The sequence below is a fragment of the Colobus angolensis genome, unplaced genomic scaffold (genome assembly GCF_000951035.1).
Source record: "Colobus angolensis palliatus isolate OR3802 unplaced genomic scaffold, Cang.pa_1.0 Scaffold86, whole genome shotgun sequence".
In the NCBI taxonomy this organism is placed as follows: domain Eukaryota; kingdom Metazoa; phylum Chordata; class Mammalia; order Primates; family Cercopithecidae; genus Colobus; species Colobus angolensis.
The window spans coordinates 1,665,341-1,737,429 of NW_012122487.1; the positions used below are offsets into that span (position 1 = coordinate 1,665,341).

Below are 72,089 nucleotides of genomic sequence, written 5' to 3' on the forward strand. Positions count from 1 at the left end.
TCTAAAAACAAAATCCACACCCACAGTTTGAACAACATTGAAGAAAGGACGATAAAATGTATTTACTCATTTATTCCATTCACATTATATGTATAAGTTAAGTAAGTGGCAGACTGTAGAGTTCCCCTGAAGAAATACAACTGAATGAAGCACTCTCAGTCTTGCAGAGAAAGAGATGTAAAAACAGTACTAATGCTTACTTTATTGCAATTTTTTAAATGCTAGGCAAAGAAGTAAAGGAAAACAATATCCTCCTAGCAGAAGCTTTAGGTACAAATGATGACAGGAAGGGGAAAACTGTATTAGATATCCTTCTTAAGGCACTTGGGATATGTGTACAGTTGACCCTTGAACAGAATGGATTTGAACTTTTGAACTGCATAGGCCCACTTATACCGGTTTTTTTTTTTTTCAAATACAGTTCACTTTCTATATCTGCATTTTCTGCATGTCAAACTAAACATGGATAGAAAATACCGTATTTGTGGGATGTGAAACTCACATATACGAAGGGGACTGCAGGACTTGAGTATGCACAGATTTGGGTATCTGGAGGACAGGTGTGGAGCCTTAGAACCAAAATCCCACGGATACCAAGGGAAACAGTGATTCCAGAATCTTATTGGCAGCTGGGAATATGGGTCTAGAATGAACAACAAATGCCATGGGCAAAGGTATTAATTTGGGGTTTTTTATTGCATGTCTGGTATTGAGGGCATGAGAATGGATATTAGGGAATCCATCACCTAACGTGGTTATAAATAGAGGGAACGTTGAGACAGGTTCTAAACTTAGTCCTGCAGATCCTCAACAGTCATAGGTAGGGCAGAGAAGGAGAGTCTGTGAAGGGCAAAGAGCACTTAGGAGGAGTGGTCAGTGCAGTTAGAAGGAGAAATAGGAAAGAATAAGGGAGAGACAATGAGGGGTAGACAGTGGTGTTTTCGGGGAAGATGAAGGCTGACCTGTCCTAATGGACCGGAAAACAGATGCCATCAGTGACCTTAGGTGGATCTGGTTTAGTGGAATGAATGGGACAGAAACTTGATGGCAGTGGGTTGAATAAGACACACAAAAAGGGCATTTGGGTGTACTACGTATAAAAAATTATCTTGGGAAGCTTGTTTGTGGAGTTGGGAAATATGATGATACCTGTAGGAGAATGTAGGTTAACATCTTCATGCGTATTTTGTTAGTGTTTTCTGAAAATCACTTTCAAAGAATAGATGAATTGGAACAAAATCTTTAAACATTTTTGTATATATGTGGTTGAGAAATTTAAATTTATGGATTTAAGGTGCACAACATAGTGTTTTGCTATAATTATCTCTTGTGTCATGATTCTGACAATCAATTAATTAACACATCCATCACCTAACAGAGTTATAACATTTTATTGTGCATGATGAGAACATATAATATCTACTCCCTTAGCAAATTTGAAGTATACAATGCACTATTATTAACTATATTTCCCATGCTGTACTGAACATCTTAAATATTTGATTTATTGAAGCTATTACTAATTTATACATTTGATTTAAAATGTTGCTTATTTATTTGGCTAAAATGGTAATTTATCATTATTCTAATTAATATTACTTGGTAGTAAATTTCAATAGTAACCCATTTACTTGCTAGTTTACATTCTTTTTTCAATCAAGTTTTACAATTTTGATTTTATTTTACCTGTTATTTCATTTACTCTAGTTTCTGTGTAGGTTATTTACATTATTGATGTATAATTTTATAATTCCTAATCATTATCAAAACATTTCCTATACATTGTAGCCATAATATTTTGGTGGATACTTATTTTTTATTTCCTTTGTGTACCAAGCACTGAACAGTTCCATGTATATTTTTCCAAGCACTGTCTAGAAAATAGAACCACATGCCTCCTTAACTCTTTTGATTTTACACATATGCAGTTTCTGTTCTTGTAAATATGCTTTTACATTTAATTATGTAATATATTATAATTTTTTCATATGATATGAGAATCCAAATTAATTTTTGCAGAGTGACAAGCAATTATTGCAGAACATTCTATTGAAATTTTATGTTTTTCTTATTAATAATAGATGTAGCTCTACTATAAATCTAGTTAATTCTGATAATACAATGTTTTGGAGTTTTTTCTGTATTAATATGGTTGCTAAACTTACTAATTGCTACACTTATATTACTTCTGGTATTTTGAAACTCGTTTAATTCTTCTGGTTGAGCTACCTAAATTCAAGAATTCTTTTATACATTTCAATATTATTGCTTGCATTATTTCTTGATTAAATGTAGAGTTGTTCTAAGATAGACAGCATTGGCTTCATGAAATCATAAACATTTGTGAATCCTAGAGCGGCTAATTGTGCTATATAACCAAGAATGTCAGATGACATAAAAATGAATGAGAGAAACTAGATTAGAGACTTGAGTGTAGGCTGTATTTAGTGATACGCTTCTACCATGTAGTGTGTAGAAGGCAAAAATAGTAACTTTATAGGACAGAAGTCTAGCAAACAGCATCTTAACCAAGTGATTAAGTTAACATCAGCAGTAATAAAACATATCAATATCATGTATCTTGGATATTGTGTGATGAGATGATCAGATAAACTCTGTGGTTTTAATCCTTTAAACACATAACCTCAGCATAATCATGAGTTAACATCAGACAAATCAAATTGATGAACAGTCTATGAAATAAACGAACAATATTCTTCAAATGTTTCAATGTCATGAAAGCCAAAGAAAGACTGAGCATGTGTTATAGATTGGAGGAGACTGAAGGTATGACAAGAAAATGCAATGTGAGATTCTGGGTTGATTCTTGAAATAAGATAAGACATCAGTTTTTAAAAATCTGAGGAAATCTTAGTAAAATCTGAATGTTAGTTAGTAATATTGCCCCAATGTTCATTTCTTTGTTTTGATTCATTATACCATGGTCATGTATGTTGCTAACATGAGAAGAAGCTGGGTTAAGGCCTAAGCAAAATCTCTGTAGTGTCTTTGCAATTCTCTGTAAATCTAAAATTCTTTCAAAGTAAAAAGTTAAAAATGAATAGATTTTCAAGATTCTAGACCTTACTAATTTAGCATTTGTTAATGGATTTAATTGTTTTAAATCATTCATTAGATTCCTATTTTTTTTCAGAAGACAGAAAATTCTATCTATAATGTAACTGTCTGAAAGATTGTTCCTTAGCCATTAAGGTTCCTCCAGTCAGAATGTGCAATCAACCCAGAAGCAAACTCTCTGGCCTACAACATAAACAGCATCAACCAGCTGCCAAGTGAGGTGATTCAGACTTCAGTCATCTCAGTCCATCTCCTCTAATGCACTGGGCTCTCCTCTCTTCCCCAGAGGTGCTTACATTTCCACACCTCTAACTCCTTTAGTGAGCCCTTCTAGATGTGCCCTCCCTGAGCTCTGAGGCTTCATTTGGTTGGTTCAGTTCTGATTTTAGTGCATGCCTATATCCTGGTGATGACACAAAGGTGTGTGGCAAACAGATAGAAATCTAAAGCCTTGTGGACATTTTCATAAATGGATAGAACTATGTAGGGTTTCAAAAAGTTGCCTATGGATATATTACTGGGGCGAACAAAGTGTTTGGCCAATATATTCAAGTTTATGAAAATACAGTCTCAGGAAGACAAAACTAGGATATATGTGTAAGTAACATGGGGCCCAATTTAATAACAAAACATATCTGGCATGAACAAATGGAGTTTTTGGTGGAGTAGAGGAATAAGAGCAGAAGAGAAAGACCCTGTCATTATTTACGTAGGGCTCTGCTGGAAAGAAAAATGTGGACTAGAGTCTAGAAATCAGCCCTGGTTCTGAGGACATATTACCAGAGCACAGCAAAGAACTGAATACTCTAAATCAGATTTTCTGAGTTCCAACAGTGGCTCCACAGTTCAATAGCTCCCTGTGCTTAGGGTTGTTCTCTTAAAAATTGGGAAAATATTAGAATTGATCACTGCCTGCTCTAGTCACAGGTGTTTCCCGTGACTTAATGGGCCACGGCACATAACAGGTGTGCAACATGTATGCAACAGGGGGCCTACTCTTCATTGGGTAAAATGAGGATTGATTTGCAAGTACTAACAATGTCTGACTGACATTAAATATCTTCTACAATTTAGCTATTTCATTCTTTTTGTTAACATTATTCTTGTTATTTGACTCTATTAAGTTGGGGGAAGTATTGTTTCCAATTCTCTATTTCCTTACTTCTTGTCAGACATATGACAAGCAAATTATTTATCTGCTTAATATATTTATATACCAGGGAAGAATTTAGTGCGATTAACAGTTGTCCATTACCCAGAAAAAAAAAAAAATACTAGAATCTCAAAAATTTGCCTTTTTTGAGTATAAACTCTTCTGTGTTAGTTGATGTGTCTCCCTTGACTTTGTGAAGACAGGATTCAGCAAATCTGAAAGCCAAAACCTGGACCAGAAATACTTACTTTTCTTTCAACCCATGCCCACATCTGATCAACATGTACCATTTTAACCATTTTTAAGTATACAATTTAGCAGTATTAAGTAAATTCACATTGCCGTGCAGCTAATCATCAGTTTTTCATCTTGGAAAACTGAAACTGTACTCATTAAACAACAGCTCCTTATCTCCTCTCCCCTGGAACCCTACCCCTGAAACCATTTTACTTTCTGTTTCTGTGAATTATCTACTCTAGATAACTCATACGATTGAAATCATACTACATTTGTCTGTTTGTGCCTGGCTTACATTAGGTCCTCATGTTGTAGTATATGTCAGAATTAGGTAATATGCTATTACCCTTTTATCAAATACAAGATTTGCAAATTTTCCTGAGTAATATGATAAGGCAGAATAATCATCCATGGTATAAGAGTGAATAATATTCCATGATATGTTTAATGGAATATATATAAGGATGAATGATAGTCCATTATATGTATATATCACATATAATCCATCTATCAATGGACACTTGGGTTGCTTCCAACTTTTGGCTATTGTTATGAACATAGATGTAAAAATGTATATTTGAATCCTGCTTTCAAAAAGTCTTCTAAATATATATCCATACCCGAATTTACTAGATTATATGGAAATTCTGTTTTTAAGTTTTTGAGATACATCATGTTGTTTTCCACTGTGGCTGTGCTGCACCATTTTACATTTCCACCAACAGTGCACAAGAGTTCCAGTTTCTCCACATCTTCAGCAACACTTGTTATTTTCTTTATTTTGATGGTAGCCACCCTGATAGATGTGAAGTGAAATCTCATTGTGACTTTAATTTGCATTTCCCTAATAGTGATGTTGAGGATCTTTTCTTATGTTCCTTAGTTCATTCGGGCTGCTATAATGAAATATCATCAATTAGGTAGTTTATAAAGAACATAAATTTATTTCTCACAGTTCTGCCAGCTGGAAAGTCCAAGAATCAAGGTACCAGCAGATTTGGTGTGTGGTTGGGGCCCGTGTCCTATTTCACAATGAGCCACAGTGGAATTAATCACATCCCCGAAAAGGCCCATGTCCTACCACCATCACCCTAAGAGTTAGAGTTTCAACATACAAATTTTGGGAGCGCACAAACATTCAGGCCATAGAAATATGCTTGTTGACCATTTGTACATCTTTTTTGAATAAATATCTATTCATATTCCTTACTCAAGTTTTTTTTTGTTTGTTTTTGGAGATGTGGGAGTTCCTTTTATATTCTGAATATGCTATTACCCTTTTATCAAATACAAGATTTGCAAATATTTTCTGTCATTCTGAAGGTTGCCTTTTCATTCTGGATTTTGTCCTTGAATGCACAGACATTTTTAATCTTTGTAGAGTCCAATTTATCTATTTTTACTTTAGTTACCTGTGTTTTGGTGTGGTATCCAAGAATTCATTGTCAAGCCCATTGTCTGAGACTCCCCTGAAGATTTTCTTCTAAAGTTGTTATAGTTTCAGGTCTTATGTTTAAATCTTTGATCTATTTTGACTTAATTTTAGCATATAGTGTAAAGTGAGGGTTCAGCTTCATTCCTTTGCATGTATGTGTACAGTTCTCGCAACCTCATTTTTGAAGAGTTGATCTTTAACCATTGTGTAGCCTTGGGACTTTTGTCAAAGTTTATTTGACCATATACATGAGAGTTTACTTCTGGGATTTCCATTCTCTCCCATTGGCCTATATGTCCATCTTTATGTCAGTATCGTACCATTTTTATTACTGTAGCCTTGTAATGTGTTTCAAAATCAGGTAGGGTGAGTCCTGTAGCTTTGCTTGTCTTTCTCAAGGTTGTTGATTCCAGTCCTTCAAGATTCCATAAGAGGTTTAGGACAGATTTTTCTACTTCTGCCAAAAATGCCTTAATGATTTTGATACGGCTTGCATTGTATCTGTGCATTGCTTTGTATAGTTTGAACATCATAACAATGATAGGCTTCCCAATCCATGATCAGAAATGTCCTTTCATTTTCTCTTCCTTAATTTCTTTCAGCAGTGTTTGCTAGTTTTCTATATATAAATTTTTTTCCACTTTGTTTAAGTTTTTTCCTGAGTGCTTTATTGTTTTGATGCTATTGCAAATGGGGTTTTTTTTTAGTTTTCTTTTCAGATTTGTCCATTGTTAACATATAAAAATGCTACTCATTTTTGCATCTTAATTTTGTATTCTACAACTTTGCTGAATTCATTTATTCTAACAGTTTGTATGTGAGTGCTTGTATGTGTGTAAACTTTAGAGTTTTCTACATACACGATCAGGCTATCTGCAAAAAGATAATTTTCTTCTTCCTTTCCAATATGAATGCTTTTTATTTCTTTTTCTTGTTAATTGCTATGGCTAGATCTACAAATGTTATGTTGTATAAAAGTGGTAAGAGTGGCCTCCCTGCCTTGTTTCTCATCTTAGAGGAAAAGCTTTCAGTTTCTCACCATTAAATATAATGTTAAAGGTGGGATTCTTGTATACGGCCTTTATTATGTTGAGCTAACTTCCTTTTATTCCAAGTTTGTTGAATGTTTTTATTATGAAAGGATATGGAATTTGGTCAATTTCTTTTTCTGTATCTATAGAGATTATTATGTATATTTTTCATTCATTTTGTTAATGTGATGTATTGCATTGATTAATTTTCATATATTGAAACATTCTTCCATCTGAGTAATAAATCCCCCTTGGTCATGATGCATAATCCTTTTATTGTGCTGTTGAATTTGGTTTACAAGTATTTTAGTGAGGATTTTTGTATCAATATTTATTGGGGAAATGGATCTGTAGTTTTCTTTTCTTGTAGTATCCTTGTGTGGCTTTGATATGAGGGAAATGCTCGTCTCATAAAATGAGTTTGAAACTATTCCTTCCTCTTCAATTTTTTGGAAGATTTTGAGAACGATTGGTGTTAATTCCCTAAATGTTTGATAGAATTATCCACTGAAGCCATCTGATTATGGTTTCTGTTGTTGTCGTTATTATTGGGAAGTCTGATGACTGATTCGATCTCCTTACTAGTTATAGATCTAGTCAGATTTTTTGTTTATTCATGATTTGGTCTTGACTAGTTGTTTGTCTCTAGGAATTTATATATTTCTTCTAGGTTAATCAATTTGTTGGAGTATAATTGCTCATAGTAGTCTGTTATAATCCTTTTTACTTCTTCTTCTTTTTCTTTTTTAAGTGGAGTCTCGCTCTGTCGCCCAGGCTGGAGTGCAGAGACGAGATCTCCACTCACTGCAAGTTCCGCCTCCCGAGTTCAGGCCATCTCCTGCCTCAGCCTCGTGAGTAGCTGAGACTACAGGCATCTGCCACCATGCCCGGCTAATTTCTTTTTGTATTTTTAGTAGAGATGGGGTTTCACTGTGTTAGCCAGGATGGTCTTGATCTCCTGACCTCGTGATCTGCCTGCCTCGGCCTCCCAAAGTGCTGGGATGACAGGCATGAGCCACCGAGCCTGGCCAATCCTTTTTACCTCTATGCCATCAGTTGTTATGTGTCCTCCGTTATTTCAGATTTTTGTTTGATTTTTCTCTGCTTATCTCTTAATACAGTTAAGGATTATTATTACATACATATTACATAAGGGTGTATAACCCTTAATACAGTTAAGGATTTCTCAATTTTGTTGATCCTTTCAAAAGACCAAGGCTTAGTTCCATTGACTTTTTAATTGCTTTTCCATTCTGTATTTTATTAATTTCTTTATTAATAAAATTTCATCTTTCTTATATTCTTCCTCTTCCTAGCTATGTGTTTATTTGTTCTTTTTCTACTTCCTTAACTTGTAAAGTTAGTTCAATGGTTTGAGGTCTTTCTTCTTTTGTAATATAAGCTTTTAGAGCTTTCAGTTTCCTCTTTAGCTCTGTTTTCACAGCATCACATACATTTTGGTATTTTGTGTTCTCATTTTCATCTCACTCAAGATATTTTCTAAGTTCTTTCGTCTTTCTTACTTTCTTCCTCTTCCCAGCTATGTGTTTATTTCTTCTTTTTCTAGTTCCTTAACTCTTAAAGTTCATTGGTTTGAGGTCTTTCTTCTTTTTAAATATAAGCTTTTATAGCTTTCAATTTCCCCTTTAGCTCTGTTTTCACAGCATCACATACATTTTGGTATGCTGTGTTTTCATTTTCATCTGTCTCAAGATATTTTCTAAGTTCCCTTCTGGTCATTCTTTTTTTTTATTATACTTTTTGTCTGGGGCACAGTGCACAACGTGCAGGTTTGTTACATAGCAATACATGTGCCATGTTGGTGTGCTGCACCCATTAACTCGTCATGTACATTAGGTATTTCTCCTCTTACATGTTCATTACATTTAGACATACATTTGTTTCATTTTGTTTTCATAAATTAAGATGAAAAATCAGACCACTTTCACCTTCTAGGAAAATTGAAGTGAGAAATAGAAATATATTTGTTGTTGTGAATGCCACATAGAACCATTGTATAGCCCATTTAAAAATCATATTCATATTCTTTTATTGATACTAACCTGAATATGAAAATGAAAGAAATCAAAGCATAGAAAAACACATTTTCACAGTAAAATACTACATAAAAAATGAATATGCAAAAATTTCCAATACAATCTCAAGTGAATAAAGAAAAAATACTCTCTCCCCCAGTGTTTCAAAGACTAAGAATAATAACTTGGGCAAAAATGCCCTGTATTCTCAGAGTCTGATAAAAAGGATGAGTCCAAAATTCAATACAAATTTGTTGACTGAATAAACTACTAAATTCATGTACAAAATATACATTTCTGAAATCAAGGCTCCTCTATTATGGAAACCCCGGTTCACATTTCACAGTGTAGAATATTTTAATTGTTCAATGATATAAAGAATTTAATTGAATCATTTAAAATAATGAATAATAAAATGTGTTTGGTCATTTTCTAAAATTGATCCATTTCATAATCTCTACCTTTATATAAACAGGCTCATTTTCTACTAGTGTCATCTAGAGATTACCACATGATTTGAAGCTGAAATTTATAAATGATGGAAAAATGATGTCATAGGTATTTACAGTTCACTTACACATTCTGGGGATTTGATCCAGGGAAGGAAAGCTGTAGGATGATCTGGGGGACAGAGGCTATTATTCCCTACTTCTGGGAATAGCAACTTGTCTGATTCCTACAAACTGTGTGAATGGGAGAGTTTGAATTTAGATATGTGAATCTGTATTTGACACCAGGCTGGTTATTTTCTATTATAACAAAGTAGAGGGCAGATCAGAGATGAAGTCATAAATGGTTAATATAGTGCTGGGCGGAGGATGATATTGTGCTGCTCTTGCAATTGGGATCCCCGGATCTACATGCACCTTAAAAAAACTAGAATCCCAGTGGTTTTAGCAGTAAACTACATGGGCATTATTGACTCTCAGTAAGAGCTGAATGGAAATTTTTGTCATTGTCTATTATAATCACAGCAAATATGACCATGATAAAGCAAAATAGCATCATTCTTGAACACTTCCCAGTAGAAGAAAAAATGAGAAACTAGTAAAAACTCTTCTTACTAAATAGCTTATTTGCTAAAGCAGACCTCGTTCCATTTAAGGACTCAGTATCTATAGGGCCAAGACAAACTAACTTCTTATGCAAAATAAAAAGTTCGAGTCAGAGTTCAGGACCACTCTGAAAGTTAATTCTTTACATGATAATATTCAATATTTATATATTTATGATTTTAGAACAAAGATGGTCTTTTTTATTTGATAAGAATTGACTTGGATAGGAATTTCTGAAAACCTTTAGAGAATTTGAACATCAATGAAAAATGACAAAAATGATCTAATTGATAATATTTTCTAAGTCACATATGTTTATTGGAGTGATACTTCTTCGAAGGGTACAAAAATTAGTTCTCACAGTATAAACAAGTCTGACCTATTACAATAGTTTGTGATTCTCCAACAAGTCTATCCAACAAAATTTGATTGCTTAATATACATCTTTCTCATTGGGTTATGTTGTGTAGCACATTAGAAGCACTGATATGGAGTTCGTGAAGATACACAAAATATTTGCAAGATCAGTGTCACAAACCTAGGGCAAATAGATGACTGTGATTGTAGGACTTTCTGTCCATTTTTTTGCTGGATCTTAAAGTCTTATCACACTTTATGGTTTTAGCCTGCATACCTTTGGGCTGCCATTGACTGACTGTCTTATGGTTATTACTTAGGTTTGATCCTCAGTTCTTCAGGATGTTTTGTAGACTTTGAGAATTAAATGCATATAGCTTATATTATATGATTTATTTCTACTAAAGTTAGTCAACACATAAATATTTATGTCAAGTGCTGAAAAGAAAAAAGTGTTGGCAATATCTGGATGAAGACTGCAGCTAGTGAAGTTTGCAAATTATTTTCTCATATAAAGCAAAATTCAAAGCTTCATACACTATAAGAAAAATTTTAAAAAATTATTCATATTTTTAGCAGTTTTGAATGATTAGGTAGATAATTACATTCATATTATTAATGTGAATTTATATAGATTTTTATTTTGAATTTCACACGACAAAATTTACATGAACAAATTACATTAAAAGTTATTCCACAAATATAAATTTTAAATTAAATGTCAATAGCTTTTAAACTTACATTTAGGTTAACTTTTCTGTCATTCTGTCATTCTTAACTTTACATTGAATAAAAAGAGCAAAGTTTATAGTTTTTATCTGTGAAGTAGAGGTATACATAGTATACATAAATAGATAACGCCAAATCTGTGTTATTAAAATTTCATGAAGATTTCAATTAGAAAATATTACCATAAAATGTTTTGAGTGCAGGGGAAAAATAGGCAATGATAAAAAATAATTAAAAACATGTTTAAACACATGTAGAGAGTGAATAAAGAAAGCAAAAACAGAGATGGAAAGTAAAACTAGAGCATTTAGAAAATGGAAATTAGTATGTTCACTATTTAAGACCTATGCCCAGAGCAAAGCCTTCAGAAAACCTAGAGTCCAAGGTTCATAGTTACCCACCTCAAGTAGCCTAGCAATATTTGCAACATCCCAATGGCCCTGTCCTTTTCTTTACTGATGGCCATGGTGGTGCTCAGCTACAAATCCATCTGCTCTCTGGGCTGTGATCTGCCTCAGATCCACAGCCTGGGTCATAGGAGGGCCTTGATACTCCTGGCACAAATGGGAAGAATCTCTCCTTTCTCCTGCCTGAAGGACAGACATGACTTTGGATTCCCCCAGGAGGAGTTTGATGGCAACCAGTTCCAGAAGGCTCAAGCCATCTCTGTCCTCCATGAGATGATCCAGCAGATCTTCAATCTCTTCAGCACAAAGGACTCATCTGCTGCTTGGGAACACAGCCTCTTAGAAAAATTTTCCATGGAACTTTACCAGCAACTGAATGACCTGGAAGCCTGTGTGATGCAGGAGGTTGGAGTGGAAGAGACTCCACTGATGAATGAGGACTCCATCCTGGCTGTGAGGAAATACTTCCAAAGAATCACCCTCTATCTGATGGAGAAGAAATACAGCCCTTGTGCCTGGGAGGTTGTCAGAGCAGAAATCATGAGATCCCTCTCTTTTTCAACAAACTTACGAGAAAGATTAAGGAGGAAGGAATGAAAGCTGGTTCAACATGGAAATGATCCATATTGACTAATACACCACTCCACACTTCCACGACTTCTGCCATTTCAAAGACTCATTTCTGCTATGACAACTACACGAGTTGAATCAAAATTTTCAAATGTTTTCAGGAGTTTAAGGAAACATCATGTTTACCTGTGCAGGCACTAGTCCTTTACAGATGACCATGCTGATAGATCTATTTATCTATTAAAATATTTATTTATTTATAAGATTTAAATTTTTTCCTTATATTATTATGTATACTTTTACATTGTATTTGTTATATCAAAATATCTTCTTTATATTTAGTCAATATATTATTTTGCTTTTTTATTAATTTTTAGTATTAAAACTTCTTGTATTATTTGTTTATTCTTTAATAAAGAAATACCAAGCCCAAATGTGCAATCTCATTAAAGAATGGGTGGTACAATTCATTTACCCATCATCATTATATCCAAATTGTAAGTAAAAATTGGCTTTCTCTAAGCCAAGTTTTATATTGCCTTTAGGATATCTAAGTGAACATAACAAACATAGTTTTCGCTTTCTTGTGTCTTTTATTTTTGTAAGGAAAATAATAACTCTACTTTCTAATACCTGGTACATTAAATGCTAGAGTGAGAAGAAATAAAAACAAATGAAATTCAGTAAAACTGAAGGAAGGCATATCAAAAAATTTTTTTTAAAGTAGTAGATATCCTCTATATTAGAGAAATAGACATCTAAGTGCAAGTGTCCATTGGCAACCTGATATTTTTGTCTGCAATTTAGAAGCAATACTATGAAGTGAAAACCTGGAAACAGAAGTTGTCACATAGGTTGAATAGAATGAGAAAAAGACTTAAAATTTATTCCTGCAAACTTCAACTTTAAAGGGAGAGAAGAACCAGGAAAGATTTGGAATGGCCATGCGTTGGGACAAGACAGAATGTTGTTAAGAGCATATCTAAAAGACTGAAACTGCTTAGAAGAATCAATGCATTCATGCAAAATGTGGATCGAAAGTGTCCACTACATCTGGAAAATAGATGGCATTGTCACTGATAGAGCTAGTTGGGTGGAGTTAATCATAGTGGAGTAAGCTGGAAGAGTGAATCAGAGAAGAGAAATCAGTGACAATACATATAGAAAATGATCTTGAAAACTTTGTTTTCAGAATTGGAGGAGAGAAATAGAGTGGGACTTTGAAAAGAATGTAGATTTTTTTCTCTGAATAATTTTTACTTTAAAAAATTTGTCTCTGGATAGGTTTTGTGAATTTGATGGGCTGCCAAACCACTTTAATATGTTTAATATTTTGATTTGAAATTATGACATTTTAATTAATTATAATAATTTATCATTGTTTTTCTTCATTATTTTGATTAAAACTATGTTAAATGTCTTTAAACTGCTCTGTCGATTGAAACCATTCACTACAGTGGGAACACAGATCAATGCTGACCTTATGAGGACTGGACAAGTGGAAGTAATAAGCAGAAACTGGATCCAAAAGGATCAGTTGAAATTAAAGAGCAAACGCAAAACATCCTCTCATAACTTTCCATTTCAATGAAAAAAGCAAAATTAGTAATCATGAGACGTTGAGGACAAGGGATTCTCTCATCAGAAGCTTGAAAAAGGGATATCAAGAAAGGAAACAAACATTTACTTTATTTACTTACATAGTTCCAGAAAAATTGCATAATATGGCATAGAAACATGCCATTTTAAAACATAATCTGACTGAATTGTTCTCATATCTTTTGACATTTCTTCTTTGATCCATGAATTACTTAAAAGTGTATTAATGTTCAAATATTTGGGAGTTTTTCAGATATCTTTATGCTACTAGTTTTTGTTTTTGCTTTTGTTTCTGATTTTGTTTTTGAGATGGAGTCGCACTCTGACGCCCAGGCTGGAGTGCAATGATGCAATCTTGGCTCACTGCAACCTCCGCCTCCCGAGTTCAAGCGATTCTCCTGCATCAGCCTCCCAAGTAGCTGGAATTACAGGAACCTAATTTTTGTATTGTTAGTAGAGATGGGGTTTCGCCCTGTTGGCCAAGCTGGTCTCGAACTCTTAATCTCAAGTGATCCACATGCCTCAGCCTCCCAAAGTGCTGGTATTACAGGCATGAGCCACTGTGCCTGGACTATGCTACTATTTTCTAGGTTTGTTTCGCTTGAAATTAAAGAGCATACTCTATCATTTTAATTCTTTTCATTAAACAGAAACTTGTTTATAACCCAGCATATGATCTACATTGGTGTCCGAAAGAAGTCTGTAGAAAAGCACATTATATATAGCAACCATTTTACTATGTATATCAAAATATAAAGTCAATTCTGCTTTCTAATGAGTAATGTGTTCATGGTATAATTTTTGCATCTTTTACTTTAACCTATCTGTGTTTTTATATATAAAGTTGGATCTTTTTGTTTGAGTCTTATTTTTGTTTGCTTGGTTTTTGGTTTTTATTTTGCTTTTGTTTTCCCAGTATAGCAATCTCTACTTTTTTATTGGAAAGTTTAGTCAATAAACATTTAATCTAATTGTGTATATGTTTGGGTGTATGTTTCCCATCTTGCTGATTTTATTTCTTCCTGTGGTCCTCGTTCCCTTCTTTCTTAATTTCTTGCCTTCTCCTAAATTAGTTTACTGTTTTTAATAATTCCCTCTTATCTCCACTATCATTTTATCTGCTATTCTTCTAGTCTGTTTTGTTTAAATTTTAGTTTTTTTATAGTATTCATCACATAATATTTTAAATTATCATATACTACCTAGAAATTGAGCTATTGTGCTGTATTTATTACTGCTACATGTGTTTTATATCACTGAATAATTTTTTTTGTTTTTTATTAAACAGTCTAATACTTTAAATTATTTTGTGTAGCTCCAAGTTTTCATCTGATATAATTTCATCTCTGCTTGAAGAGCATTTTTAAAGGATATTTGTAGTATAGGTCTGGTAGTGATGAATTCTCTTAACTTCTGTTTCCCTGAAAAAGTCTTAATTTTACTTTCATTTTTGAAGTATATATTTGCTGGATAGAACATCCCAGATTAACAAGTTTGGTGTTATTTTTTCCTTTCAACTTTTAGACATGCCATTTAATTGGCATCTACCTTGCATGCTATTTAATGAGATGTTTGAAAGCATTCTTATCTTTCTTTATATGTAATGTGTTTTTTATTGGTAACTGCTTTTAAGATTTTTCTTTATCACTTGTTCTCAGCAATTTTATAATGATGTGTTTTGTTGTGGTTTTAAATATATATTCGTGTTTATGCTGCCTGAAATTTATTGAGCTTCTTGAATTCATAAATTTTTTTATTTTGTTTTAATCCAATTCAGAAAATCACCTGACATTATTTCTTCAAATATTTTCATTAACTCCCCTCTTCCTTCTTCTGGCACTCCAAGTGTCAGAGGTTCATTTCATTCCATGCTTCCTTTTAGACAGATTCTACTGTTTGTCTTTAAAGTAACTGAGCTTTACCTCTACACTTAATTATCTCATTTAAAGTATTACATTTTTCATCTCAAAAAGTTGATATTGATTTTTATTTATATCTTCTGTTTGTCTTCTTCACTAAACCTCCAGGAAGAAAGTCAGGTAAGTTATGAAACATAAGGTTTTTGTTTGTTTGTTTGTTTGCTTGCTTGCATTAGGGTCACATTCCAGAGCTGTCTGTCATCCAATTTCTGTAAAATTATGCTGCATATATTTTTTTGTCAGTTCTGTCATTATTAAGGTAGTAGGACAAGCTCAAACCTTCTTAATAAATAGTTAACAAAACTTGTACTGTACAAATTCTCTTTCAAAAAATCTAATCTTATGTCTGTCCTGTATTCCATCAAGATCATATTTTCATCTATTGTTTGACAGGAGATTTTGCATTGATTTTTAGTAATCACGATCACCATAGAGTCATTTTATTGAAATATCACTTTTACCATTTTAATATCAGATAAGTTGTTTCTCGTAAATCTAATTACCAATATAATATAACATTTTTTAGGAATCATGTGTTTTAATAATCTAGTTACCTAAGTTTTCTTTTTGTCACATTGTTTTTACTGTTATTTAAAAATGTGCCTCCGCTGAGTGCAGTGGTTCACACCTGTAATCTCAGCACTTTCAGAGGCCAACGCAGGCCGATTGCTTGAGCCAGGAGTTTGAGACCGGGCTGGGCAACATGGAAAAATCCCATCTCTCCAAAAATAAACAAACAAAACAAAACAAAACAAAAATTAGCTGGGCATGGTGGCGCATGTCTTTAGTAACAGCTACCAGGGAGGCTGAGGTAGGAGAATGGCTTGAGTCCAGGAGGTCGAGGCTGCAGTGAGCCATGAGTATGCCACTGCACTCTATCCAGCTTGGGCAACAGAGTGAGACACTGTCTAAAAGAAAAAAAAAACAAAAACAATCTTTATTATTCTCATTATTCGTATCTATCACTTCCTTTCTTTCTGACTAAGTTAAGACTTGGTCTATAAGTAGAACAATGATTTCATAAAAATTGTTGACTTTTAGGGATTCACAAATAATCAATTTATAATGAACATAACAATCTGGGACAGTTCCTTTGTAAGATGGAAAAGCGAAACTGGATCAGAATACTTCTCTTCCCCAGTATTGAAATTAAAGAGCAATAAAGGGTGAAAATCAGTTTAAAAATACAGCAACATCCACGAATGAAAGATGGCCAATGAGCAAAAGTGTATAATTTGGGGATTAAAATGTATCAAAATTTCAAACTATAAAATTTAAGTAATTACTTATGCAATCTAGATTCAGCCAGGACACATCTGTGATCCTAGGTAATTCAATTGGCCCCTCTGAGCCTCAGTTTTCACAAATGTAAAATAAGATGGAAATAGTCCTGGAGTTTCTGTATCAGAAAAACTAAAACATTTTAAAGCACTTAGCAGAGTATCTTCCAGAGTGCTTAAGAGATGGTGACTATTTTCTTATTGATTCATACAGATCTACGTAAGAATAGTGAACTCTCCTATTCCACTGTCTGTAAGTGGCTGCAAAATGCTGACAGTCTAAAAAAAGAGAAATGGGAGTTCTGAAGAAGACTCAAAGTTAGATACCATTTGACACTGAAGATATATAATTAATATTTAATCAAAAATTGATGGTTTGTAAATATCTGGTACAGGGATTAGTCTCCTAAACTGAAGTTAAAAGTGTATATATTATATATTATTATGTATAACATATATTTAAGATAATACATATTTAACAATATATTACAGAGTACATAATATATGGTACACAATACATATAATATATAGTAGGTAATACATAATATATACAGGTATGTGTATATATGTGTGTATATAAATGCCTATGCACATTTGTGTGCATACACACACACACACAGACTTCATTTGCTAATTCTGTTGCCTGCCGCACTCTTCTTTCCTCCCTGCTTAGCGGATCCCATTCTTTCATTCCCATATCGTAATAGTTTCCTCCCTCTCCAGTGTAGAAATCTCCAGTGTGCCCTCCACATTCACTCCTCATTAACCTGCACTGCCCATTCATATAGCTGCTTTCTCTTCCATTATGGTTTCTGGCTGTCGATTTCTCCCTAAAGTGTACACAATTACCAATTGAAAAAAATAGTTGAGTGCACATTTTTGGTTTTTCAGAAACTCATGTATGAGAGGCCTTTTTCTCTCCTGGTAAGTATTTTTGGAATTAAGGGAATATTCCTGTTACAATGACATAATAGCAGTTGTAGCAAAAACGAAATAGAGGGCAGGATCCATTTTACCCTGGAGGTTATCAAAAGATTTACAGAGGAAGAGAGCCACCTACTGATTGTGACCGACAGAAACAGTAGCCAAGTCTGGCAAGCAGCCTTCTCCTCTATGCACAATCCTGTTCCCTGGCAGATTTTTCTCCAGAGCTAAAAGGGGCTCTTTCCTGAAAAGAATTGACCTCAATTCTGAAAGTTCATTTCCTTAGCTTTGTGTCTTACAGAGGGGAAATAGTGCCAGCTTCAAGCAGGACAGGTCCTCCTTTTTGGGCAATGGGCAGCTATGTGGAGAAAGAAAGGGTCAGGATGTGTCCCTTGCCTCCAGCCTACTCAGGCTTCCAGGACCTCCTGACATGTATTGAGCTACACTAGGAATCTGTACAACCTGCCCATCTGGGTATAGAACTGCAAGGAAAATAAAGAAAATCCTCTTGTTTGATATTACGTTAATTCTTTTTTAAAAGATACCTTGCTAATTTACAAATTCACTCCTATGAGATCATGTCACTTGATTTTGTAGTTAGGAGAAAATTCTCATTGTTGCTTTGAATTTTGACAGACTTGTATCCCTTCCAGTAGTAGTAAGATACAGCAAGACATAAGTAAAGGAATTTCAGAGACTATAATAATTGCCAAATGAAAGCATGTGGTCCATTGGGTAAAATTTAGGAAGCATTAGTTTGTGCAATGTTGTAATTGAAGAAGTTAATCAGGAAGTTTGTGTGAATTGCTCAGCTAACAGGAAGGGGCTTCAGTGGAGGAGGAGTCTTTCAAATGTTTGCTCACATTACAAACCCAATATTTAGATTTCTTCTCGCTAGATGGGAGGAGGGATGAGTTGGGAAACTCAAAGTTATAATATTTGACAATATTTTTATCCTTGCCTTTCTTTCTTTGTCCACTGTTTATGGGGGTTCAGTTTAGGAGCAGGCAAAAAAAATATTTCTGGACTCATCTGGGTCAGTCTCTCTCTCTCTCTCTCTCTCTCTCTCTCTCTCTCTCTCTCATTGCTTAACACCTTTCAAATATTATGACCCCTTCAATTCTTTGGTTATTTCTTTATGCTGCTTATTTTTCTAATGTAATTTTACTTTTTTGTTGTTTGTCATTTTATGTTCGGTGGGCAAACATTCCATGATTTTGCTCTGCATTCTCACCTTACCCTGAAAAACTCTGTAATTATATCCCAATTATATCCAGTGTTAAAAGAAAAAATTTACACAAGTTACATTTTGCAGAGTTTAATCGAGCAAAAACTGATTTGCAAATGGGGCGGCTCTCAGAGCAGAACATGTTCAGAGAAATTTGAGACTGCCCCATGATGGAATTACATTTATCAACAGAAAGAGGAAAGTGATATACAGAAAAAAAGAAGTGAGGTACATACTGGTTATAGCTTGGCATTAGTCTTATTTGAACATGGTTTGAATAAGCAACCACCTGTGATTGACCGAAGCACAAGTGTGATGATTGGCTGGGACTCAGCTATTCATTACAGAAGTATACTCCAAATTAGGCTTTCAGATTATTTAGGTACTAAGTTACATTACAATTCATTACGTAAGAACTACGTGAGTACAGAAGGTCTCTCAGGCTAAATTTAGTTTAACAAACTTTTCTTTGTGGTTAGCCTCTCAATTTTGAGAAATTGACCATAACTTTTAGTGTTGTTGCCACTCTCTGTTATCATTTTAAATGGACGTCTTTGGTCTCAGTATGAAATTCACAATTTTCAACAACACATTAGTTGAAAAATTCTTTATGTTCTTGCTGATCTAGTTAAAGTAAGATCATTAAATGTTCAATGGATGGCTGCATACAAAACATTTAAGACTTGAGAGGATACAGTGCACCACGGGGAATATTATGATGACTATCAAGAGGATAATTTCAAAAACCCAAAGGGTACTCCTTAACAAAAGTCCTTGTGAAATAAACTGAACCAAATCAAACAAGTCAAAGTGCAGGCAACCTAGGCAGTTAAGCAGTATTTGAGTCTAATTTTTTCCCAAATTAAAAATTAGCTTCCAATTTTACATAATCAGTACCCAACTACCACCAAGAGCAAGACCCCAGGAGTCCCACTAGGGAAACTAGCTTGTCTTTGTCTATTTGAAGGTTAGTCCTAATTCTGGTTATTGACTATTTTGGCCTCTGATCATATGAGCTATTATGGGACATTCAGGGAAAGTTAATCAAAAGGCAGGAGTGAGCCAAGCCAAATAGAATGATCTAAACTAGTGAGGAGGCAGAATGGAATAAGCAGATTCTCCACAGACCCAGCCCTCAGTGGCTGGAAAAAGGAAAACCTAGTTGTGCTTGAGCAAGGATCAGTTAAATTTATGTACCCATAAATCTTCATAGCTACTGAACAAAACCCAATGGAAATTTACTTTTTTTTGTGGTTTATTTATAGCATGCTGTAAGGGTGTATAACCACATTTGCTGAAAAAGGACTTTATTGGATTTAATCTGGTGACATTATACAAGCAATTACTTTTACCAACATGGTAATTCCTAAGTCTCAAAAGTGTATTACCTGGAAGCAAAATATCCTTTTTTTCAGGCAACACTTGAATAGGTTTTCTATATTTGGTAATGATCAGATTATTAATTGGAAAGTTTAGAGTGCTGTTTCTACTGAGTGTAAAAAATCAAGTAACAGTGATGTTCAGAGCTTCAAGATTAGCTTTTCACTCTTCCGTTGAAGTGTCAGCGTGACTCTCATTAAGAACACAGACATTGGCATTAGTAGATTTGTTTTCTGACTTTTTTTGGTAGTAGCCCACAAACCCAACAATTGCTCTGGTTTTGTGTTAGAATATAAGCTTAAGCTAAAGCTTGCACTGATTATGGTCCCATGTACATTCCTGTACAAAAAAAAGAGAAATGATTAGGACAGCATGAAGTTAGGTATGCAGTTCCAAGAATCTGAAGGAGTTTTTTTGAGTTGTGAGATGTGGACCAAAGGTTTGAGGCCTTGAAGCTTTACTGCAGTGTAGGTGATAAGAAGAACTTGGTATGGTCCCTAAAAATGGAGTTCAAAGTCGGTATTCCTCTGACGTCATTTCTAAAAGACACAAACTCTAGGTTCTAGGTGATGAAGAATTTGATTGCCCTCAGTTGGTGGATCATGAAAAACTTCTGAGAGACAGAGAGAGAGCCAAGATGACCAATTAGATACAGCCAGGAAGAACTTCTTTCACCAAGAAAGACCAGATCATCAAGTAGACTGGCATATTTTAAACAGATCTTTGGAAAGAAGGCATGAAGAGTGGATGGAGGGATGATGCAGACCCCAGGCTGAAAGGGGAGGAAGTTGGGAACCCTGCATTGGGTTGTCAAGCTCCAGGACTCATTCCTGACTTGAAGCAGCTTCTGGGGAAGGGGTGAGTAAAATAGGTGTAGAGTGAGCCACTCTTGTCATGGACCTCTGGAACCCTAGCTTCAGGAGACCCCATAACCCCCACAGACATTTGAGCTGGCAGGGATAGCTACCTGGAGAGTTGAAAAAGACAGAACTCCAGCCTGCATGGAGCTGGGGGTTTGTGTAGGAAGAGCTGCTTCCCCAAGGCTCACATGCTCCTCTAGGTGGCTTTAGCCTTTTTTGGCTGCTGGACCTGGACGGAGAGGGCTATCTTTCCCACGGGATGGGTCAGTCCAATATGAGCACCCCAAGATCTGCCAGGCTATCCCAGTGACTCTGCCTGTCTACACCCACTTTCAGCATGGCCTCTACTGCCAAGCCGAGGCACTTGCCAGTGGGCACTGCCTTAGTTCTTTCACCAAGAGACCCTACCTAATAATTAGAGAACTGCAAACGGGCCCCTGCTGGCAAGCACCCACCCACAGCCCTCCCCGACCAGGGCTCACTCACTGTAGACTTTCCCTGCTGCTTTTCCAGCATGTCGTACATGGGAGCCCCTGCTGCCTACCACCTCCCCCACTAAAGTATTTTTGGCAGCATCCCTCATTCGAGTGCTGTTGCCAGCATACAAGGAATACCTTGGCCTCAGGGTTAAGTATAGCAGATGCTTAACCTTGAGGGACCAGAGAAAAAAAGCCATAGTCCTGATCCCAGCACCCCCACACCCCAGCATTAAAACATGAAGTTCAGGAGTGCTGAGCTGAAACTTGTACCCCTGAAATCATTCAGAAATGAAACCAATCAACTAAACCCAACTTATACCATAGTCAAACTCTCAAGGGCATCAAAGAATGTAAAATTTTAAAACCCCACCCAAAGGACAGCAACTTTAAAGACTAAAGGAATAGCAACCTATACCAATGAAAAAGAATCAGCACAAGAACTCTGGCAATTCTAGAAACCAGAGGGTCTTCTTACCTCCAAATGACCACACTAGCTTCTCAGCAGTGGTTCTTAATTGATGGCTAGAACGACAGACATAGAATTCAGAATCTGTATGGAAATGAAGACCATTGATATTCAAGAGAAAGTTGAAATCCAATCCAAGGAATGTAAAGAATCCAATAAAACAATACAAGAGTTGAAAGATGAAAAAGCCATTTTGAAAAAGAAACGGCTGATCTTCTAGAGCTGAAAAACTCTTACAAGAATTATATAACACAGTCAGAAGTATTAACAGCAGAATAAACCAAGCTGAGGAAGGAATCTTAGAGCTTGAAGACTCAGAGCTTCCCCAACCTTTCTAAAGAAGTTGACATACAAATTCAGGAAATTCAGAGAACCCCAGCAAGAAACTATACAAAATGAACATACCAAAGACACATAGTCATCAGATTCTTTGACATTAACATGAAAGAAAAAATATTAAAGAAAGCTAGAGAGAAGGGGCAGGTCACCTACAAAGGGAACCCCATCAGGCTAACAACACACCTTTCAGCAGAAACCTTACAAGCCAGAAGAGATTGGGGGCCTACATTCAACATCCTTAAAGAAAAGAAATTCCAACCAAGAATTTTATATCCAGCCAAACTAAGCTTCCTAAGCAAAGGAGAAATAAAATCCTTCTCAGATAAACAAATGCTAAAGAAACTTGTTACCATCAGACCTTCCTTACAAGAGGTCTTTAAGAAAGTGTTTAACATGGAAATGAAAGACTATTACCAGCCATCACAAAAACACACTTAAGTACATAGGCCACTGACACTATAAACCAACTGTAGCCCAACTCTACATAACAGCAGGCTAACAACACAATGACAGGATCAAATCCTCACATGTCAATATTAACGTTGAATGTAAATGGGTTAAATGCCCCCATTTAAAAGACCGAGTAGCAAGATGGATAAAGAAGCAATATCCAAATATATGCTGTCATCAAGAAATCCATCTTACATGCAATGATATCCATAGACTCAAAGTAAAGAGATGGAGAAAGATCTATCAAACAAACAGAAAAAGAAAGAGAGTAGGGGTTACTATGCTTATTTCAGATGAAACAGACATTAAACCAGTATAATCAACAAGAAGAAAAAGTGGCATTACATAAAGAGCTCTATTCAACAAGAAGACTTACTACCCTAAATATATATGCACCCAAAACTAGAGTGCCCAGATTCATAAGTTTTTAGAGACCTACAAAGAGACTTAGATAACCACACATTAATAGCAAAAGACTTCCAAACCCCACTGACAGTGTTAGATCAACAAGGCAGAAAATTAACAAATATATTTGAGACCTAAATGTAACACTTGATTAAATGTACCTAACAGATGTCTACAGAACACTCCACCCAACAACAGCAGAATACACATTCTCGTCTGCACATGGCACATACTCTAAGGTCAACCACATGCTTGTCCATAAAGCAATTCTCAACAAATTAAAAAAAAAAAATAATGCCAAGCGCACTCCTGGACCATGGTGCAATAATGATTGAAATTAATACCAAGAAGTTCTCTCAAAACCATGTAACTACATGGAAATGAGACAGCCTATTCCTGGATGACTTTCAGGTAAACAAAGAAATTAAGGCAAAAATGAAATTTTTGGAAACTAATGAAAACAAAGACATAACCTTCCAGAATCTCTGGGGCACAGTTAAATCAGTATTAGGAGGAAAATTAATAGCATTAAATGGCTACATTGAAAAGTCAGAAAGATCCCAAATTAGCAAGTTAACATCACACCAAGAATAACTAGGAAAACAAGAGTAAAACAACTCCAAAGCTTGCAGAAGAAAAGAAATAACCAAAATCAGAGTTCAACTGAAAAAACTGAGATGTCAAAATCTATACAAAAAAGAAACAAAAACAAAGGTTTGATTTTTGAAAGAATAAATAAGGTTGATATACTACTAGCTAAACCAATAAAGAGAAAAAGAGAGAAGATCCAAATAAACACAGATATGACAAAAATGATGTTACACCAACCTCATAGAAATACAAAAAACTCCAGAGACTGTTTTGAACACTTCTATGAACACAAACTGGAAAACCTAGAATAAACGGATACATTCCTGGAAACATTTAACCCCCAAAGATTGAACGGGGAAGAAATTGAATACTCGAACATACCAATAATGGGTTCTGAAATTGAATCAATATAAAAAAAAAAAAAAAACCTTACCAACAATAAAAAGCCCTGGATCAGATGGATTCACAGCCAAATTCTACTAGACAAAAAAAGAACTGATACCAATCCTATTGAAACTATTCCAAAAAATGCCTTGATCATTTTATCCACTAATGGCGATTATTATTTTATTTTACTTTGTTTTAGAGATAGGGTCTCACTCTGACACCCAGGCTGGAGTGCAGTGGCAGGATCATAGCTCACTGTAATCTCCAGCTTCCGGGCTCAAGCGATCCTCCCGCTTCAACCTCCTGAGTAGCTGGGACTACAGGTGCATGCCACAATGCACAGCTAAGTATTTTTGTAGATACAGTGTCTTGCTATGTTGCTCAGGCTGGTCTTGAACTCCTGCCTTGGCCTCCCAAAGTACTGAGACTACAGGGAAGAGCCACCATGTCCAGCCAATGGTGATTTTGATGACAAGTTTCTTTCAATCCTGTCATTGTATTTTAGGATTTTTTTAATATGATGAGGTTAGAAAAATAAAGACAATTATACTAAGTACTGTGGTAGAGTTTGGGGTTAAAATAAGATTATCCTTGGTAAGTATCCCTTCACTGCTTCTATATAGAAAGTACATATAGTCGGCCGGGCGCGGTGGCTCAAGCCTGTAATCCCAGCACTTTGGGAGGCCGAGACGGGTGGATCACGAGGTCAGGAGATCGAGACCATCCTGGCTAACACGGTGAAACCCCGTCTCCGAGGTGGCGGGCGCCTGTAGTCCCAGCTACTTGGGAGGCCGGAGAATGGCGTGAACCTGGGAGGCGGAGCTTGCAGTGAGCTGAGATCCGGCCACTGCACTCCAGCCCGGGAGACAGAGCGAGACTCCGTCTAAAAAAAAAAAAAAAAAAAAAAGAAAGTACATATAGTCTGCCATCTGAGCTTATACAATAGGTCTTTTTGGCACTGGACACTCAACTATTGTCTGGTAAGATTAGGAGGAGAAGAAATTCCTAATTGGAATCTATCAGTAGACAAAACAAAGTCTGGCCTGGAGGTGAGTTGTCCCTTTCAGGAATAAAAACAGCAGGTTGACCTGAAGGAAGTGTCCTGGGGAATCCATGACATCCTCAGGGAGAAACTCAGAGCCCATATGGCTGGGCTATTGTTAGACTAGAAATTGTTAGGTGCTTTCTGTTTATTCTTAAAATGACAAAAGAAAACCTCAAGAGTCAAATATAAAAAGGCTTCTAAGTGTCTGCAGTTGATGAGTCAATAAAGGTTTTACTGTAATTCAGTGAATTAATTACTCATTAAATCTTAGCCCTTTTTTACAATTGGCAGAAAAATCTCAATTTTAACTATTTAAAAGGTCTACTTTTACTTAGGACTTAAAATTAGTTCAATTTACTCACACCTGTTGCTCTGTCTACAAAGTAATAGATGGCAACGCATTGGTATGTGACGTGGAACTCTGAATCCCTTGTCATCTCACCTGTCCTGCTCACCTGACTTCATGCTCTGGCCTCTCTTTGGTTTATAAATTCTCTGCTCATATCCACCCTCTACTTCTGTTGATGGGGTCTTCCAGAGAAGCCACTATACTGACTATCCCTAAAGGTTTGACCTTAAATCATTGGTGTTTTCAGAATAGCTCATCTCTCCAGATATATATTTCTCTCCAGAAAGTTGCATAAATGAGTGGAATCTAAATATGGTTATTGAAAAGATTGAGTTGATATTTTCAAATATCTTAGAACAGAGACTGGTCTTAGTCAATATGCGACAAATTCCAATGTTATCATTTTTAGTATCATCGTCATCATTATTATTCCAGATAAAGAGCAGAATCTTTGGGATTACCCAGTTCTCTTTATTTTTTACCCTGGGTTTCTCAAAGCACTCTTTTCATTGCCTAGGTGGATTTATTAACTTGATAGCATGCTCAGGCAAGCCTAACATCTATTATCCTGCCAGAGGAGGCTGCTTGTTCTAGTAATTGGGGACAGGTTGACAATCTCTTGTGAGCTGGTTGGCACGACGCCTCCCTTTCCTCCTCAGAACTGATCCTATGTATATTAAATGAAAAAAAAAAGAGCAAGTGTCTGGTCTTGCAAAGCTAAGAGCAATTCATTGACCCAGGACTTGGTCTTCTCTGAGCCTCTAGCAGAAACAGTCGTTTCCCTGCCTTTGTGTGCCTCAACATTGGGCTCATTCTTCCCCTCTGCCAGAACCCTTAGTCATCAATGTTGCTGCATTTTATTTTGCTAACTTATACCTGGACATTTTATGAGCAGAAAGCCACTTCCCTTCTTTCACTTTCAGGACATTCAGACTTACGTTTTCTGTTTTCTTTCTTGCCCCAAAACAACTATCAAGTTTTGCTTTCTAAGAAAGTTGAAATGAAAAAGAAAAAAATCTGAAGCCATGTAAATTACAGATAAAAATAGCATGGCTCCTTTGCCTTTCTTTTACTTTCTTTAATTTGTGTTATTTTGTCATGAACTAGAATGTAATGCAGAAGCAGCAAGACAAACCTTGCCCAGTAAACCACTATGTAAAAATAAGATACAAAATTTTAAAATAAAAAAATTGCAAATAAGTAAAGTAAGGAAGACTCTTTCTCCCTGACAGCAAAGTCCGGGTCTAACTTCCTTGCACTGTCAGAGTGAGTCAGAGATAGAGGAGGAAAGAACTCTTAGATAGAATTGCAGTGACTGGATGAGCAGCTGAAGACCACTAGTTTCTGTAATATAAGCTTCTAATGAAAGACAGCACCATCATTGATCCCCTGTGCCCACCTGAGAAACACTGAGGATAAGAAATGTTCAATAGTTTACGTAAAAGAATTGAACAATAAAAACCATATCGGGATTCCAAGCTGGGATACTGACATAGCTAGAAGAGCACTATTGACCTTAGTCAGCAAATGGTGGAAAATTATTTGACTAATGAAGGTAAAATGATTATAATTGGGTAATCCTTCTACCTTCCTTAGACAAAAGAAACCTTTGCTATCAGTATCTGAGGGCTGTCAAAACTTTTGACACCTGGACACATGAGTCAGGAGAAAAGGAGATCGTCCCTGAGGGCTAGGGTCCTTCAGACAAACACTCTAGGGACACTGGCAAGGGTCTTGGAGGGTTAATTATTTTGCTCACAAAGTAACCACTCCTATCTCACCAAAAGAGTTCTGAAGTTATCAGGACGTTGTGAGACTGCTCCCTGGGAGTGAGTCTGGAAGAGTTTGGGTTGAGAATACTTGTTACTCTAGAGGAAAAGGTATTACTAGATGTGATAAATACCTTGTGAGTGAGGAGACGCTGGGAAAGTAAAATATCTGAGAATTAGAATCTCCGTATCCATATACACCTGTAAAGAATCAGGATTCCAGCTGTGATAGTGACACAGACAGGGGAGCACTATTGACCTCAGTAAGCAAATGATGGAAAGAAAAGGCAGTGTCTATATTAATCCTCACCTGTGGTCCCAGTGAAGTGTAACCACATAGACCTGCAGGAATGTTTTCTAGAAGGAAGAAAAACATTAGAGAAGCTCATTCGTTAATCATCATCATCTTCTGTTGTAAATAAAACAGCAAACAAAACCGCGTTTTTGGCTCACATCTGTAATTCCAACTACTTGGGAGGCTGAGGCAGGAGGCCTCAGTTTCAGGCCAGAAGTTTGCAACCAGCCTGAACAACATAGTGGGACCTCATCTCTAACAACAACAACAACAAAAAATCAGCCAGACATGATGGTGCACACCTGTAGTCCCAGCTACTCAGAAGGCTGAGGCACGGAGATTGCTTGAGCCTAGGAGTTAAAGGCTGCAGTGACCTCTGATCATGCCACTACACCCCAACCTGGGTGACAGATTAAGACCTCATCACTAATATCTCTGAAAAGCAAACAAACAAACAAAGCAAAATCCTATTCTTGGTTCTAAAGAGCTTATTTGCTGCAGATAATCTTGTATATCCTAAAGCAAATATAGGAACCCATAGGACCTGACTTCCTATGTAAAGTAAGGAGGGTAAAAATGGAGGTTAAGGGTTAAAATTTTGTTTCTAGAACAGAGAAAATGATTTTTTTCATATATATATGAACATATATTATATATACAAATATATATTATATACACATATATTATATATACATGTATTCCATATATGTGTATATATAAATATATAATATATAAAGTTAGTGCAGTGTGAGTGTATCTGATTATTTACATACGTATAGTATATACACTTATGACTTGAGTACCAAAATGTTTTTCATTTGATTAAGCATTCATTTGTACTGACACAGCTGAAGTTTACTCAAGTTTAGCTGAAGTCTAATGTAAAATTGATAGATTGTCATCCTCAAGGTCATAGGGAGAATACACAAATGAAAACAAAAAAAGAAAGTGAAAGTACAGAGAAATGTTCAGAAAATGAAAACCATTTGTTTCCTATCAAAAGCCATGCATACAAGGAATGTCTTCAGAAAACCTAGGGTCCAAGGTTAAGCCATATCCAGCTCAGTAAAGCCAGCAGCACCCTCATTTCCCAATGGCCCTCCTGTTCTCTCTACTGGCAGCCCTAGTGATGACCAGCTATAGTCCTGTTGGATCTCTGGGCTGTGATCTGCCTCAGAACCATGGCCTACTTAGCAGGAACACCTTGGTGCTTCTGCACCAAATGAGGAGAATCTCCCCTTTCTCGTGTCTCAAGGACAGAAGAGACTTCAGGTTCCCCCAGGAGATGGTAGAAGGGAGCCAGTTGCAGAAGGCCCAGGTCGTGTCTGTCCTCCATGAGATGCTACAGCAGATCTTCAGCCTCTTCCACACAGAGCACTCCTCTGCTGCCTGGAACACGACCCTCCTAGACCATCTCCACACTGGACTTCATCGGCAACTAGAACACCTGGAGACCTGCTTGGTGCAGATAATGCGAGAAGGAGAATCTGCTGGGGCAATTAGGAGCCCTGCATTGACCTTGAGGAGGTACTTCCAGGGAATCCGTGTCTACCTGAAAGAGAAGAAATACAGCGACTGTGCCTGGGAAGTTGTCAGAATGGAAATCATGAAATCCTTGTTCTTATCAACAAACATGCAAGAAAGACTGAGAAGTAAAGATGGAGACCTGGGGTCATCTTGAAATGATTCTCATTGATTAATTTGCCATATAGCACTTGCACATGTGACTCCGGTCATTTCAAAAGACTCTTATTTCTGATTTAATCACAGAATTGATTGAATTAATTCTGCAAATACTTTGTCAATATATTAAGCTAGTATGTGTTAAAAAGACTTAGGTTTTGGGGCATCAGTCCCTAAGATGTTATTTATTTTTATTCATTTATTTATTTATTCTTACATTTTATCATATTTATAATATTTACATTCTTATATAACAAATGTTTGCCTTTACATTGTGTTAAGATTACAAAACATGTTCAGCTTTCCATTTGGTTAAATATTGTATTTTGTTATTTATTAAATTATTTTCAATCAAAACTTCTTGAAGTTATTTATTCTAAAACCAAAATTCAAGCACTAGTTTTCTGAACCAAATCAAGGAATGGATGGTAATATATACTTACCTATTCATTCATTCCATTTACATAATATCTATAAAGTGAGTATCAAAGTGGCATATTTTGGAATTGATGTCAAGCAAAGCAGGTGTACTCACTGCATGACTCTATCAAAAGATCTCCTGCAACCAATAAATATATACACTTACTATGTACCCACAAAAATTTAAAAAGTTATTTTAAAAAAGAAATACAGGTGAATACAGACAGTTTCTTTCTGTGTTGAATAGTTTTCATTCTTACAGGAAAAGAAACAACAGTAAAGCTGTACCAATTTCACCATATGAAACACTACAAAGACAAGGAAAAGAAAATGATGTTCTCATACTAGAAGCTTTAGGTGCAAATGATGATGAGAAAGAACAATATTAGACGTCCTTTCTAAGGTGCCTGGGAGATATGAAATTGCAGAAATCTTACTGACAGTTGGGAATATGGGTCTAGAGTGAACAACGAATGCATGGGCAAAGGTATTAATTTAAGATTCTTTATTGCATGTCTGGTAACAAGGACATAGGAATGAATGTAGTCACTTATAAACAGAGGGGACAATGAGATGAGGACATAACCTTGTCCTGCAGACCCTCAGCATTCAAAGGTAGTGCAGAGAAGGAGAATATGTAAAGGAGGCTGAGGTAAAGTAGCCAGTGCAGTTAGAAAGAGAAATTGGAAAAAATGAGGGAGAGTCTAAGGAGGGGAAGACAGTGGTGCTTTCAGGGAAGGTGAGGGCTGAACTGTCCTAGTGAACCTGGAAACAGACTCCATTGATGACCTTAGGAGGATCTGGGTTAGTAGAATGAATGGGATAGAAACACGATTGGAGTAAGTTGAAGAGGAAACACAAAAAGAGAAATTAAGAACACTGTGTTTAGAAAATTATTTGGGGAAGTTTGTTTGTCAAGTGGAAAAAGGAAGTAAGGTGGTATCTAGAGAAGAACGTGGATTAAAGTTTCCTGTTATTTTTTTCATGTTTTTTGACATATGTTTTTAAAGAACTGTTTTCAGAGGGCAGGCGCGGTGGCTCACGCCTGTAATCCCAGCGCTTTGGGAGGCCGAGGGTGGCGGATCGCGAGGTCGGGAGATCGGGGCGGTTCGCGAGGTAGGGAGATCCCTACCATCCTGGCCAACATGGTGAAACCTTGTCTCTACTTAAAGAAAAAAAAAATGCGAAAATTAGCTGGGTGTGGTGGCGTGGTGGTCCCGGCTACTTGGGAGGCTGAGGCAGGAGAATCGCTTGAACCCAGGAGGCGGAGGTTGCAGTGAGCCAAGATGGCGCCACTGCACTCCAGCGGGCTACAGAGCGAGACTCCATCTCAAAAAGTAAAACTAAAAAAAATTATTTTTGGGGAATGAATACAAAACATGTGAACATTTGAGGATTTGATTTAATTGCTTATTTGTTTGAATACATAGTAATCTATCCGTGTTCTAATTAATATTACTTTGTAATAAGCTTCAAAATTACCTATTTGCTTGTTAATATTCTTTTTTTCTATCAAATTTTACAATCAGATTTCATTTTATTCTGTTATTTATTTACCCTATATTTTATGTTGGTCATATACATTATTTGTTTTTGATCTTATGATTTCTAATCATTGAGATGTACATTTTCTAAAAATTGTAACCATATTCTTGTGATGGCCACTTGTTTTTAACTTCACCTGTATTCAAAGATCTGGACAATTCTTTTTTTATTTAAATCATGGAATGTCTAGCATGAAAAACTAAGCCTCTCTAATTGTATTCTACTTTTGACTTGACATATATTTAGTTCCCTCTCGTGTAAATCTGTTTTTATATTCAATTCACTTTGATTTCTTTTTTGAAATTTACAATGAACACTTAATAATAATGTTTATGGGGTACAAAGTTATGTTTCCATATATGTATGCATTGTAATGAGAAAATCAGGGTAAGTAGTACATCCATCACCTTAAATATTTATCGCTTCTTTGGGATGAGGACACTCAAAAACCTGGCCAGGTGCAGTGGCTCAGCCTGTAATCCCAGCACTTTTGGAGGCCGGGGTGGGAAGATTGCTTGAGCTCAGGAGTTCAAGACCAGCCTGGGCAACACAGCAAAACCCCACCTCTACAAAAAATAGAAAAATTAGCCGGGCATGGCGGTGCGCACCTGTAGTCCCAGCTACTCAGACGGCTGCGGCGGGAGGATTACTTGAGCCTAGGAGGTGGAGGTTGCAGTAAGCAGAGACTGCACCACTGCACTCCAGCCTGGGCAACAGAGTGAGGCAGAATGTCTTAAAAACAAAACAAAATCTTTTAATTATTTTGAAATATATATTACTGTTAATTCTATTCATCCTTCTATTGTATAGTCCATCAGAATTTTTCAAATGTGTGATACAAATGGTAATATAAGTTGCTTTTTGTTAGAGTGTCAGGTTATATTCCTAGAATATTTTATTAAAATTTTCTTGTATTTTTTATTAACAACTGACACTGTAACAGTAAAACAGCAAAAGAACTATAACATAACTAACTTCATTTTTATTTAGGAGGCCTTTGTCCATTCCTGCACATAGGCTAGGATAATTTCAGAGCATTGAGATAATGTGCACATAGGCTAGGATAATTTCAGAGCATTGAGATAATGTGCACATAGGCTAGGATAATTTCAGAGCATTGAGATAATGTGCAAAAACAGCCATCATGTAGTTTTTGAAATTAACTCTGAGATTAAAGGGGAAGTATGTAAGCAACTATGTTTTGTTAAAGATTTACAGGAGTATCATGACTTGATCAAGGACAAAGGTGTCCCCAACTTCCCAGGACCATTGCTGGCACCCAGTTGTCTGCAGTCCTTGGTCACCTGTTGATACCAATCCCCTCTGCTGCTCTATATTCCCCTCCATCCAGACTGAACAATTTAAGACGGTATTTTAAAATGCAAGTTTTGCTGGCTTTCCAAACAAACCTGCTTTTTCTCCCACCAATTCTCATCTCTCATGTTTGACTTTTTGAGTAGCGAGCAGTCAGATCTGGGTTTGGTAACAATATATCTTTACCGTAAGTGTAATTACCACTGAGAGTAGAATGTTTTTGAGATTATTTGCCTTATAACTACAATTAGTAAACTTTCTTCATTGTTATACTTTTTTATTACTGATACTTTAAAACATTTAATTTTTCTGGTTAAGCTAGCTAAACCTACTCCCACCACTTGACATCTATTTACTTAAATAATTCAATTTACTTAATATTTCAACATATATCGCATTATCAAAAATTTTAATCCACCTCCTTGCAGGAAACAGCTTTATTAACTAGAGTACAGTGTTTATGAACAGATTGTTTCGCTTTTAAACTTACAGATACCACTTATTTTCAAAATTACATAGGTCAGCAACTTTTACCTTATCCCCCTTCAGTGGGATCGTTTCCTACAATTGTAATTCATTTTAAATTGTTTTGTTAAATTCTGCATTCATCTTAGAATCTCCCAACCTCTGAATTGATTTTTTAAATTTGGATACAGTAAGGTCCACTCCTCATGCTATAAAGTTTTATAGGCTTTTACAAAGGCATAGTGACATATATCCACCATTATAGGATCATACAGAATAGCTTCACTGCCTTAAAAAATGTACTTTCATCCATTCACCCCACACATGCTCTCTCCAAACTCTTGGCTACACTAAGCTTTTTACCATCATAATTTTGTTGCCTTTTCCAGAATGTCATACACTTGAATCATGTGTCCTTCTCAGTGTGGCTTTTTTCACTAAGCAGTATGCATTTAAAGTGTTTTTATGGCTTAATGGCTTCTTTTAATCATTTAATGATATTATATTGCATGGGTATCATACCGTTTTTATTAATTGACCTATTGATGGACATCTTGGTTGCTTTAAAGTTTAGGTAATTATTAATAAAGATAATGTAAACATTTATGAGCAAATTTTTTGGACATGTTTGCAAAGCAGTTGGGTAAATACTTAGTAGCCCAATTGTTGTTTCCTGTGGTAAGGCTGTTTAATTTCATAAGAAACTGCTAGGATGTGTTCCAATGTGACTGGACATCTTGTATATCCACCAGTAATGAATATGTGTTCTTGTTGCTCTGCAATTGGCAATAATTAGTATTGTCAGTTTTTAAAAAAATTTTAGCTATCCTTATATATGTATAATGACATATTTATTATTTTGATTTGCAATACCCTAATGACTTATCTGGGGCTTTTTTTTTCCCCCCATAAGAGCTAATCCATTCAGCACTTCAATAGCATTGACCTGAATGACATGGATGTGAACTTACATGGCAACTTTGTTCACATTGACTTTCATGGTTTGAGTAGGGGTCTAAGGTGAGCCCTAGAAACATTGCATCTTAACCAGAAATTGCAAGATCTACCTGTAGGACATGAGCTCTGGGTGTGCCCAAAGGAGATTTTACACATCTCTACCAAGGACATGAAGTTCACAGAAGTCCTTCAACCCTAAAGGGCCATACATTCACACTGTATTCTCACACTGTGTATTATTTTAAAGAACTCCTGGAAAAAGGGCACCAAAGTCACTTACCCAAACTGAGACTGCAAATGTCCTGCAGGCATCTTTCTGTTAAAAGGGCACCCACATAGTTTTGACAGGATAGCACCAATGTGCTCTACAGAGCCCTCATCAGTTGTAAGCATGTGGAGCCTGAGTCAGGTTGTGTGTGTCAGGAGAGAAAGAAGGAGATGTCTTGACTAAGTACAATGATGGCATTACCATTCCTTCCAGCTCAGTGGGTCATTCCTCCCCTCTTCACTTGTTCTTCCTCTTTCCTGCTCCCCCAACCTCCATTTTCCTCACTCTGCCTCATTTATCTGCAGCCATTGGGTGGCTGCCCCATAAACATTCCCTTCCTGATTACTATATGATACCTGTCCTGCAATGATGTCATCAAGCTAGGCACCAGATAGTCTCCAAGGGAAGAGGTTTACCTAGGAGAAACTCAATGGGGACAATTCATTATTGAGTTCAAAATCTGTGTCTAAATAAACCCCACAAACCCATAGAAGATCACTTATTTTGTGCCTGGGCCTTGCCACATCAACTCCAGCAGTAACCACCTCAGCAATATCACACAAACACCCCTTCTCCCTAAAGTTCAATCAGTTCTGTGTCCATTGGGGGTAGTTTTTCTAACAAATACTACTGTTTTCAGGAAAATAGTTTTATTCTTGAATCTTTTCAGATGTGGGCTGTCTTGTGGAAGTTGAGAGGTATATCAAGGTGACCCAATTTTCATGTCCCTAGCTTTGAAACCAGTTCTTTTCTAGTGATATGGGGGCCACCTGAAGATATGTGGAGATTTCTTTCTCAAGGAATGTGAAGAAATAGGAAGATATATGAAGATTTTTCCCGAGTCTGATAGTGTGTTCTCCTTCTACTCCAGATTTTCTAAAACCTTATATCTATTCTGGCTTTTCTTGGGCCTCCTCTCCTTCCTCTCACCCTCCTCACCACCTGTACAGAGCAAGGAGAGTTGGGGTCAGCTCTACTTTTTCATTAAGGTCAAAAAAAGAATTATTGGAAGTAGTGCTCGTCTCACATCCTATGTCAAGAATAGAGGGGAGATCTGGGGGCAAGTAGAAGCTATTCCCCACCAAAAGATTCAAAGTCATGGAGATTTATCCCTACCCTTCTGAACTTAGGGCTACAAAGGTCTAATGCCATTTTTTTGGACATATGCAGTGTCTTGTCTCCTACTGTTTTTACAGGCTGAGTAGGAAATTTTTGGCTCTATGATGCCTGCTTAACCCCAACTACTCCATCCCATGACTGTATAATGTTATATTATTACATGGTCCTTATCGAGGGGAGGATTAATAAATCCATATTGAGACATGGTATGTATTAGATTTCCTTATTTTTAAAGCCCCTATTTGTATTTTTTGTGTTTTTATGATAATATTATATTAATAAGATTTATAAACTGAGATATAGTCACAAATACAAATAAAAAAACCCAAAATGAGGTCTGGTGTGCTATGTCACTGTCAACATCCCTCCCTAACCCTAATAACCTTCAAAAAGTCAAAACTGGCTCTCGACTTGGTCTGAAGCTGACTTATTTGGTTTTCTGAGCCCAAGCTCCTGGCTAACCCTAAACCTTTCCTAAATATGACTGAAGAAAGGACACTTTTCTTTTTAGAAAAAAACAAATATATAGGGAAATATAGATAGGCTACTTATAATAGAGACAGCCTACTTTGGAGGATGTGGTAAATGAAAACTGATTAATTTTCTCTGATTTAATTGAAACATTTCTTTGAGATAAATTTTGCAGGCAGTGGGGAATGCAGGAGGACATTCTGGTTGACCTGAAAGAAACATGGTCCCAGAGACAGAGAGTGGGCAGGGTGAAGAACAGCCTGATGGATCTCCGGCTGTGTTCCCGAAGTCATGCCAGAGGCCATTATCCAGGGCTTCACATAGCTGAAACATTTTGGGGGCCCTCACTTGGAACCATGAAAGATGGAGAACAGTGAACTGAGCCACTGGATACTTGAAGTGTGTCAGATTAGGGGAGTGGTTAAGATCCTGAAAGTGGAAGGATACGATGAGGTGGGAGCAGGTAAGGTGGTGGTATCCAAAGATAAATGGGATCTGGGTTGGAAATAGAGTTTGGTATCTGAGTGTGCTCTGGGTGTGGAAGGAAAAAGATAAGTTGTAGGGGTTTAGGATGGTCCTGACAACATGAGATCCAGTAACAAAGGAGGTTCTGACTGAGGAAAGGAATCCAATGATTATATGGTTAAGAAGAAAAAAGTAAGTGGGTGATAAGGTCCAGTCAGAAGGTGGAGGCAAGAAGTAAAGAAGCCAGAGTGAGCTACTACTCAGTGAATCCCAAAGATGACATCACAAGATATGTATCTTCCCCTGGCTTCATGAGCAACATGATGTCTGCTTTTGTGGTTGTTGTAACTCAGTCCTCAGATAAAGGATCTTGCTATAAATCCTTCAGGAAGCTACTCTGCAAAGGAAGTTTTGCAGGTGCCTACAAGAGATAAGAGGTACAACATATATTCAGAAGTAGGACAGGACAGGCAGGCCTGGCAGGAGTCATATTCTTCCATATTTCTGACTTCATGACGCTTTTTCCCTCACTCTAAGGTTTGACCTCACATCACTTTGTCTATGTGTTCTCCCTCTCATGTCAACTCCAGGCTTCAGTCGGGCCCCAGATTTCCATAGGCAACCTAGGAAGAGAGATGTCTGGAATAATGAAGGAGTATAATCACATTTTCTGAGGAGAAAGTAGGTCTGGTGCCTCTTTATCATCTCTGCAATGAGTTCTCTAAACAGAGAAGAAAGGAGCCTGAGTACATCAAGTGAAGGCAGAATCTTGTAGGAAGCCGAGTAGAGTGCTCCACTGGGAAAAAAATCTTTTAAGATTAGAATCTGAATGCTCATGATTTAGGATTCAAGTCAAAGTTCCAAGGACAATAATAGTAAGGTTTACTATATAGAGAGCTAGGTCACTTTAAAGCACTTTCACATACATTGTACCAAGTGATCATAACAAAAACCCATGAGGTTTGTAGGTTGGCAGTCTCTGAAACAAGGAATCTGAAACTTAGGGAAGTTAACTTGCAATATGTCCAAAAGCAGGACTCAGAAATCTTACCTCCAAATCCAACGGTCCTTTCACTACATCTCCCACCACCACCAAGACCCATGGCCCAACTCAATCATTGTTCAGTTTCCATGGATAGGCAGAACAGATATTAGGAGAAATGTCCCAGGCCTGATAGTCTTCGTAAAAGGCTCGCATCCAAGATCATTACTTTCTGAGAATGAATGATTCTAAGAACTGATCTATTTTATGATTGTAGACCCATGACCTCGTAGAAGAGAGATATTAAGATTAACCTGGGGAGAGCCTGGCATTCAATAGCAGATCATCACCCTTGAAAGCTCCAGACATGGTTCTCTTCCTGCCTCTGTGTTTATCCTGAAAGACAAGAAAAAAAAATTCCCTGGTAAGATAATTTCACTCCCCTCTTTCTAAAATATCAGCAGATATTCATTACTATTAGGTTGGTGCAAAAGTAATTGCAGTTTGCGCCATTATTTTTAACGGCAATTACTTTTGCAGCAACTTATGGTAAATAATGTTATTCTCTACATTGATTTTTAAGATCTGTGTTCTTTCCATGTTAATCATTTTGATCCAGATAAGGATAATTTTTCTAACTCTTCTCTGAGAAACTAAAATATAGAATGGAATTCTGCACTTCTTAGAAAAGTATTTCACATACTACTCCTCTGCTGAAGAAAGGCATGGAATCTCAGATTTTCAGGATTGCATGTGCTCCATGTAATAGGACTTCCTGAAGACATGTTGAGTACTCTCTGATTGGAGACTTTGAGAGGCTCAGCATTGCTCTCCATGTTGGCCCTGGGACAAAGGAGAGGTTTGTTATAGAGACACCTGAGCGGGGAAAGAGGCTGATGAACAAGGTCTTGGGGCCTGTTCTCTTAGGGTACCTTAATAGACCAATCCACAGCCTCTGCATCTGTGGTCTAAAACTTGATTCTGGAGCCATGTACCACACCCAGGTAGATGGTCTGTGAACAATGGATTGAAGTCTTAGTCCTCGCTGTATCCCTCATCCTGATCATTCTGTTCTATGCTGATGATTTCCCAATCCCTCCTGAGACTTCCTATTCAAAAACTCTCTGTATTCTAATAATTAATTTAGAAAAGCAGAGAGAGAGAATATAAGAGTCCATTTATTTTGTGGATTGAACCTGGGGTTCCCTTACCAGACTGATGTTTCAGATTTTTTCAAATGTTGGTAAATATGGACTCCACTGAGTGTATTTACATGACAGCAAGAAGATCCTAACGGCACACAAAACTAAAAGATGGACCCAAAGTCCCAATGCTAAATAAAATGCAGAAGAACCTAAAGTTCTCCATGATCTGAAGTGTGTTGCTGCCTCAGTAACTGGACACAGAGAATACATGGTTTCATATACAGTCCCAGATCAGCACCACAAAGTTACACTATGACCCCAGAGTGTTCCTAAGAGTGGAGGAGGAGACAAAAAAGTGGAAAGGGAGCAGACAGCCCCTCCATACTCTCCATCCTAGCAGATCCCACCATGCTTCTGGTCTCTGGATCCTGCTGCTTTTCTCTGGGACTTCCTGCTTTCTGACTTCAACCTTACAGCATGTCATAAACATGTATATATCTTAGTGTGATGAATAAGCTATCTGACCACTCACTTATCCACTCTCCAAGGAGCTCTCAGATACTATGTAGCCATATTTATACAGACAACCCATTCCCTGAGTCAGGCATTGCAGCCTGAAATCCTTTTTCCTTGATTTGTTAGCTGTTCTCTGTGTAATATTTAGCTTCTGAAAGGTATGTGTTTCAGATGATTATGCCTAAATTACCAGGTAATAATTTAAGTCACAGTAATGTATTGTTCATGCTAATAATTTCTATTCCGCTGTGAAATTTACCAATAGGCAAATTTGGTGCAAGGAGAGCCAGAGGGTCTCTCATGCACTCTAATTTGGCAACTGAGGCACTGTCATGGTGAGGACCAAGTGACAGCCATCGAAATCAACTGCTGAAGTCTACTCTGTGATAAATCAGGTAATATCCTCAACTTGAAGGTGTTCTCAGTCTCTTAGGAGAAGACAGGACACATGCATATTAATTTGAATGCAGGATAATTGGCGAACTAAAAACAGCCTGTGGAACAGGCTCCAGGAGCTCACTATTGACAGTGAAGAACTTTGGCCAGGATGTGGGGTTTTCACAGGGGTGAGGAGCAATTTCCAAGTAGACATAGAGCAGAACTGCATTCCTGCAGACAAAACAGCTTGAGCAAAGGCATTTCCTAACTGCAGTGTGTTCCTGTGTTCCTTTTTCCATTTTCCAGCTTTAATTGATAAAAAATGACATACCTTACTTAAACTGCATATTTGAAAATCATGCAATTAGATGATATTTTAACATATGGATATGCTCATGTAACTATCACTACAAAGAAAAAAAAGAAAATATTTACCATCCTTAAAAATTCTCCAGGGCTCGTTTTAACGCTTCCCTAACTTTTCCCTCCCTATCTTTAGGCCACCACTGATCTGAGTTCTGTCATTGCTAGCTTCCATTTCATAGAATGCTATAGTTATGGGCTGAGTGTCTCCCCAAAATTCATTTATTCAAATCCTGCCTCCCAATGTATTGGTATTAGGTGGTATGCCTTTGGGTGATAATTAGTTTAGATGAGGTCATGAGGGTGGAGCCCCATGATGGGATTCATGTCTTTATAAGAAGAGGAAGAGACATTGGAGCTTTTTCTCTGCCATGAGAAGACACAGTGAGAAGGTGGCTGTCTGCAAGCCAGAAAGAGAGCCCTCACTAGAAACGGCATTGGCCAGCACCTTCATCCTGGACTTCCCAGCCTCCAAAAATGTGAGAAATAAATGTTTGTTATTTAGGCTACCCTGTTTATTTTGTTATGCAGGCCAAGTGACTAAAACAGATATATAAGTGGAGCAATATTATAGGGACTCTTTTGTCTGGCTTCCTTCATTCAACCTAAGTAAGATTCATCCATGTTATTATTGTGTTTATCAATAGTTCATTCATTCTGTGAGTATATAGTATTCCATTGTATGATTATACCACAATTTGCGTTTCTTTTTACTTTTTTATGGATATTCGGGTTGTTTACAATTTTTGATTTCACAAATAAAACTGCTATAAACTTTGTTGTACAAGTCTTTGCATGGACATATTTCTGCAGTAAAACCTATAGGTGGAACGTCTTTGTCTTATAGTAGGAGTATTTCAGAAACTTTCAAACACTTTTCCAAAATGGCTACCCCATTTTTATTTCCATTAGTGATGTAAGTGTTCCAGTCACTCCACAAACTTGCCAATACTTGATACGGTCAGCCTTCTAAATTTTAGTCAGTCCAGTAATTCTAGCTGGTGGGTAGTGGTATCTCACTGTGATTTTAATTTTAATTTTCCTAATTATTTATGATGTTAAGCATTTTGTGATGTTCTTGTTTGTCATTTGGGTATCTTATTTGGTAAAATGTCTGTTGAAATATTTTTGTCCATTTTTGTGCCTTCTTTGTTCAGTTATAAGCATTCCATGCTTTTAGTTATAAGTACTTCATTAGATAAACATTTTACAAAGTTTTCCCAGACTCTACCTTCCCTTTTCATTTTAATAAAACTATTCTTTTAAAAATAAATGTTTTTAAATTTTGATTAAGTGAAATTTACCAATTTTTTCATATATTGTGCTTTAAGTGTTTCTAAGTAAAAAAATTTTTTTTAATATTCTCAAAATTGTACAGTTTTGGGTTTTATACTTAGTTTTGTTACCAATATTGTGAGTTAATTTTTTCATATAGTGTGAGGTGTGGGTCAAGATTTATTGCTTTGCGTAGGTATGCCTATCTCTTCCAACACCATTTGTTTATTCAGTTATTTTTTTTCATTTTTTTTATTATACTTTAAGTTCTGGGGTACATGTGCAGAACATGCAGCTTTGTTACATAGGTATACTTGCACCATGGTGATTTGCTGCACCAATCAACCCATCATCTACCTTAGGTATTTCTCCTAATGCTATCCCTCCCCTAGCCCCCCACCAGCTGACAGGCCCCAGTGTGTGATGTTCCCCATCCTGTGTCAATGTGTTCTCATCGTGCAACTCCCACTTATGAGTGAGAACATGCAGTGTGCGGTTTTATGTTCTTACGTTAGTTTGCTGAGAATGATGGTTTCCAGCTGCATCCATGTCCCTGCAAAGAACATGAACACATCCTTTTTTATGGCTGCATAGTATTCCATGGTGTATAGTTGCCACATTTTCTTTATCCAGTCTATCATTGATGGGCATTTGGGTTGGTTCCAAATCTTTGCTATTGTGAACAGTGTTGCAATAAACATACGTGTGCATGTGTCTTTATAGTAGAATGATTTGTAATGCTTTGGGTGTATACCCAGTAATGGGATTGCTGGGTCAAATGGTATTTCTAGTTCTAGATCCTTGAGGAAATGCCACGCTGTCTTCCACAATGGTTGGACTAATTTACGCTCCCACCAACAGTGTAAAAGCGTTCCTATTTCTCCACATCCTTTCCAGCATCTGTCTTTTTAATGATCACCATTCTGACATGAGATGGTATCTCACTGTGGTTTTGATTTGCATTTCTCTAATGACCAGTGATGATGAGCTTTTTTCATATGTTTGTTGGCTGCATAATTGTCTTCTTTTGAGAAGTGTCTGTTCATATCCTTTGCCCACTTTTTGATGGGGTTGTTTGTTTTTTTCTTGTGAATTTGTTTAAGTTCTTTGTAGATTCTAGACATTAGCCCTTTGTCAGATGGATAGACTACAAAAATTGTATCCCATTCTGTAGGTTGCCTGTTCACTCTGATGATAGTTTCTTTTGCTGTGCAGAGGCTCTTCTGTTTAATTAGATCCCATTTGTCTGTTTTGGCTTTTGTTGCCATTGCTTTTTGTGTTTTAGTCATGAAATCTTTGTCCATGCCCATGTCCTGAATGGTATTGCCTAGGTTTTCTTCTAGGGTTTTTATGGGTTTAGGTCACACATTTCAGTCTTTAATCCATCTTGAGTTAAGTTTTGTATAAGATGTAAGGAAAGGATCCAGTTTCAGCTTTCTACATATGGCTAGCCAGTTTTCCCAACACCATTTATTCAATCACGAATCCTTTCCCCAATGCTTGTTTTTGTCAGGTTTCTCAAAGATCAGATAGTTGTAGATGTATGGCATTGTTTCTGAGGCCTCTATTCTGTTGCAATGGTCTATACATCCGTTTTGGTACCAGTACCGTGCTGTTTTGGTTACTGTAGCCTTGTAGTGTAGTTTGAAGTCAGGTAGCATGATACCTTCAGCTTTGTTCTTTTTGCTTAGGATTGTCTTGGCTATGTGGGCTCTTTTTTGGTTCCATTATGAAATTTGAAGTAGTTTTTTCCAATTCTGTGAAGAAAGTCAAAAGTAGCTTGATGGGGATAGCATTGAATCTATAAATTACTTTGGGCAGTATGGCCATTTTCACAATATTGATTCTTCCTATCCATGAGCATGGAATGATTTTCCCATGTATTTGTGTCCTCTCTTATTTCCTTGAGCAGTGATTTGTAGTTCTGCTTGAAGAGGTCCTTCATGTCCCATGTAAGTTGTATTCCTGGGTATCTTATTCTCTTTGTAGCAATTTTGAATGGGAGTTCACTCATGATTTGGCTCTCTGTTTGTCTGTTGGTGTATAGAAATGCTTGTGATTTTTGCACATTGATTTTGAATCCTGCGACTGCTGAAGTTGTGTATCAGCTTAAGGAGATTTGGGGCTGAGACAATGGGGATTTCTAAATATACAATCATGTCATCTGCAAATTTTTTAGTTGAATACTCTTTGTGATTTTGTTGAAAAAACAATCAACAATATATGTGTGTCTCTATTTGTGCATACTTCTGTCTGTTCCATTGATGTATTTGTGGTTTTTTTTTATTCTAATGCTTTACTGCCTTGATTACTTTAGTCCTGAAATCAGACAGTATAAATCCTTCAACACTTTGTGTTCTTTTTAATGTTATATTGGTTATTTTTTGTTCTATGCATTTTCTCGTAAATATTAGAATCCGTTTTTTTATTTCTATACAAAAAAACTGGTGGAATTTTGATTGGTATTGCATTGCGTCTACAGATCTATTTGATTAAAATTGATATATTAACAATATTGAGTCTTTTAATCCTTTAACATGGTATCTCTCTCCATTTGTTTATGTCTTCTCTGTTTTCTCTCAGCAACATTTTATAGTTTCCAGTGTACAGTCCTGGTATATTTCTATCAGATTTGTTCATAATTGTTTGTTACTTTTGATGCTTTTAAAAAATTAGAAATAGAACAACCATATGATCTGGCAATCCCACAAGTGAGAATATATCCAAATGAAATGAAATCAGTATGTCAAAGAGATATCTGCACTCCCATGTTCATTGGAGTACTATTCACAATAGCCAGCATATGGAAACAACCTAAATGTTAGTGAAGAGATTAATAGATAAAGAAAACGTATGAACAGTATGTACACAACGGTATACTATTTGCCATTTAAAAAAGGAAGAGAAATTTTGTCATTTGAGACAACATGAATGAATCTGGATGACACTATGTTAACTGATATAAGCAAGGCATAGGAAGACAGTGCATAATCTCACCTACTTATGGAATCTTAAAACGTTAAACTCATAGTAATAGAGAGTGGAGTGGTAGTTACCAGGGACTGGAGGAGGGTAGTACTGGGGAGATGTTGATCAAAGGATACACACTTTCAGTGAAATAGGAGGATTAAGTCCAAAAGATCTATCAAATAGTATGGTGACTGCAGTTAGTCATTAGTAATAATGTGTTATATTCCTGAAAATTGCCAAGAAAGTACTTTTTAAGTGTTCTTACCACAAAAAAATCATAAGTATGTGAGGTAATGCTTATGGTAATGCACTCAATTTGTCCATTCCACAACATACACATATTTCAAAACAACATGTTATACCTGATAAATATAAACTGTTTTGTCAATTTAAAAATGAACTAAAAAGGAAGAAAAAATTCTTTCTTTTAAATCATAAACATATGTAGATGTTGCCTATGATAAACAGATGCATTAGATTTTAAGTATGCTGTCATTGAGAATAATGACAACACCATAGAAAGAAAGGATTGTTGACTAAAGATGTTTATCAAATATTAATGATACAAAATCTTAGTACATTATGCTGAAATCTAAAGTATCTTGGCACAAATAGACTGGACATGTTTATCCAATTTAATTTGGTGGTATATTTTGAACCAAGTGGGAAAAAATAAGAAAGCTTTATTTAAAAAGAAAAGTCTTTATATAAAGCAGCTGGCTTCATAGAGGACCTACCCTTTTGTTTACAACAAATGAAAGTAACTCTGAGAGTATGTTTGATAAATGTAAAATGCTAGTAAGAGATATGAATACACTTCCTAAATCTTAAAAAAAATTGGCAAAATGTTAAGCAATTAGAAATGGAGAAATCACTGGATTAAAGTATCAATTCTTACATGATATTATTTAAAATAGGCATTTATTCACATCTTAATTTCAACTCTGAAATGGAGATACAAAAATTTAAACTAAGCATCTTCAGATGTCAAATATTTAAGAGAAGAAATTTTTCAATGAATACATCTGATTTGCAAAAAAGCAGCTAGTAACTTGGCTCTTAAATATTCTGACCATTTACATTCTGTAGAAATTTCATTTTAAATGGTTTTAAGCATGATTCAACATCAGTAATCTGAAATACAAAACCAGTTTCATGTTTAGATCTTCTAAAATGATTCGTGAATTTGGTTTAGTGTAATTGAATTCAAATTTGGAAGTGGTCTTGAAAATTTTATAGAAAAGACAAGATTAAAAACCACATGATTATTTCAATTGAAGCAGAAAAAGGATTCAACAAAGTTAAACAGCCTTTTCAGACAAAAACTCCCAATAGCTTAGGTATCGGAGAAAACATCCTCAACATAATAAAGGCCATTTGTGAAAAAGTCAGAGCTAACATCAAAATCAATGGGGGAAAAATAAAGCTTTTTGTCCTAGAAGTTCTACCTGGATAAATCAGACAAAAAAAAAAAAAAAAAAAAAAAAAAAAAAAAAAAAAAAAAAAAAGAAAGAAAGAAAATAAAAAGAAATAAAAGGCATCCAAAGGGGAAAGGAAGAAATTATCTCTAATTGTAGATGACATGATTCTGTATGTAGAAAACTCCAAAGAGTCCACCAAAAACTGTTAGAACTAACAAATAAATTTGGTTAAGTTGTAGGACACATAATCAATGTAACGAAAATCACTTGTATTTATATACACAAATAACCTAGCTGAAAAAAAATCAAGAAAATATTCTAATTTCTAATAGCATTAAACATACTTAGGAATAAATTTTACCAAAGATGAGATAGACCTATACACTAAAAACTATAAAGCATTGATGAAAGAAACTGAAGAATACACAAATCAATGGAAAGCAATCCTGTGTTCATAGATTGAAAGAATTTGATGTTGTTAAAATGGCCATATTACCAGTATGTTGTATATTTACAGATTCAACATAATCCCTATCAAAATCTCAGTGATGTTCTTCACAAAAATAGGAAAAGTAATCCTAAAATGTGTATGGAACAACAGAAGACCCCGAATAGCCAAAGCAATTCTCTTAAAGTATACTTTAAAAGTTGTGTGCATAAATATATTGCAGTCCGTGCATATAATAAGATCATAAGCAACAATAAAAATTAAGAACTACAACTGTTTACACAGAGATGAGCCTCACAAACATAATGGTGAGTAAAAGAAGCTGAATCTGAAAGAATACATATTCTATTTATAGAAAGTTTAAAAACAGGCAAAACTGGACCACATGGTTTAGGATGAAATTAGAAAGAAAACTCAGAATAGTGATTACTTCTAGTGAGCAAGGATAGAGATATGTCCAAGAATGGGCACATGGGATGGTAATGGTGGCAGAGGTTCCAGTATGTTGCAAAATCTTGTTTTTATTGGTTAATGGTTACATGAGAATTTGCATAATTATTCCTTAAAATTTACTCTTATGTTTTGTGCACTTTTGTGTATGATTGTTATATTTCACAATAAAAGAAAGCTAATAAACCAAAATGTAAACTGGCAGGCATCTTGTACTTACCCTTAACTAAACCTCTCAGTGGATAACCCTGAAAAATATAAACCACAAGAGTATAATGTTTTCCCATATTTCTCAGTTTTCTAAATTATAATTTAAAAAGATTTGGAAAATAGGCAAAACATGAAATTCAAACTCACTCTAGGCAGTAAATATCCTTTCACATCTATCAGTTGTTCTCCAAGTGTGATTTGAGGACTGCTAGGACTCTTTCAGGAGTCATCAAGTTTCCGTCTTTTCCAACTACATATCTGAGACTGGATTTTATTCATAGATGTCAAACAAAACAACAGATCACAAGAGACTTAATGCAGAGAAGTTATGAGAATCCATCTATCTTCTATTCAGCCAGACATTAAAAAGGTTTGAAAACGTCAAAACATTGCTACTTTTCCCATTAATTTGTTTTATTAAGGCATGTAGTTATTTTCTATAAGACTTTGTTTCTATGTTAATATGTAATGGGCTTAGTTTTGTTATTTTTAAGTGGATATATAAAAATTTTCATAATTTTAACCTACGATAAATATCAATAAATAGAAAAACACAACTACAATCTCTTTGAGGGGAGGCCTATAATTTATGAGTATCAATGAGTGCGGAAACTAAAACATCTGAGACCTGTTGCTATGGACATTTACAAGTATCTATCTGGGATTTTAATTGGGGGTGAGTATTATGGGTTTATAATAATATTAATCTCTTTTTTATTGGTTGTCCTTTTCAAATCACAGGAAAACAAATGTTGCATTTTCCTGACCATGCATAGTGACTGTGGTGTAGCACCAGACTGCATTTGGAGGAAAGTCTGTTGGAAAAGGGTGGGGTTGGGAGATAATGAGGACACAGAAAAGGAGAAAGAGCTTGGTTCAAAAATTGTATTAAAAAAATGAAGAGTAATCTCACCTAAAATGAGATTTATTGTGATTACTCCACAATACAAAAATGAGGAGTAATCTCACCCAAAGTCTTAATTTAACTATAAAATTTTCCTTAACATAGAGAGTTCCTGTAAAACCTGGGAATCGCAAAGAAAAAGCCTAAGTTCAGGGGAAAGGAAAAAGAAGAATCTGTCTTTTTGTCTTCTACTTGCAGGCTCCTTCTCACCCTCACTCTGTGCCTGAAGCTGCCTCTTTTCAGGCTGGGGTTTCCTTAAAACCACAAGCCAACAGCTGATGGGGTAGGGAATCTATCTTCAGGGCTCTGACCTGAGGCGATGAGGCAGAGCACGTGCCACTGGTTTCAGACATTTCTCTGTTCCTTCCACCCTTTTCACATCCTTCGACTAGACATATTCTTCGGTTTCCCTCCTGGTGACCTCAGGATCCAGCTGGATAATAGGCCACTTTGCTGGGGTCCTTGCCTAACTCCTGCTAATAACAACCCTCCTCCTAGATACAAACACAACAGAGAGTTTACATACTTTGAGCCCCAGCCACAGTTGAAAGCTTCCCATCAATAGGTTGATGGCCCAGGGACATGTTAGGGCTGCCCATGTAAATTCTCCCACCATTCGTTGCCAGGATGTCCATTGCTAGAAACTCCACATTGGCCCTATCTGATACAGACTCCAGTCGGCCTTCAGCCTGGATTTACTTTTCCCTTTGGATACCCGGTACTTTTTGGAGCTGGATGTACCTAATCGTCACAACCGTTCTTTGGGGTGAATTAAGCCGGGCCCAGGGTTAAGAAGAAAATACACCGACATATTTACAGCAGTTTAGTTTAAAACCAATACTCACTACAATAATAAAATGAGGGGTAATCTCACCAAAGTCCTAATTACGTTGGAAAATTTTGCTCAGCAACCTAAAAAGTTTCTGTGAAACTTGGGAACCACAAAGAAAAAGCCTAAGTTCAGGGAAAGGAAAAAGAATTTGTTTTTCTCTCTTCCACATGCTGTCTTCCTCTCACCCTTATTCACTATCTGAAGCTGCTTCTTCCCACTTTGGGCTTTCTCTATGACCACAAGCCAACAGCTGGTTGGGTAGGGAATCTACCTTCAGACCTCCGACCTGGTGTGAAGAGGCAGAGCATGCCGCTGAGATGTATGTGCCACTGCTCTCAGACATTTCTCTGTTCCTTTTCCCTTTCCCACATTCTCGATGTCTTGTCATAGTCAAAAGCCTTTGACTAGATCCATTCCTCAGTTTCCCTTCTGTCACCTTGGAACCCAGGAGGGGCTAGGCCACTTCACTAGGGGTTGGTGGGGGAGCAGGGTAGCTCTGCCTAACTCATGTTAATATCAGGGATCCCAACACACTACCCCAAAATGGCACCATGAAAACTGAGAAAACTGCAGAATCAAGAAGGTCATTGTCCAACCTTGTCTCACCTTTCTGTGTGAAAGTTGGCCATAAAATAATTCTCTGTCCTATCTCCCCTGAAAGTAGGTCGTAAGACCCCCATGTGACAGGTGTCCTTCCCTGCTTCTGGAGGAAAGGAATAAAGACACAGAGACACCAAAAATAATCTGAACAAGCAGGCCTTGCTAAGTCCCCTTTCAGTTTATTACCATTACTTCATATCCCCTTTTTGTCCAATATGCTTTTACACGACTATCCATTTTTCATTAAACCTAAGCATAAAAATAGACAGTTTCCCTGGGTTTTTGGATCTTCATTTCTAAAGCCTCTTGTCTCTCATAAAAAAAATTGTTTCTAAAATTAGTTATGGTTTTCTCTTGTTAATCTTCTGTTATTATGGGGTGTTAGCCATGAACCTTGTAATGGGTGACGAAAAGACACTGCTTTTTCTTTCTCACAATAATGACCCTTCTCCTTTATGCAAACACAGTCAGAGAGTCCTACACTCTTCACCTCCAGTCACAGCTGGAATGCTCTCATCAATGGATTGATGGCCCAACACAAGGGCTGTGCTGAGGCTCAGAAAACAATACCCCAAAATGACGATCACAGAAGCAGCCTCAGAAGCAAAACTTTTTCTAACTTCCTCTTGCCCCTCTCTCTTTGACGCTTATTCTCTAGAATCCCTTTTCCCAAGGCAGGCCATAGAAACCAGAATTCCTTTCCCCAATGACAACCATAAAACCTAATCATATTAATTCAACCTTCTCCCTGTCTTTCTGCATAAAAACTGGCCATAAAGAAATGATTTTATTATAACTCCATTCAGAGAGGGCCCTGCCCCATGCCCAGAGTAAGGAATGTTGCACAAAGAAGCCCAGAAAAATCTAGACAGACAGGCCTTGCTAGGCTTCCTCACTCAGTCTATTAGCATTAGATCATGCCCTGTTTGTCCAGTCACTTTTCTACATAGCTGTCCAATTCTTCATTTACTTAAGCATAGAAACGTTATCCTTGGCCCTTCAATCTGAAGGCTCCCATGTCACACAAAACTATGATAAAATTAATTTGTATGCCTTTTCATCTATTAACCTATCTGCCTTTTGTCAGTTGATTTTCAGTGAACCTTCAGAGGTCAAAGGGCAAGATTTCCCCTGGCCCTTACAGCTGCCCACCCAACATCTTCTACCATGTGCTACCTGGATTCCCTCTGCTAGAAACTTCACATTGGCTCTGTCCAATACAGACTTCAATCAGCCTCCAGCCCGGGTTTACTTTTCTCTTTCAATATCAAGCACTTGTCTGAGCTGGACGTATTTAATCCTCACAACCACTCTCAGGGGTAAAGGCAGCCAGGCCTAAGGTTAAGAAGAGAATACACAGACAACACATGTACAGCAGCTGCTGAATAAGCACCAGTTCCATTCCCTACACAAACACATGGACATGTCTATTGTTAGTTTACTGCGGGAGCTTCCTGTCTCTGAAGCAATTTCTGGCACTTCTTTAAAGTTAAACCAAAACCCTTTATACCATTAAAACTTACAACTAAATGTAGTTTTATTTCATCATAGATAAACAGGGACTGTACAATGACTGTACAGGGACTGTACAGTGAACCGGCTGGTGCAAAAATAACAATGAGAATGATGCAACAAGTGAAAAGGAAACTAAATGTGAGTTGACAGATTGGATTTGAAGAATGGAGCGGGGATTCCCCTCTTGCCTGGCACTTGCCTGAGGAGAGTGCAGCTTATCTTCACAGAGAAGAGGAGTCTTTTTCTGGTTTCCTGAAAGATGCCTGTGTTAGTCTGGTGAAAGCTTTTAGCTCCTTGAATGATGGACAGAACCAAGAAACCAGGAAAGTAAAGTCTGCCATTGTAGATAGCTGGTATGTGTGCTAGGTAGCAGTGCTTCTGTCTATACCCTGGGATCTCTGCTGCAACATGCTTGCCTTAGTCATCAAGTGAATGGCTATTTCTGCCTCTCCGTTGTATTTGAACTGGTGTTCAAATGTTCCCTGGTCAGTTTTCTTGAAATTAACTCACCTTCCTGCAGAACTAGAACATCAAGGAATAATCCTCCAATCAGTTTCAAATAAGAGAGCTCACATGTAAGCACCCTTAGTTGCATGCCAGGCATCATTCTGAGTGTGTTATATAAATTAAACAATTAATCCTCACCACAGTTTTACATGGGAGGACTGTGGTTATCTTAGTTTTACAGATAAGGGAACTGAGCACAGAGAGGTCTATTTCCTTTTCCTGTGTTAAGACATCCAAAAATAGTATTCTGCTCCTTGAAATAAAAAACATGATATAGAATATGAAAGGAAAATCTTCAATGAAATAGCATACATGGCACATGTATACATATGTAACAAACCTGCATGTTGTGCACATGTACCCTAGAACTTAAAGTATAATAATAAAAAAAAGAAAAAACAATCACAACTTCTGGAAATCAAGGACACACTTAGAGAAATGCAGTCTTAGCAACAGAATTGAACAAGCAGCAGAAAGAACTTCAGAGCTCAAAGACAAGGCTTTTGAAGTAACCCAATCCAACAAGGACAAAGAAATAAGAATTTTAAAAAAGAACAAAGTCTCCAAGAAGTTTGGAATTATGTTAAATGGCCAAACTTTAGAATAATTGGTGTTCTCAAGGAAAAAGAGAAATCTAAAAGTTTGGAAAATATATTTGAAAAAACAATTGAGGAAAACTTCCCCAGCCTTGGTAGAAACCTAGACATCCAAATACAAGAAGCTCAAAGAACACCTGAGCAATTCATCCCAAAAAGATCGCCACCTATGCTTGTAGTCACCAGGTTATCTAAAGTCAAGATGAAGAAAGAAACTTAGGAGCCGTGAGGCAAAAGCATCAAATAACCTATAAAGAAGAAACCTATGAGAGTAACAAGTTTCCCAGCAGAAACTCTACAAGCTAGAAGGGATTGGGGTCATATTTTAAGCCTCCTTAAACAAAACAACTATCAGCCAAGAATTTGGTATCCACCAAAACTAAACTTCATCAATGAAGGAAAGATACAGTCTTTTCCACATAAACAAATGCTGGGACAATTCACCACTACTAAGCTAGCACTACAAGATCTGCTAAAAAGAACTCTAAATCTTGAAACAAATCCTTGAAACACCAAGCTAAAACAAAAATAAAGCATAAATCTCACAGGAACTGTATAACAATAGCACAACGGAAAAAAATGTAAACACTTTGTAATAATAAAACAATGGAAAAAAGAAGATATTTAGGCAACAACTAGCATGATGAATAGAATAGTGCCTTACATCTCAATACTAACATTAGAATGGCACAATTGATAGGAATTTACCAATCAAGTTTCTGCTGTTTTCATGAGATTCACCTAATACATAAGGACTCACATAAACTTCAGGTAAAGGGGTGGTAAAAGATATTCCATGCAAATAGACAACAAAAGTGAGCAGGAATGGCTATTCTTATATCACACAAAACAAGCTTTAAAGTAACAGCATTTAAAAAAAAGACAAAAAGGGACATTATATAATGATAAAAAGACTAGTCCAACAGGAAAAGATCACAATCCTAAATATATATGCACCTAACACTAGAGTTCCCAAATGTATAAAACAATTACTACTAGACCTAAGAAATGAGATAGATGACAACACAATAACAGTAGAGGACTTTAATACTCCACTGACAGCACAAGACAGATCATCAAGACAGACAGTCAACAAAGAAAAAATGGACTTAAACTATACCCTACAACAAATGGACTTAACAGATATTTACAGAACATTCTATCCAACAACTGCAGAATATACATTCTTTTCATCAGCACATGGAACATTCTCCAAGATAGACCATATGATAGGTCACAAAACAAGTCTCGGTAATTTAAGAAAATTGAAATTGATATCAAGTACTCTATCAGACCATAGTGGAATAAAATTAGAAATCAACTCCAAAAGGTACCCTCAAAACCAGGCAAATACATGGAAATTAAATAACTTCCTCCTGAATTGTCATTGGGATAACCATGAAATCAAGACGGAAATTTAAAAATTTTTTGAACTGAATGATAATAGTGACACAACCTATCAAAACCTCTGGGATACAGCAAAAGTGGTGTTAGGAGGAAAGTTCACAGCATTAAAAGCCTACATCAAAAAGTCTGAAAGAGCACAAATAGACAATCTAAGGTCACACCTCGTAGAACTGAAGAAACAAGAACAATCCAAACCCAAACCCAGCAGAAGAAAAAAAATAACAAAGATCAGAGCAGAACTAAATGAAATTGAAACAAAAAAAAATACAATAGATAAATGAAACAAAAGCTAGTTCTTTGAAAAGAATTAAATAAATATTTAATAAAATTGATGGACCATTAGTGAGATTAACCAAGAAAGAAGACAGAAGATCCAAATAAGCTCAATTAGAAATGAAATGGGAGATATGACTACTGATTCCACAGAAATACAAAAGATTATTCAAGGCTACTATGAACATCTTTATGTGCATAAACTGGAATACACAAGAAATGGATAAATTCCTGGAAATACACAAACTTTCTAGATTAAACAAGGAAGATATAGCAACCCTGAATAGACCAGTAACAAGCAGTAGGATTGAAATGGTAATCTAAAAATTGCCAACAAAAAAAGTCCAGGACCACACACATTAACAGCTGAATTCTATCAGCCATTCAAAAAAGAATTTATACCAATCCTATTGACACTATTCCAATCAAGACTTTTTCTCTTAATACAGAAGTTTAAGCAATTTATATTTATTATTTTAACCATTATGTGCTTCGTTCTCAACTTTGGTTTCTGCTTTATTTTTACATTACTTATATATGTTTTTGATGTTTTAACTGCATTCAATTCCCCAATTATTATTAATTTTAAAACAATATTTTTTTAAAGAAATTTAAAATTTTTAATTTTTTAATTAACATTTTTCATAATACTTTTAACTGATTTTGCTCTTCACTGCCAGTTCTAACTAGGACTGTCACATTCTTAGTTAGCATAGTTTGTGTAAGAGATATGATACTGGCAGACATGCATGTTAATTTATGTTCATATGTAAATTGATAAGAATGTCCAAGAAGTTAGTGAATAAAAATTGGTTCCTGAATTTATAAAATAAAAATGCATTAATCTGAATGTTCTTAGAATGAATGTGATTTGGAAGCAATATGATAGATTAGTACCACCTATCCAAATATATTCAAGATAAATTCTTTTAAGGTAAAGCTTATGACACCATACTCATTATTGGCATGTTCATATTTTCTATTTCTCATGATTCAGTCTTGGTAGACTGTATGCTTCTAAGAATTTCTGCATTTCTTCTATGTTACTCAACTTGTTAGCATATAATTGTTCAAAGTAGCCTCTTATGATCCTTTATATTTCTAAAATATCAGTTGTTATGTCTCCTTTATATTTATAATTTTAGTTGAATCTTCTCTCTCTTCCCCATCCCCCACCTTTTTTTCAGTTAGTCTAGCTACACATTTGTCAATTTTATCTTCTCAAAAACTACTCTTAGTTTTGTTGATTTTTAAAAATTTTTCTTTTTATTCTCTCATTTGAATCTGCTCTATTTAATATTTCCTTTCTTCTGCTAACATTGAGCTTTGTTTTCTTCTTCTAGTTACTTGAGGTGAAAAGTAGTTTATCTGAAATCTTTCTTTCCTTCTTATGTACACATGTATCACTACAAGCCTCCCTCTTAGAACTGCTTTTGCTTCATTCCTTAAATTTTGTAATGTTGTGTTTCTGTTTTTGCTTCAAGGAATTTTTTGACTTCTTTTTTAACCTATTGGTTATTCAGGAGTACATTGTTTATATTTACATATTTGTAAATTTTCCAATTTTCCTCCTGCTAATTGATTTTTGTTTTTTATTATAGTCAGAAAAGATACTTGATATGATTTCAATCTTTTAAATTTGTTTCTTCATTGGTTTACTGTAAACCATTCAAAATGATCCATCCATTGTTGAAAATGGGGTATTCACGTCTCCTATTATTATCATATTGCTGCCTGTTTCTCCATTCAGATCTGTTAATATTTGCTTTGCATATTTTGGTGTTCTGATGTTGAGTACATATATTTTTATAATTGTTATATTGTCTTGATGAAATTATCTCTTTAACATTATATAATGAACTACCTGTTATAGTTTTTTTACCTAAAGTCTATTTTGTCTAATATATTTACACCAGCTCTCTTTTGGCTATCATTTGTGTGGAATAATTTTCTCCATCCTTGCACTTTCAGCCTAGTTATGTTCTAAAGCTAAAGTGAGTCGTTTGAAGGCAGCATATTGTTGAATGTTGTTTTTAATCCATTCAACCATTCTATGTCATTTGATTAGATAATTTAATCCATTTGTATCTGAGGTACTTATTGATAGGTTTTAGTATTTTTATATTGTTAATTGTTATCTGGTTATTTTGAATTCTTTTGTTTGTTTTTGCCTCTTTTGCTGTCTTTCCTTGTGACTTGTTGATTTTTCTTGTTGTGGCGTGCTTTGATTCCCTTCTCTTTATCTTTTGTGGGTCTACTAAAGGGTTTTGCTTTGTGACTACCATGGCGCTTATATAAAAAATCTAGCAGTTAGAATATTTTAAGCTGATTGCAACTTAACTGAGCTTCAATTATATACAAAAAATCTACACATTTACTCCCTCCCCCACATTTTATGCTGCGGGTGTCATACTTTATATGAGACGGAGTCTGGCGCTGTAGCCCAGGATGGAAGGATGGAGTGCAGTAACGCAATCGCAGCTCACGGCTCACTGCAAGCTCCGCCTCCCGGGTTCACGCCATTCTCCTGCCTCAGCCTCCCGAGTAGCTGGAACTACAAGTGCCCGCCCCCACGCCCAGCTAATTTCTTTTGTATTTTTAGTAAAGACGGGGTTTCACCGTTTTAGCCAGGAGGTCTCGATCTCCTGACCTCGTGATCCACCCGCCTGGGCCTCCCAAAGTGCTGGGACTACAGGCGTGAGCCACCGCACCCGGCCTTTATCTTTTTATATTGTGTATCCAAGAGCAAATTATTGCAGCTATAGTTATTTTTAATAATTTTGTCTTTTAACTTTTATACTAGCGTTAAAAAGGATTTATCCACCATGATTATAAGTATTAGATAGAGTATTCTGACTTTGACTTTGCATTTATTTTTGCCAGTGAGTTTTATATGTTTTCATGTTATTGGTTAGCATCCTTTCATTTCAACTTGAAGAATTCCCTTAGTATTTCTTGTACAGCACGCCTAGTGGGCGTAAACTTCCTGAGCTTTTGTGTATCTGCAAATGTCTTTATCTCCCCCTAATTTGTGAGCTATAGCTTTTCCAAATGTAATATTCTTGGTTGTCAGGTAGTTGTTTTCTTTCTTTCAGCACTTTGAATATATCACCTCACTCCCTCCTGGCTTGCAAAGTGTCTATTGAGAAGTCCACTGATAGCATTATGGGGCTTTCCTTACATATAAGGTCTCTTTTTTCTTGCTTTCCTTAAAATTTTCTCTTTGTCTTTGACTTTTAACAAGTTCATTATACTATGTTTTAGATTAACTTTCTCTGGGTTTATTTTGCTTTGGATTCTTGATCTCCATAAATCTGGATGTCCATATTCCTCTGAAGATTTGGGGTGCTTTCAGCTCTGTTCTTTAAATAAGCTTTGTTTTTTCACCTCTCTTTTCTATTATGAGATTCCCACTCCCATAATGCATAAATTTATTTGCTTGGTGGTGTCCCATAGATCCTGTATGTTTTCTTCACTTTTTTTATTAAGTTATGGGATACATGTGCAGAATATGCAGGTTTTTTACATAGATATACATGTTTTCTTCACTATTTTAAATATTTGTTTTTCTTGTTCTTCTAATTGGCTAACAGCAAATCATTTGTCTTTGGGTTCACTTATTCTTTCTTCCTCATGATTGAGTCTGCTGTTCAAACTCTATATTTAATTTTTGAGTTTTGTCATTGTATTCTTATGCTCCAGGGCTTCCTTTTTTATGGTTTGATTCTTCATGATATATGCATCTTGCATCAGTGTCTGTGCATTTTAAAATGCAAACACTTTTTCCACTCTTTACAGACTGGCTTTAGAAAGTAAAGATCTTCTTCTGTAATGTCCCTAGGCTGATGGGATTGCCTCTAGGATCACAGTCAAGAGAAATTAGAGCCACATCATGTGGCTGTTGCTAAGCTTGTAGCGGAATCGGCAGATGGCGGACCTGTTACCGGAAGCTTAGGTGGGCATGGATCCTTTCTGGTCTCTAGGTGGATGAAACCAATTGGTCAGTAGGGCTGGCACTGGGACAAGGATCCACTTCAGGTTCCACAGTTGAGTCTGCATATGGTGGGCTTGTTGGCAGGTGTACAGATAGGTATGGCATTCACTGAGTCTCTGCGAGGGTACCCACCAGTGACTGGGAAGGTCTCTGGGTAGGCAGAACTGACCCTGGACCACAGCTGAGCAAGGCTGGAGTCATCGTGGGGCTGCCGCAGGATCTGCAGTCAAACTGAGGTAGGTGAGTTCACCTAAAGGCCATGGAGGAGTGTGTCTCTCACCAGTTACCTGAGTGGGTAGTACTGCTACCACACCATCGTTGAGAGGGACTACAGCCAGGGCACAGGGTTGTTTCAGCATCAGTAGTCAAACTGAGGCTTGCCTCTGGAGGCTTGTCTTCCACCAGGTCCATGGGTGGGCAGGACCACTCCTGGACCATGTCTAAGAGGGGCCGGAGCTGGGTTACTGGCCACTTCAGGGTCCACAGCTGAGACTGAGTACAGCTAGCCTGTTATGCAAGGCACAAGCAGTCATGTCTCCCCCTGGGTCCCTTGGCAGATGTTGCTCATTGCAGGCCAAAGCCAAAAGGGACAATAACCAAGTCCACAGAAAAATGGGGCTATTTCTGGTTCTGTAGCCAGGACCATGGTCAATGAGCCTGCCACTTGGGTGCAGGCCTAACTTCTCAAAATGGTCTTGTTTGATCTTGGGCTCCAGTGGGGTTTCACAGCCTCCTTTCTGAATCCTAGCATGCCCACACAGGCACTTTTGCCCATGGATAGTTGCCAAATTATTGTTTCTGTGTGATAATTCAAGCAAGGGACTTCCTTTCCACCCACCCTACTGACATCACCTCATAGGTTTCTGATCAAATTGTGTCCGCTTTAAAAAATAACCTAAAATAAATAAATATTTGGAAAAATATCTAAGTAAGCTATATATGCAAATAAACTATAGAAGCAAATAAGTTCCTAACCTTCTGAGTCTCCACAATTGGTTAGTCTGATGACATGACAATGAGCTTTGGGGGTTTGTTCAATGTACCTTTCTGAAACATCCAAAATTCTTAGTAAAGCTCTACCTTAGGTTCATCTCTTTGCAGTTTGGAGCTCTTTGCTAAGTCTGCACCAGAAAACCTTTTCTCAACACCTTCCTTTCATAAGGTACATTCCAGCAGAAGCTCCATCATGATAACTTCATTATAATGTCCTTTCTGATTGGAACAGAGATAAGTGGAGAAATTTTTGCTATAACTTAACTAAAGTTGCTAGAATAGCTAAAGGTTAGTTTGGAGCAGGTCCTAAGGAGAAAACAAACCAGAACCAGAAGGGGCTGAAACATATCTCCAACACACAGAAGGGTCTGGAGAAGAAAATCAGGGTGTGTTTTCTTTTCATTCATAAACTACAAAAATAACTCATATATTCAGGAAGACATAAACTTTCAGGAATTCAAGCATCATTTATTTTTAAAGTTTTATGAAGTCTTCATTATATGAAAAATATTAATTAACATTATCTTATTTCTGTATTGATGAAAAATCCTAACTTTCATCTAAAATTTTAAGTGATAAACACTGTCTGTTCTAACTTTGCCTTGTAATAGAGTTCAATGAACATTCCGTTCACATGGTTCCCTGCTGATACAAAGACAGGAATCGTCTTCTAGTACAGACCATAAGAGAGCCTGAGCTAAGACAAACTCCCTTTGCTTCAAAATAATAGAAATATTGGGTGTGATACAATATAATTAACTCTAAATACTTTGTTAAGATTAAAAGAAAGAGAGGAAGGAAGGAAAGCAGGAAGAGAAAGAGAGAGAGAAGAGAGCTACCTCAGTTCCAGAAATACAACAAGGATTTAAAGATCTCATTTCCTCAAATCCTATTCTTTAAAGAATAATCAGATATATTTTCACTAATGAGATCATTCTCCTTCCTTAACTTGTTTTTTTCACTCAACATTACTTAATGTGTCATAAACACATTGGAAATTAGTGAGAAATGATTTATCTCATTGAATTTAATGGCTGCACAATATTCTATAATTCAAAGATACATTTCCTTAACTATTCTCTGCAATGGAATAATAATTTGACTTCAATTATTCTTGATATAAATAATGCTGCAATAAATAAATTTGTGTACATATTTGAAAAGATAGATACTTAGGACTGTGTTTGGTCCAATGCTTTAAAGATCATAGTAGACTTTACAAAATTAACCATCAATAATGGTTGAAATTTTTACACTTCTATCAGCTGTGTATGAGTTCGCACTCTTACTCAAACCATCACCAAACAATCTTTTTGGTTTTGAGTTAATTAGATTTTTCATATAATTCAAATATTTATGATCACCAGAGAAGTTGCCTGTTTTGGTTCTTCTATATATCCACTTGTATGTATTGCTGCTTTTGTAAATTGCCTTTTCATATTTTTGCTCATATTTATATTTGGTTCTTAAACTTTTTTTTTGCTCTTTCTATGTTAAACTACTAATAATCTTCTATATGTTTTAAATTTTTTCCTATCTCATGTCTTTGAATTTTCTTTATGGTCCTTTGCTGAACAGATTTTTTTTAATTCATGTGTTAAGGATAGTTTTTTTTCTTCATGGCCTTTTGGTTTCAAGTTACTCAGGATGAGTTTTGCCATATAAAGACATTAAAACTTATTTCATATATCCTTTTCCAAATATTTGATAGGTTTGCTTTTGTTTTATATATTTTGGTTTACCAGGTGTATTGTTTTATATTTACTGAGCATGACAGACATTGTTCTAAGATCTATATATGTATATAACTCAGTTCATTCTTACAAACATTCAATTATGTAGCTACTTTTATAATACCCATTTAATGACTAGATAACCTGAGGCATAGAGAAGCATAGTAACACGGTCATGGACACAAAATTGTGTACAGTAAAGCTGCTACTGAAACCCAAAGCTGTCTGACCTCCTCTTCTACCCATCCTTTCCTCACAAAAGGTGAGAGTAAGTTGGAGAAAGAAGGAAAGAAAGAAAGAAAGAAAGAAAGAAAGAGAGAGAAAGAAGAAAGAAGAAAAATAAGAAAGAAACAGAAAGAAAGAAAAAGAAAGAAAGAAAGAAAAGAAAGAAAGAACGAAAGAAAGAAAAGGAAAAGGAAAAGAAAAGAGAGAGAGAGGGAGGGAGGGAGGGAGGGAGAAAGGGGAAGGGAAGGAGAGAGAGAAAGAAAGAGAAAAACACCCATTATACTGATTATCATACCAGCTAAGAATATCTGTATTCTCAAAGAAACTCAATTTTTGATCCCAAGTAATTTTACTCAGCTTGATAACCCATCTTGCTCCTCTGACACAAATCCAAATGACTTCCTATTCCTTTCCTTTTTTTTTTTTTTTTTGTTAGAGAGAGGTATACTTTATTTCGTCTAAGGCTTACACTGAATCCGCTACCACCCCACCCCACCCCTTTTTTAAGACAGAGTCTCATTCTGTTGCCCAAGCTGGAGTAAGGTGGTATGATCATAATTCACTGCAGCCTTAAACTCCTGGGTTCAAGCAATCCTCCTGCCTCAGTCTCCCAAGTAGCTGAGACTACAGGCACACACCACCTCACCCAGCTTATACTGAATCTGCACCTATAAAAAACTTCACTAAAACAATGAGCAGTTAGCTCTTTGATATAGACAAAAACTACAAGATTTATTGGTCAAGGGAAACCCTGCCCTTTGTTCTGCTCAAACCTTACTCCACCCTTCCCAGGTATTCATCTCCACCTTCACTGCTGGAAACTTGGCTGAACAGGATTCCACACTTCTAAGAAGCTGGATTCTTCTTGCATCGAAGATAAACCAATGGGATTATTTCTGTGTGGTGGTCCTTTCACTGCATATCTGCTATGTAACACAGGATACTTAACCCTACATGTTGGCTGGCTTCAGCCTACCGGAAATGAGGAAAATTGCCACCAAATTTTATTACTAATTCATGAGAAGTCTAAGCTAATGTGCAAACAAGTTGTTTTTTTTATGGACCAATGAGAAGAATGTTAAGAATGTTGTTCATTTACACTATGTGCAGTATTGCTTTCGGTTTTTTTTTTTTTTGAGACGGAGTCTCAGTCTGTCGCCAGGCTGGAGTGCAATGGCGCGATCTCGGCTCACTGCAATCTCCGCCTCCTGAGTTCAAGCAATTCTCCTGCCTCAGCCTCCCGAGTGAGTAGCTGGGATTACAGACACGTGCCACCATATCCAGCTAATTTTTGTATTTTTAGTAGATACAGGGTTTCACCGTGTTGGCCAGGATAGTCTTGATCTCTGACCTCATGATCTGCCTGCCTTGGCCTCCCAAAGAGCTGGGATTACAGGCGTGAACCAATGTGCTCGGCCTCATAATATTTTTTTAAATGTTAAGTGTTTTAAAACATGATCCAACATGATCCTGTTGGAATAATTCAAGTTAGTGCCAAGGGTTTCTTTAAAGTCCTGACCAACTTTACCAGACAAATTGGCTCCCAAGGAGTAAGTCAGGAAAAGACTATCCAAGATGACCAAACCAGTGAGAGGGAAGAGAGGTCTCCACTGCATGTTCTTCTCTACATATCAGGTCCTTATTTTATTGTGCCCTTACCAGTCACAGATGTAAACCACCTTTTCATCAGTAATAGATGCTTTCATTTTTTAGTCCAGGAGTAGTTGCTCCAAATGGTCTGTACAGAAAAAATAGAGGGCTAAAAATTTTTTATATACAGTAGCTTAACTTCTTAGCAGACATATGTAAAAAAGAAAATCTCCTTTATTATTTTGCATGTCTTGGAAACATAAAGTAGACCCAAGACTTTCTAATTTCCATATAGGTATTTTCCTCAAATGTCTAATTGACTGTGATAACATGGTTCAGATTTATCTCTTCTTTGTTTTAAGCCTCCATTTAAAAAATTTAAATTGCCATTAAATTAAATTGTATTTATAGGTCTATAAGACTCTACCATATTCTATTATAGAAGGACTAGATTCGTATTTCTAAACTAAACATATTTGATGTCATTCTTGGTTTAGGCACTGCCTTGAAGAATAAAGTAAAACTTTCTGTTTCATTAGGAAGGCATCAGGGGGTTGGACAGGATGGTTTCACAGATATTATACTTACTTCTCTTAGACATTTCTCCTCCCCAAAATTTATAAATCATTGTCTTAGTCCTTTCAGGCTGCTGTAACAAAATACCATAAACTGGGTAGGCTATAAACAACAGAAATTTGCTTTTTGTAGTTCTGAGTTCTATGAAGTTTGTGGTCCAGACACCAGCAGATTCTGTGTCTGGTGAGAGCTTGTTTTCTGGTTCATAGCTAGCTGCCTTTTCACTCTAACCTCACTTGGTGAACAAGACAAGGGAGCTTTCTCGGGCCTCTTTTATAAAGGCACTAATCTCATTCATGAAGGCTCTACCCTCATGATGTAAATCACCTCCCAGAGACCCCCACCTCCTATTTCCATCATTTTGAGGGTTAGGGATTCAAGACATGAACTGGAGGTTGGGCATAAACATTCAGTAGTCATTTATGAAATTAGCTCCTTATCTCTTAAGTTTTGTTACCAGTTGAAAGACCTCAGGTCCCTGTAGGAAGACTGGGAGGATCCTCAGGAAACACTCTCTAAAGAGCCGTGGCCAACTGAGTTGCTTAATGAAAATGGAGGGGAACATGGTAAGCAGTAAAGGAAGAATATCATACTATCTGATTATTACCTCATAACCAGTTACAAAATCAGATCTACAGTTTCTATCAGATGTTCGTTCTTTTTTTTTTTTTTTTGGACTGTATAAAAACTGATATTTTAATTATCCTTTTACTTTTTTAACCTCTTTTTTAAAAGAATCTCTCTCTCTCTCTCTCTTCCTTTTTCATATTGGTTTAGTCACACCCAAATTGTCCAGGTGGTTTATCAGCTTAAAAAAACTCAGGATTCTGATAACGGATCTAGGATACTGTTTCTTCTAAGAACTCTACTGTCATGAAGTTTATTTGATGCAGCTTATAAACATATTTGGTGTTTCAACTTGAGGGCATTACAATTGTAGAGGAGATAAATGAATTGAGCATCTTTGAAATAGTATCAATAGAAAGAGGAGTGTAGGTATCGACAAGCAAAGGTTTGGAATGTAGTAGACCGTATCTTTTGTTTTCACTTCTGTAAGAACAGCTCTGCAGCCATGGTAATGGGGCCTGCCAGCTATGTTGTTACTGCCTATGGCCAACAAAAGCAGTATAAGTCAATCAGAAAATGATTCTAAGAATTTGACTCAAAAAACCTAAAGCCTTAGAGTTAGAAACTAAATAATGCTAATGAGAATGTTCTGAGAATGATGGAATTTACCTAGTTCTCACCTTTTCTGATGCCTGACTGTTTAATCTTTACTTGTATTCTGTGATCTTGTAATAATTTCTTGCAGTCTGTATTGATAGAGGTTGTCATGTTTTGTAAAAAGCATGTGTGTGTGTGTGTGTGTGTGTGTGTGCATGCTTACATGTGTGTTAGGACAGAGAGAATTAAGTCTAATAAGTGCCCCAGTGTATAGAAGACTTCTAATCCCCCATCATCACAGAGTTACCACTGTGGTTGTTTGAATTCTAATCTTCCACAATCAACCTTCTGTTTTTCAATATGGCATGGACCAAGGTGAAAAGTATGCTTCCTAAAGTTTAAAACTATAATGTGTTTCCCACAATAGGTTCACACTGGGGAGTTGACTTACATGTTTTTTATTCCTTATTTCCTTCATTATTGCCTTCTTGTGTGTTTAATTTTTTTAGCATACTGCCAAGTTTACATCACATTCTGATTCGTTTATACTTTTAAAATATTTTCTTAGTGGTTACCATGGAAATTACAATTAACGTTCCATATTTACAACGGTCTAGTTTGATTTGATACCAGCTTAGATTTAACAGCATACAAAATCTTGATTCCTATGCAGCTCTGTCTCCCCTCTGACCTCTCCTCTTTAAACGTTGTTTGCCCATTCATATAGATTAGTAATTATTGTTTTATGCATTTGACTTTTAAATAGTATAGGAAATAAAAAGGGGAGTGCAATAATATTGACATTTATATTTACCTACCTTTACCAAAGTTCTTTATATGCCTTCAAGTTACTGTCTAGTATCCTTTAATTTTAGCCTAAAAGGCTCGTTAGCGTTTCTTGTAGGACAGGTCTACTAATGATGGACTCAGTCAGCTTTTGTTTATCTGGGAATGCTTTTATTTCTCTTATATTTTTGAAGAATAGTTTTGCTAGATATAGAATTCTTGGGTTATTTTTTCTTTCAGAATTTTATATATGCCATCCCACTACCTTCTGGCATCTATGTTTTCTAATAGGAAACCTGCTGTTAATGTCATTGAGGATCCTTTGTATGTGACAGTTACTTCTCTCCTCCTGCTTTCAAGATTTTCTCTATGTTTTTGGCTTTCAACCATTTGATTATCCTGTGTGTCAGATCTATTTGTCTTTATTCTACTTAAAGTGTGTTGAGGATTTTTGATGTGCAGACTCATATCTTTCATCAAACTGGCAAAGTTTGGGGCCACACTTCTTCAAATATTTTTGCTGCCCCTTTTTCTCTGTCTTTTCCTCCTGTATATGTTCTCATTATGTATATGTTAGTATGTTTGGTGGTGTGCCACAAGTCCTCTAAACTCTATACATTTTTCTTAATGCATTTTTTTGCTGTGTGGTCCTCAGCCACGTAATTTCAATTGGTCTATCTTCAAACTCATTGATTCTTCTGCCTAGCCAAATCTTCTGTTAGACCCTTCAAGTGAAGTTTTCTTTCTCAATTTTTGTACATTTTAGCTACCAACTTTCTATTCAGTTCCACTGTATAATTTCTTTCTCTTTATTGGTATTCTTTTTGTGATCAGATGTTATTCTCCCATATTCCTCTAATCATTTAGAAACAACTTCCTTTAGGTGTTTGAACTTATTTAATACAGCTGTTTTAAGTTTTTGTCTAATAAATTTAATATCTGGGCTTTTGGGGGAAGTTTCTATTCATGACTTTTCCACCTGTGTATAAGACATAGTTTCTTTGCATTCTTATTTTTTTTTGTTGAAAAGTGGACGTTTTGATAATATACTGCAGCAACTCTATAAATTAGTTCCCCATCCCCCAAGAGGTTGTTGTTGCTGCTTGTTGTGGGTTGTTGTTATTTGTTTACTTGCTGTCTTTTCTGCATTAATTCTGTAAAGTCTGTATTCATCGGCACATGTGCCCACTGAAATCTCTAATCAGTTAGCTTAGTGGCCAACTAATGACTGAACAGAGATTTCCTTAAGTATCTGGAACAAATAAATCTGTCAGTTGTAGCCAAGAAGCTCCGTGTGCATGTTGAAGCACATGTTTAATACTTAGCCATGCAGTTTTCAACCATGCCTTGGCCTTCAGTTTCTGCTTATGATAAAAGTCAGCCAGAAGTGAAAGATTGGGTCTTTCATGAACATGTGCATAAACTTACACAAGGACAATGCCCTTCTAGATTCCCAAAACTATGCTAGAATTTGTCACAGCCCTTATAGACATCTCATCTGTTTTTCCTTTTAAGATTTTCAGTTGGTCATTATTTACTATAACTGTTATTAATCACCTCAGGTAGATACTACATTAAAACACTAGCCTGTAAATGTCTTTAACCAACATCCCCTCAGGGAGAGTCTTTTAGCTTTGAGTGAGCTCCCAGACAGATTAAATAAAGATAAGTCTTTCTACTAGGATATTTCAAAGTCAAATAATGACAATCCTTAGGAATGAAGCTATGAAGGTGCTCCAGATTTATTCTATTCCCTGTGGTACCAGGAAGGAGGCCCATTGCTTTTTAAGGCTACCATTGAACTTGATAATGGGTGATGGGATTAATTCAAGTTAAAATGCCAAAAATCTTGCTATACTCACACTTACAGCTGTATTCCTCAAAGAAATGCTCCTGGGTTGTTGCATGCCTTAAGATAACTTATAATACTGTAAAAAGATTGATTCTGACAAAATTTGCTCATTTTTTTCTTTACTTTTATGAAGGGGCAAAGTTTTTACAGATTTTTACTCTGTCATTGTTTCTCATGGCACCCCTCTCTACCCATTTTTATAAGTGTCTGAGAAAACTAACCCCTAGAAACAAAATTGGGCCCTCCCGGAACATTAATTTGAACATAATGTCAGGGTTTAACAACTCTGAAGTTCAATTTTCTGTTTCATTGAAAACACAACACAAACAAATACAGCCTTGTTGTTCTGATTAGTGTCCTGTGTGAATGCATATTCCCTTTCCTTTTTTTAAATTATTTAACAAAAATAAGAAATAACAAGATTATCTTGGGAGTAAAAAAGAAAACAGGGATCGAAAAACAAATTTCACATTTCTGGGATCACTATTATGAGTTAGAGGTTTTATGTATGCTTAGTTTATGCATTTGTTTCCTTGTTTTTAAATAGGCAGGACATCAAATGTCCTTTCTTTTCATTCTAATTTCCTGAATTATTCCCAGCTAACGACTATGGTAAAGTTATCAATATGTCCATTCTCTAAGACAGTATTTGACCTACAGCCAGTAGATGGCAGTATAACATCAAGCGTATATATCTGGTTAAGGGCGACAGCACTAGTCAAAGCAACACTCCAAAGCTGAGAGTCTGGAGCACAGAAAGAGAGTTCCCTAAAATCTTTATTATTTCATTGTTTTAGCTTGATCCTGTCCAACTTTGGATCAGGATCACCAAAGAAAGACCATTAAAAACCTACAGAAATAGATGGAGAGCATGGTGTAATGAGGGAACCCTTGGTGCTTACGTGCTACACTCAGACCCAAGAGAATTCATCTGCCTTCTTGGTAAAAGGTTGGGGTAGAGACTACATGGTGCTCAGATAAAACTTTCAGTTGTTCATTTCATTATAAATGTACCTTGCTACAGTCTCAAATATGTCTTGAAAAACACTCAGAAGTTATAACAATCAATGATGGCAACAGTATTACCACTGTAAGTTTTCAATTCCAGGATGAGAACTGTCTTCAGAGCCAGTTTACAGGCTAGACAAGAATATCAAACTCATCACTTTATATTGATAGTATGTTTTTTCTTAAAATGAAAATTGTTTAAGTTGATCACTGTTCTATTGATTACATGACTCCTGAAACTTCCAGGAATATATTTGGAATAGGTGGCACTAATCTAGCATATTGCATCCAAATGCATTCCTCCTAAGAGTATTTAAATTAATATGCTTTTATTTCCTAAACTCAGGAATGAATTTCTCTTCACCAGCTTCTTGGAACTTCCCATATATTTATTTATGAACATAAATTCACATGCATATGGATCTGCTTATTTCATATCTCTTATACATACATACTGTGTTGAGCAAAAGCAACAGTACCAGTAAGAGCTGGCAGTAAATAATAAAATCAGCTAAAAGTTCTGAAATATTTTTAAAATGTTATTTTAAAGTGTTATGCAATTTTTAGTTCAAAAATAAGAGAAAATTTAAATTTCTTAAAAAATATATTGTCTTTAATAATAATTAACTAATTATTATTAAATTAGTAGGAAGTATAAATGTCAAAAACATATAAAAGTAATGCAAGAAGTAAAGCATAAAGCAATAAAGTGAAGAACCAAACATATAATAGTTAAGATAATAAATATAAGCTGCTTAAAGTTCTCTATTAAAAGAAAAAAGTCTTGATTGGCTTAAAACCAAACCCCATTATACTCTACACATGGGAAAAGCCTAAAATTAAAAATGCTAAAACAATGGAAGAAAAAGATGGGCAAGAAAGAGAAAAGCAATACAACAAAGGAAAAATAAATAGAGGTGGCAATATTAATATCAATGAGATACTGATTAATATAGATATTGATATCTCTAGGAATTCAATGAACATTTGAGAAAGAGTATCAATATACATAGGAAACAATAGGATTTATAACTAAATTATAAAAGACATAAAACTGAAATCTAATATAAAACTACAGAAAAAAGGTTAGCAAATATAGAGAAACAAATAGAAACATCATTGTAATATTGACATTTTTAGCATTGTGATTTAAAATATAGCACAGAAAAATAACAAGAATAATTTAAAATATGATTGAAAATGATACATTATTGGCTAAGATTCTGGAACACTAAGTTATAACTTAAAATAAAAAATATGTTTTTCATATATTTATAAATCATTCACAAAATTTACCCTGTATTAGATTACAGAAAACTATCAATATTCCTCCAGAGAAAAAACTCTCTAAGTTGTATAATTAGATCACAATGCATGGAATTACATTTTAAAATAATTTTTAAAGCAAACATTTAAATATTTAAAATCATACTTCAGTTAAGTAAGGAAGAAAAAGTAAAGTAAGTAGTTTTTTTAGTTTGAAATGGAATTAAAGCACTATTCTTAAAATATATTGAAGCAAAGCTACATACAGAGGTAAACATACATTCATCAAACATAGAAATTAAAAAGAGATTAGCCTCACTCCTTAAAGTCAATGAAAAGATGTTCAAAATACACTAATATAAATAATAAAAACTACTGTTTATTGAATGTTCACACTGCAACAAGGACTGTGCTAAGCACTTTACAGGAAGCACTTTAAATCCTCACCAATCCTATCAAGCTCTTAAACAACGTCTTATTCTCCACAGCCTGCCAGTAAGTAATAATGACTCATTTATTGAGCACCTACTCCGTACAAGAGTATCTATTATGTAGCAGAACTATGATTCAAAGCTAACTTATCTTTCCCCAATTCCATGTTTTCCACTGTGACATTTAAAATCACATTAATAGACTGACCAATCATGATTAAGAAGAATATCTTAGAAATAGAAGGAAGATTTGGTGCTATAAAAAATACTCATATAATGCATCATGTAACATTTCAGAGTTGGATAAGTGGTAATTCCATAAGGATTAGTTGTCATGTGAAATTTAAACCAAAAAAATGAATTTGCAAATTCTGTTACATAGAAGCTTATTAATAAGCCATACACTGAATTGATCTCTTTTGCCCACACTAAATCTTATAATATATGAATTGGTTATTTAGGAAATATTGGTTCACTGAGTTATGCAGGTGTTACAATTGTGTATTTAAATTTCAATCTATATTATCGAATGATTCATTGGCTAATATCACCACTATTATCACCACAAAAGTTTTAAGAGTAAGGAAGTTATCAACCTCATAATGACAGATACAAATTTTTCCAAAATTCCAATTTTCTATTAAGATCTCAAATGTTATCACTGGTAACAAATACTGGTGATTGTTGCCCTTAAAGTGACAGGTTCACTTGATAAATATTTTGAAAAACTGTCAAATGCCCAGGTCTCAATAACTATTGTTTATCTGTCTGTCATTCTTTCAAGTAAAAATGTTATTCTGCTAAAGAGTGGCTACTTCAGTTCACAATTCAATCGCATGAGTGCATTTCCTTGACACAATCATTTTTTTCAGTATGAGCCATAAGCACAGTCATGCAGAATATTAAAAAGACTATCACATAGAATATTAAAATGATTGTACTCAAAGTCAAGTTGTTGAAAAATTATTAATTTTTACTGTGCTCTCAAGGGCATTCTTAAAAGACTAGTATTTTGTTTGAATTCAGGTACATCATGGTGAAAAATGTAATAATTACATTTTGATGCCACTGCCTTGATCGACACTCAGGCACCGGCGGTTTTACCCACCATTGTTTCTGCACCATTGGTGCAAGTTGCTCACATGGTGAAAGAGGCAAGTAATGTCAATTTATTACGGGAATAGATTTGACCTCATGGAGCTTCTTAAAATGTCTTGGGGACCCCTACGTTCAGATGGACCACATTTTGAGAATTTTTGGTCTAACAAATTCCTTTGTACCTGCTCTGATAAAGCACTCTTCAGCTTTACATCCCAAAGTAATTTTCCTTGGCTCTCAAGTCCAGCATCTTTAACGTAAAGCTGTCACTGGGCCCTTTTCCATTTCCCCAGTGTCATTACATGACACTTCACCATTTACCAGTACAGTCTACCCACCCCAGTCTTTTTCACTTCTTTCAATTTTCCGGGTCTTTCCAGCTACAGGGTCACTATGCAGTTTCTGTTTTTATTTTACCCTGGGAAATTTTTCCCTCCACAAGATACTTAACAAACTCCTACTTATACTTCAAGTCTCTGACTTCATATTTCTTCCCTGGGGAGGGATGAAGGCAACCTAAATGAGCTGTCCGTGACATTCGCTGCCATAGCCTCTTTTATTTCTCCTGTATAGCCCAGATGCCAAATGTAAATTCCAAACTAGATTATAACTTCTTCAGTGGCTGTGTCCTTTGCTCTAATGTGAATTCCATAAGGGCAAGGATTATGCATCTCATACTCGAGATCTGTCACCAAGGTCAAAGCATGACTGTAACAAATATTTGTATATTTTGCGTGTAGAATTCAGATTTGAGAACAAGTTTTCTTTAAAAAGAGGAGAATAGCCTTACAATAAACTTAATGAGTTTTTTAAAGTAGCATTTCTATTAATGAAGAAAATGTAAATATATGCTTATATAAACAATACAGCATATAAATACAAATACCATCAAAAATGAATAGACAAATTAATAAAAATACATATTTTATAACCTGAATTTCAGCCACAAGATACAATTGACATTTCTTCCAATTCTGAAAATAGTTAGATAAAAGATGCATTTAACATTACTGATAAGAATATACCAAAAAGGATTCAAGTTATTTTGCCACTGAAGGCAAAAAGAACAGTTATGGAAATTACTGAATGGAGTGTGAGCTAGGACATTAGTCATTGAGATTTGGATTCCTTCTTATTTCCTGAATTTTCTTAATATATTTTACTTACACTCAGACAATCTCCTGGGCACAGTTCCGGAATTTTCTCTCTTTCAAGAAGAAAGGTACTCCCTGGAAGTACCTCTTCATGGCCAGTGTAGGGCCCTCAATTTCCAGGGCAGACTCCTGCTTCCCATCCTCTATACCAAGCAGGCCTTCCAGCTGCTGATGAAATCCAATCTGGAGTTTGTCCAGGAAGGCCCTATTCCAAGCAGCAGACAAGCCCTTGTGTAAAAGAGACTGAAGATCCGCTTCAGTCTGCATCTTATGGAGGGCAGAAATCACTTGAGCTTTTCAGACAGGAAAGAAGGAAGATTGTCCCCATTTGGCCCAGAGCTTTCCCAAGGGAAGTCTTAGAGGCAGGTCGCAGATAAGGGAATAGATGTGTCAGGAGATCATCACCAATGCCCAATGCTGCCAGCAAGGAGACCGTTGGTAAGTTCCAAAGAGAAGCTCTTCTCGTTAAGATGGGATATTGGGTGCTTTGCTCATGAGCACCTTAAATATTCAGAACATGATTTCATTTTCTGAATTTTCGTCAGATCTTTTTACTTCCCCACTTTGAACTTTTTCTTCTCCTCAAGGACCTGGGAGACAACTCCTTCTGTCTTCTTACAATACTCACTAAAAAATTGAAAGTTCTAATTCCATGGGATGCTTATCACCTCAACAAAAATTGACTTTGAATTAATGATAGAGCTGTCTGGGTCTTTCTTCCTGATGTTCAGGACAACTTTTGAGAAAGCTTTACCAGGTTTCTTTTAAAAGATCTTTTCTATCCCTCTAGGTTTCCCTCTGGAAAGTGTTGATATACTAGATCATGTATGTAAGATACATTGTCTTTTGTTTGTTTGTTTGCTTGTT

At 36.1% G+C, this 72,089-nt stretch overlaps 2 protein-coding genes across 2 annotated transcripts; both read left to right on the top strand.

Annotated features, from left to right (window-relative positions):
• Positions 1-11,497: 11,497 nt before the first annotated feature.
• Positions 11,498-12,513, top strand: LOC105503449 (interferon alpha-10). The gene has a single exon (XM_011930347.1). It carries the CDS (start codon positions 11,546-11,548, stop codon positions 12,113-12,115), a length of 570 nt encoding a protein of 189 aa, XP_011785737.1. The 5' UTR covers positions 11,498-11,545; the 3' UTR covers positions 12,116-12,513.
• Positions 12,514-28,363: 15,850 nt separating this feature from the next.
• Positions 28,364-29,881, top strand: LOC105503450 (interferon omega-1). Its single transcript, XM_011930348.1, has one exon. The coding sequence runs from the start codon at positions 28,947-28,949 to the stop codon at positions 29,532-29,534; it is 588 nt and encodes a 195-aa protein (XP_011785738.1). The 5' UTR covers positions 28,364-28,946; the 3' UTR covers positions 29,535-29,881.
• The last annotated feature ends 42,208 nt before the right edge of the window (positions 29,882-72,089 follow it).

Excerpts from the sequence above, each read along its gene's own strand:
- LOC105503450 (XM_011930348.1), top strand. The coding sequence starts at position 28,947 with ATGGCCCTCCTGTTCTCTCTACTGGCAGCCCTAGTGATGACCAGCTAT.
- LOC105503449 (XM_011930347.1), top strand. The coding sequence starts at position 11,546 with ATGGCCCTGTCCTTTTCTTTACTGATGGCCATGGTGGTGCTCAGCTAC.